Here is a 71,559-nt window from a genome sequence, read left to right as displayed (position 1 = left end):
AGAACTCTTATCAAAAAGAAGAAATGCAAATATATTTGCCAAAATCTCACAGGTCATGTTGGAGAGAGGCTACAACAGGGATACAGTAGTGCCATGTGAAAGTTAAGGAGCTGAGGCAAGCCTACCAAAAGACAAAGGAGGCAAACGGTCGCTCTGGGTCAGAACCCCATACATGCCACTTCTATGATCAGCTGCATGCCATTCTAGGAGGGGACCCTACCACTACCCCACCACTGTCCGTGGACACCTGCAAAAGAGGAGTCTCATACAGCAGGGAAGAGGATTTTGTGGATGAGGAAGAGGAGGAAGAGAACGTGTAGCAGGCAAGCGATTAATCCATTCTCCCCTGGAGCCAATCCCCTCCGAAGGTGGGATCCCCGACCCTGAAGCTGGAGAAGGCACCTCTGGTGAGTGCACATTTGTAACTACAGTACAGGGTTTAAACGCACTAATGTTTAATGTTTGATTTGCCCTGAAGAATTGGGATGCATTCGCAGCCAGTACAGCTATTGGAAAAGTCTGTTCATATGTCTGGGGATGGAGCGGCAGTCCTCCCAGGACATCTCCATGAAGCTCTCCTGGAGCTACTCTGAAAGTACTCTGGAATCATTGCAGCACAAAGCATGGCAGCAAATAGTCCTGGGTTTTGGTTGCATTCAAGCAACATTTGGTCTATATTGTTCTGTGTTAGCCTCAGTAGAGTGATATCATTTATGGTCACCTGGTTGAAATAGGGGAATTTTTGTAAGGGAACAGTAAAAGGACCCTGTTCATGCTCGGCTGTTTGCACTTGGCTAAAAGGGATCATCCCGGAGAATAGCCACGTGTTGGAGTAGGAGGAGGTGTGTGTGCTGCATATCCACCCAGAAACCGCAGCCCCTCCTTTCAAATGTGAGGCTCCAGGCACCCAGCCACTCCACTCCAGAGGATGGCGCAAGCAACAGAAGGCTGTCATTCAAACGGTTTGATTTGTAGTGTGGCTACAATAAGCAATGTGGCCTTGTCCTTTCCTCCTCCCCCACCCGGGCTACCTTGTCAGTTATCTCCCCCTTTAAAAAAAAAACGCATGGTTTCAAAACAACAGTTACTTTATTTTGAAGTGGGGAAGGTGGTTGGCTTTTAGGGAATTAAAACCAACAAAGGGGGCAGGTTTGTGTCAAGGAGAAATACACACAACTGTCACACCGAAGCCTGGCCAGTCATGAAACTGGTTTTCAAAGCCTCTCTGATGTGCAGCGCACCTTGCTGTGCTCTTCTAATCACCCTGATGTCTGGCTGCTCAAAATCCTCAACCTCCCACCCTGCCATAAACGTCTCCCCCTTACTCTCACAGATATAATGGAGCACACAGCAAGCAGCAACAACAATGGGAATGTTGGTTGAGCCGAGGTCTGACCTAGGCAGCAGACAGCGCCAGTGAGCTTTTAAACGTCCAAAGGCACATTCTACCACCATTCTGCACTTGCTCAGCCTGTAGTTGAATGGCTCCTTACTACTGTCCAGGGTGCCAGTGTAAGGCTTCATGAGCCATGGGAGCAAGGGGTAGTCTGGGTCCCCAAGGATAACTATTGTCATTTCAACATCCCCAAAGGTAATTTTCTGGTCTGGGAAGTAAGTCCCTTCTTGCAGCTGCTCAGGAACCTGAGTTCCTAAAGATGTGAGCGTCATGTACCTTTCCCAGCCATCCCAGTTGATGTCAGTGAAACATCCCTTGTGATCCACCAGTGCTTGCAGCACCATTGAGAAGTACCCCTTGTGATTTACTTACTGGGTGGCAAGGTGGTCTGGTGCCAAGATAGGGATATGCGTTCCATCTATTGCCCCACCACAGTTAGGGAAACCCATTGCAGCAAAGCCATCCAATATGACCTGCACATTTCCCAGAGTCACTACCCTTGATAACAGAACGTCAATGATTGCATTGGCTACTTGGATCACAGCAGCCCCCACAGTAGATTTGCCCATTCCAAATTGATTCCCGACTGACCAGTAGCAGTAAGGCATAGCAAGCTTCCACAGGGCTATTGCCACTCATTTCTCAACTGTTGCGGCAGCTCTCATCTTGGTATTCCTGCACTTCAGGGTGGGGGAAAGCAACTCACAGAGTTCCAGGAAAGTGGCCTTTTGCATGTGAAAGTTTCGCAGCCAATGTGAATCATCCCATATCTGCTATACTATGCAGTCCCTCCAGTCTGTGCTTGTTTGCCGGGCCCAGAATCTGCATTCCACTGTATCAACCAACCCCACTGCCGCCTTGATGTCCCAATTGCCACAGCACGTGCTTTCAGGAATGTCTGTGTCCATGCCCTCATAAAAATTTTCCTCATGCTGGTGTCTCTTAGCCTGGTTTTGCATATACTCCAGGATAATGCGCGAGGTGTTTGCAATGCTCACAACAACAGCGGTGATCTGAGCGGGCTCCATGCTTGCTGTGGTATGGCGTCTGCAAGAGAGCAGCGTTACAGCGGAAGCAGTGGATGACAAGAGATGTCAAGAGAATAGATATTTATACAGAACGAAGAGAGGACCTGCGAGGTGGATTCATGGTACCCAGGAGAGCAGAGTTGCAGCAGAAGCGGTGGATGATGACAGTTAGCAGTCGTACTGCACCATCTGCTGACAGCAGCACCCAGGACACAACAGCAGCGGTGACAGTGAGCTAAGCGGGCTCCATGCTTGCAGTGGTATGGCATCTGCATGGAAAAAAGGCGTGAAACAATTGTCTGCCGTTGCTTTCATGGAGGGAGGGGTGACTGACGACATGTACCGAAAACCACCCGCGACCATGTTTTTGCCCCATCAGGCATTGGGAGCTTAACTCAGAATTCCAATGGGCGGCGGAGACTGTGGGAACTAGTGCAGTGCTCCATAAGTCAATGCTAGCTATGGTAGTGACGACGCACTCCACCGACTTAATGCGCTTAGTGTGGACATATGCAATCAACTGTATAAAATCGATTTCTAAAAATCGACTTCTATAAAATCAACCTAATTTCATAGTGTAGACATATCCTTAGAAAAAGACTGCTGTACAGCTCAGTCAAAAAACCCATCAGACCTATGCTTCTTCCAAGGAGCCGTGTTTAGTGAAAGTAGAAAGTGATTAGCATTGAAGAGAGTGGTATTCATGAGGCTGATACCATAATGACTGGTGCTGAAGCTCTTGGTGCTAAGGTAATCCATGATGCCTTGACCTCACTATCAGAGACAGCTGATTTTGATTTTTGAGGCAACACCGGAGCCCTAGTACCGCACTCTAAGAGATCCAGTGGTACCCAGATTGGGCCATGGAGTCTCCTTCAAATAGGAGTGATGAGGTGATTAGACCTCTTTAACCAAAAATTCCCATTGAGGATCTGCCCTCTGCTCTTCCCAGAGGAGTAATTTAGATTTAATGGTCCTACCCAAATACAAAGCAGGCACAGTCTTTGAAGATGGAGCCTGGAAGCTAGTGGTTCCAGAACTTACAGGGGTCCTATTGGACTGAGGTGGAATTTGTCCAAGGGGTTCTGCTCTCTCTGGAACAGAGGCTGGCCACATGGAGCTGTCCAACAAAAAGAAAAGGAGTACTTGTGGCACCTTAGAGACTAACCAATTTATTTGAGCATGAGCTTTCGTGAGCTACAGCTCACTTCATCAGATGCATGCCGTGGAAACTGCAGCAGACTTTATATATACACAGAGAATATGAAAAAATACCTCCTCCCACCCCATTGTCCAGCTGGTAATGAGGTGGGAGGAGGTATTTTTTCATATTCTCTGTGTATATATAAAGTCTGCTGCAGTTTCCACGGCATGCATCTGATGAAGTGAGCTGTAGCTCACGAAAGCTCATGCTCAAATAAATTGGTTAGTCTCTAAGGTGCCACAAGTACTCCTTTTCTTTTTGCGAATACAGACTAACACGGCTGTTACTCTGAAACCTGTCCAACAAAAACACTGTAAAATATGCCTCCCTTGCTTTTAAGGTCCTTTTAGAAATGGACTTTTACTCCACACATTTGTCAGGGATATGTGCATTCCTTAAACAAAAATGGTATCTTGCATACTGATCATTTATTAGAATTGCCACCTAGCAAGAGGGACAATAATTTAAAGCCAGGAGACTTAGCTATATAATTATCAGCAAAGTTTGTAGCAAATTAAAAAATCTGAAATGCAATTAACATATCCCAGCTGCAAAATTTGGTCTTTACTTGCTGTAAAATTGCAGATATGTTAAATATTTACATACTTAGACTATTTAGATAAATATCTGAGTCCAAATTATTTAGATATAGACATTTAACGCAGTTGTAACTCTCTGATATTTAAAAGCAAATTTATGTACGGGCTTAAAAAATTATAAAAAATGGTTTTAGTACAGATCAAGTGATAACCTTACAAACTTCTTGATACTTCTTTACTATGAAAGCTAACCTGATTTTAGTCAATAAAAGTAAATCAGCAGCTACTATATTTGTGGGTATACTTTAGACCTTCATTGATCGGCAATGACTAATCCTTGAACTCGTCTTTCTTATATGGCAGAAAAATTGGAAGAATTTAGCTTCAGTGAAGTTTGTTATAGTGTCAGCATGTGCCCTATGACTGGTATTAAGACAGGTCTGCGGTGGGATTGCTTCTTGCAGTACTATCTAATTTCCATTGCTAACAACATCTCTGAAGTAACAGAGATAAACATTAATTTTTGTTGGTGTAGTTGTAGAGCATTGTGTGAAAAATATGTTATATACAGTACCTGGTACATTAGGGTCCTGGTCTATGACAGGGGCTCCTAAACACTCTATTACAATACAAATAACCAATAAATTATTATACAGACAGCAGAATCGACTCACTATACGTAACAAAAATCTGTGAGGAAAAAATGGAAGACCCAGATTTCAGAGTTTTGCAACAAGTCAAGAATTGCAAAAATTAACCTCTATTTATAAGAAAATGATCCTGTGGAAAACACCTAATTTCCCAAGATTCCACTATATTATATTAAAAGAACTGCACTTATTGGCTTTGTCTTGTATCTTATCAATCTAAATTAAAGTTCTATTTGAAAATATATAAAGAAGCACTTGCGGAAAAGCCTCCCAAGGGAAGTGGTGGCAGCCCCCAAGTTTGGAAGATGTAAAATTAAAATGTAAACAATTCAGCAGTGGCAAGAAGATGGACTGTCTGTATGCTCTAATAGTCTTTACCATTTCTAGTTTCCATAAAGCTGTGATTCACGTACAGAATTAGAACTGGAGACTGATGTATTTCTGAATTGTGGAATGTGGTAATTCCGAGAACCTGAATGACAATTTGCAAATTCACTGTGTTTGAATTTGGATTCTTGGTGAGTATAATCCAGCAGAGGGGAACAGCAGCACTGGAGTTACCAAATGAGGCCAATTCATTCTCTGGAATGTAGCAGCATTAGTAATGAAGATTGATACTGACAGGGCTGCTTTCATGTAGCAATATGCTCTGCCACCAGCTGCGCAACAGAAAGAAAGAACTCTCTGGAATTCACAACATTCCCCCTCTGATTAATCCTTAGCTTTCCTGCTGTGCGTGAATGAATTGTGCTAAGTATTCCTAGCTCTGATAGGGGAGATTTGCTGATTTCTTTGAACCCCTGCTGGGAAGTGATATAGAGAGTAAATAACCAGCCTGCAGTACTGACTGTGATGTAATGAACAGGGGTATTCAGATTGCAGAACCCTTACCTCTGCTATCCCAACATTCACTGTTCTTGCCTCTGAATGCCACAAGAATTGGGTGTGGAGACAGAAACCCACTGCCCCATTTACCATTTATAACCAAGTTTAAAACTATGTTTCAACTTGGAAGAGCCTAATAGAGTTTAACATAGTTTAGCCAACACAGTCTTTGTTTTAAAATAAAAAGCATGTGTCATAAATATAAAGGGAAGGGTAAACCCCTTTGAAATCCCTCCTGGCCAGGGGAAAGCTCCTCTCACCTGTAAAGGGTTAAGAAGCTAAAGGTAACCTCGCTGGCACCTGACCAAAATGACCAATGAGGAGACAAGATACTTTCAAAAGCTGGGAGGAGGGAGAGAAACAAAGGGTCTGTGTCTGTCTGTAGTCGTCTTGGCCGGGGACAGAACAGGAATGGAGTCTTAGAACTTTTAGTAAGTAATCTAGCTAGGTATGTGTTAGATTATGATTTCTTTAAATGGCTGAGAAAAGAATTGTGCTGAATAGAATAACTATTTCTGTCTGTGTATCTTTTTTGTAACTTAAGGTTTTGCCTAGAGGGGTTCTCTATGTTTTTGAATCTAATTACCCTGTAAGATATCTACCATCCTGATTTTACAGGGGGGATTTCTTTATTTCTATTTACTTCTATTTTTTATTAAAAGTCTTCTTGTAAAACACTGAATGCTTTTTCATTGTTCTCAGATCCAAGGGTTTGGGTCTGTGGTCACCTATGCAAATTGGTGAGGCTTTTTATCCAACATTTCCCAGGAAAGGGGGGGTGCAAGTGTTGGGAGGATTGTTCATTGTTCTTAAGATCCAAGGGTCTGGGTCTGTAATCACCTAAGCAAATTGGTGAGGCTTTTTACCAAACCTTGTCCAGGAAGTGGGGTGCAAGGTTTTGGGAAGTATTTTGGGGGGAAGGACGCGTCCAAACAGCTCTTCCCCAGTAACCAGTATTAGTTTGGTGGTGGTAGCGGCCAGTCCAAGGTGTAATATTTTGTACCTTGGGGAAGTTTTGACCTAAGCTGGTAAAGATAAGCTTAGGAGGTTTTTCATGCAGGTCCCCACATCTGTACCCTAGAGTTCAGAGTGGGGGAGGAACCGTGACAGCATGCTTTAAGGGCCAAAGAACACTACAAAGACAATATGGTTGCCACCTGAAAATGCTAAAACATACTGAATTTAAAAAAAAAAATTTAAGTTAAACAGAAACATGTAAAATACTGGATGGAGTATCACCGCTGCCCTCTACTGTAATGTCAGAACCTGCTCTAGCCATAGACTTGAGATTCTCTGTTTAATCCAAGTGGGAGGAGTCTATCTTTTTCTAGCGAAGGACCAAAATTGTCCCCTTGGTTGTGACTGTGACATTCTGGGTGGCCACAGACCTTTAGAAGATACTAAGATTTTGTGCCATCACTGTTTCCACTTCACCTCTGAACCAAAAATGTTAAGAAAATAATAGTGGGGAAGTTAGAAGGATTGAGCCAAAGAACAATTAAATGTCTCTCTTTCAGTGGCTGCATATTACTTAATTAGTTGTCAAATGCATCTTAAATGACATTTTAAATACATAACGTAATAATATAAGCAAGATGGGAGAAATCCTCAAGGAACCCTGTTCCAGTTTGGAAACTAAACACAAGTTCTAGTATTCTTAGAACAGAACCCAAAAGAGAACTTAGTGGCTGAACAAAGAAAATATTTAGGGACAGCATGAAAGTGAATAAGCCTAAACACACCATTAAGGCACAAACCAACTGCAAAATGCAGGCAGACACATTTCATGCCCCATCTCTCTCATTACATTACATTTTCATCCTTTACAGTTATAATACTTTGCTTAAGTATATAAGCCATGCTTTTACAGCAAAAATGAACATAAAATAAGATTACCCATATTCATACAACCCTCCAAAAATGATAAGATTACACATACTCTTAATAAAGAGGACTAGAGCTGGCTGTAGATGCTGACAAACCTTGGCAACCCCCACCGAGTTCCTACAGGCCAGTTCCTCCACAAAAGATCTCGTTCTGGAACCCTGACGCTGCTCTAACTTGCGCTCCCAGAAACAAGGGCGGGGGGAGGGGGGGGGAAGCAGCAGAAGGCTTCAGTATCTGGTCCTCTATCTGTGATTCACAGGAGAAAACATTAAAGCCAGAAATCCTTGTTAGCTAGAGAGGGGTGAATATTGCATGTTGTTTTCTGGGAATTTTCACTCTGATTTTGAAATGAATTTGTTTAGGCCATGTTCATGCCCCACTTGTGATCATTTTCTGAGAATATTCAAGCAACTGAGTTTTACTGGAATAGGTTTTGGTAGAAAGCCAACGTCAAAGTTGCACATGACATTCACAGAACCTGAATTTTATATTCATGGACAGAAGCGCTTGTGCGCTCACCCAACAGCGGAACACAAACCAGACTATGATTTATGTGGCCAAATCACAACTGTGCCACACAGCTGGCATTTTGAATATGGAATACAAAAACTTAACAAAACTAACTGTGATCAAATCTTGGTGGGGAAAAAGGAGAAAAAAATGCGCTGAATAAATTTCAAACAATAAATTCAGTTGGAGAAATCACAATCTGTTCCTAGATATACTGCAAACAGAAAGAGACTAAATTAGCTGGATGATGTATCATTCACTGTGGTTTATTTGCTCAGACCTACTGGCAGCTTGCCTCTTTGCCTTGATCCTTTTCTGAAAATGGGCCAAATTGTGAACCCTTTAATCACGCTGGTGAGCAGTTACTCACATGAGTAATCCCGTTGAGGTCAGTGGAATTAGTTGTGTAAGTACCTGTTCAGCAATCTGAGTAAGGAGTTCATAATTGAGCTCAGTGTTTTGTGTGTTTTTTAATATACTATTACTTTAGATTCAGGTCATAACAACTGTGCCACTAATTCTGTACTTTAATGTATGTTACAGCCCAGAAAAATATTTTAAGTATTCCTGGAAATTTGATGCATCACAGTGCAATCGTGGTTCTAGTATAAAAATTCCCAGTGTAAAATCTACTATCTATGTAGGAGACAATTACAACAGTATTAATAATGAAGATGTAAATTATGTTATTCTTGTAGCCATATTTGGGGTCGGGAAGGAATTTTCCTCCAGGGCAGATTGGAAGAGGCCCTGAAGGTATTTCGCCTTCCTCTGTAGCATGGGGCACGGGTCACTTGCTGGAGGATTCTCTGCTCCTTGAAGTCTTTAAACCACGATTTGAGGACTTCAATAGCTCAGACATAGGTGAGAGGTCTTTCGCAGGAGTGGTGGGTGAAATTCTGTGGCCTGCATTGTGCAGGAGTTCAGACTAGATGATCATAATGGTCCCTTCTGACCTAAATAAATATCTATGAATCTATTGACACCAAGAGAGTGACAGACACAGACCTGTATTTAAAAAGAACAATAAAAAATAAATAGGGGGCAGCTGGAGAATATTTTCAAAACAATAAATATTAAAATTGGAAAAGCTCTGTTTGGGTATGTAAAGAAATTAAATATGCTTGTATGTACCTTAATTATAATTCCTTGCACTTCTGTTGTGCCTGTCATTCAAAGATCTCAAAGTTAATTAATATCAAATTAATTCTTGAGATACACATGAGCTAGATATATATCACCCCAATTTTACAAATGGGGAAACGGAGGCAGCTAGGTTAAATGATTTACCCAAGTCACAGTGGAGGTCAGCATCAGAGCCAGGACTGGAATACAGGAGCTCCTGCCTTACATTCCCATTCTCGGACCATTATACCATGGCCCCACTTAATCATCAGTATTAATTATCTCCCCTTAATTATTAGTATTCCTAAAAAGGGTGAATTAAACTCTGGGTATCACAAGGACAAAGCTTACATGATGAAGATAACTGCACAAATGGCATTAAAGAGAATGAAGGAAATTATCTAGGATACCCTCTTGTTGAATTCCAAGTAACTTACACTGTAAATGTCTGTACTCTTATTATTAATTATTTGTCTTGTGGTGGCACCACCTGAAAACCAGAAAAGATTCAGACTCCCTTGTGCTAGGTGCTCTTAACATCTTGAATGATTAAATCACAGTCCAGAAGGACAGACAGTGAAGAAAGCAGCTTGTCCTTAGCAGATAAATTGGGTGAAACTTTGAGGACTCCTTTATACAACAGAAATGTCTGAAAGCTGCAAAGGAACCAAAGGTGACCCTTGTTAAAAGAGATTTCAAATTGACACATCTATCATATGTCTTATCTGGTGTCTTCAGGAGAGAGCTTTTTCCTTCACTGTGTTTCAAGGACTGTATTGAACAATCCATGTGATTCCTACATTCTCTCACATTCCAATTCAACCAAAGAGGTCCCCTGCAGAATTCGTGCTTGCAACCCTTGAATAAAAGTTTCTCACACTACAACACCATTATATCAGGGATACCAGGGAAAGATGATCCAAGTAATTCAACAAACCTTTACATCAAAGGTAACCCACAGGGGGTGGATCTGTTCAGAATCTCTCTCTCAAATCTTTTAAAATGCATCCTGTGATTTTTATAGCCCTTGTGCATTTTATTTTTATCCCTTATAATAAGAAATTCGTTTCTCAGAATCTCCAGTTGCATAGAGCTTATTATTTGTAATTTATATTGCACCAACACTGTGTTAAACATGTTATAAACAGATAAAGCTTTAAAAGTTAATCAGCTGTATGCCAATGCCCAGACCCGAAGAAGAGCTCTTCGAAAAAGTTTGTCTCTTTTACCAATAGATGTTGGTCCAATAAAAGATAACCTCACCCATTTTGTCCCTAACATCCTGGGACCACACCACCACACAGGTACACATTCAATTCAAGTGTGAAGCTGTTTCTTCCAGTCTAAACAGACAGTAGAATTTGTTACAAGAACTTTAAAAAATTAGCATCAGCTAAAAGGATCTTGGTGGCCTGTCTATTAATTTTTCATCATGCTTCCATTTAGTTGTAAACATTTACCTCAGGAGGTTGTCAGTGGAAATACAAACTATTTTAATATGCAGGCACCTCCCTGTTTAAAGATTGTGGTTTTCTAGTCCTAATGGATTGTGCGGACAAAAATGTTTAGAATCATTGCAGTGACTTTTCAGAACACTGTAGGCAGGCACCATAGACTCCGCCTATCCTTCCTGTGCCCTGCTCAGTAAAAAGTTTACTTTTGCAAAATGTTGCCAATTAATTACTGGGATCTTTGGCAGAGCAGGTAACAACCACAAGAAACCCCTGTCGCTAATCCAGATCTAATACTAGAGATCATGTTGACAGTTAGTACTGAATGGATTGTGAACATACTAAAGGGAAGAAGATACGGTAGGTCACTCCATCATGAAGATGGAAGATAGCTTCCCTAGCCTTATGTGCCCAATTTTCAATGCTCTGTCCCTCCCCTGCAATGTCCCCCAAATTTCAGCCTGAAACCTTACATGCCACATTTCATCACAGGGTAGATATTTCCTGAGAAGTTCGGCAAAAACCAGAAAAAGAAAAAAAAAGTTTTAAAGTTACAATATTTTGAAAATGCACCTGTCCTTCGCTTATTGGAAAAAAATCCATCTTTGTTTTGTTGGCCTTGCTGAGGAAGAGTGCCTTTTTGAGTTTTGGATGAGGAAGTAAAGAGTTACTTTTTAAGTGTATAAAGACCAACCTTGATATTTTCAAACTACAGAGGGCAACATTAAGGTTGGGTGGACAGTGTCAGTCAAGTGGGGTTATTGCAACTCCATTAGTATCATGTTTTTATTTCTTCACAATTTATTCTGGTTTGGAGCCTTGGGAGTCAGAGGCCAACACTTTCCTATTCATAGAGTACGGAAACATTAGTGTCAAATTGATCAAGGAGTGAGTGAAAAAACATAAGTACAGGAACTTCAGGGGTCTACCATGAAACACCCCTGAATGGGGTCCAAATTGCCTTCCATGCTGTTACAATGCCGCATAAAGGACTTTCAGGCTGGGATCCTCTTGCCCCTTCCCCTAAACAAAGGAGTATAGTGGAATAGGACTCCCTACTTCTAGTAGGGGAGAGTCTGTGACTGATTATTCTCAACCAGTGAAGGGGTAGGGCACTGTTATATCTGTTCATAAACACCGTCTATTAACACAAGTTGGGCTCCAAGTTAAGGTCCCCTCTATCATTCCCAGAAGCTGACTGATCTCTCAGGGATCTCCAATGAAGACTGAGGATCAATAGCACAGAGGAGTGGTTGGCAGCATGAGGCTGGTAGCCAGCTGGACGGCTTTTGTCAGAGGACTAAGGAGTTCCATTGTGTTGTGGGAAGGCAAAAGGAGTGATCAGAAGATGAGAGAGTGGAAGAGGGAAAAACTTTGAGGAACACAGTATACACCTTTTCTGGACAACGTGAAGTATAGCTACTTTGATAGTCCTCTGCCTTTCCCTTGCATTCAAAAGCAGAGCTGCATCCCACTTTGTAAAACTGCCAGGAAGTTCTAGTGGCAGCTTCCTATTTAATTATTGCTGCAAAATTAAATTTCTTTTGGTAATGAGAATGTTTTATGTATTCCATTGTTGCATGTGTGCTATATGAAAGAAAAACCACAGCAACACTACTGCAAAAAACACTGTGGTTAAATATAGACACATAATAACCATGTTGCACTCTAAGACAAAACTAAGCATGCCAGGGCTCAAATAAAAAACTTCTGCATTAGCAGGCTATATACAGAGATCCAAGGTTGCAGCAAATGGCTTCCATCAGACAAGCTTCGCTACTCTCTACATTTATTTTCAATTGCAAACTGGATGACTAGTGCCAGATCCTGGGGTTCTGATGAGCTGCATGAGCATCATTAAGGGGTGCATGTGTACAGGTGTCTTAATTTTCCTGCAGCTCTGTGCAGGATTGATCCTCCTGCATCATTTTAGTCTAGAGCTGCGTGAGGGCTGTCATTGTTTACATTTTGCTGAAAAGCAGTTGAAGATTGGTGTCCTGGCCAGGCACCCTTTTTTCCAGTTACACATTTCCCCCCCTCAGATATACTGACAGCTGGGTGAAGATGAGAATAAAAACTCCTACACGGGCTACATGCATTTGGACGTTTCTTCTTAAGTGTGATCTTCCCTTGACCGTTAAACCATCTTTAAGGTCATATTACACACTGCAGTATTCTGGAGAATATTGCCCTGTATCAATGTCAGTAAGGTAAATATTAGCTGTAGCAACACGAAATCACATCTCATTTAGTTCCAATTACACACTAGCCATAATGGGCAAGATTCTGGCCCCCCCCCCCAGCCTCTACATGCTGGACCGGTCCAACTCTGTTACAGCCTTAATTTACACCCACTTAAGCATACAAAAGGGAGTTTATATTGGTTTAATTTACACTCCAACGCCTAGGCTATACTAGAAATTTATATCAGTATAGCTACATCTCTCAGGGGTGAGGATTTTTCAGACCCCTGAGAGACATAAGTTCCCAGTGTAGACCAGCCCTTAGTCTTCTTTGCATTGCACTAGCACATGCAAGTTTGTAAACTCTGAATATAGACATGCTGTATAATATAAACCAGGCTACTCTGGTAATTCATTGGATTAAGTCATACTAATCTAGAGACCACCAATGCAGCTCATCTACATTAGGAGTTTACATTTTACATTAGGAGTTTACAGGAGTTTTTAAGGTCAGGCTTGACAAAGCCCTGGCTGGGATGATTTAGTTGGGGATTGGTCCTGCTTTGAGCAGGGGGTTGGACTAGATGATCTCCTCACGTCCCTTCCAACCCTGAGATTCTATGATTAATGGAACTAGACTGATACAGTTACACGAGGGAAAACTCTCTAATATAGGCAAGACTTCAGACTCACTGGACCAAATTCCAAAGTGCTGTATTAAAGGGAGTGGGTGTATATTACAAACTGGTTGGGGTAGTGATCCGAAAGAAGTCTAAATTGACGTAGCATACATATGTATTGAATGAAGGGTCCATGAGTTGAAAGAAGGATTAAATTAAATCTACTTACAGAGTTATTCTACATTTAAAATGCTGCAGCTGCACTGCTGTAACACTTCACTGTAGACACTACCTATGCCACCTACCTGAGAGGCAGTAGCTAGGTCTACAGAAGAATTCTTCTGTTGACCTACCACTCGTCTTCATTGGAGGTTAGGTTGCTATGGCTACATCTCTCTTAGAATCACTTCTGAATTTGGCCCTTATCCTTCAGCAAATATTCTCCTGGGCCTGGTCTACACCAGGAATTTACAATCGGTGTACCCACGTCTCTCAGGAATGTGAAAAATCTATCCCCCTGAGACACGTAGCTATATCAACCTAACCCCCCGGTGTTGACAACACTAGGTCAACAGAAGAATTCTTTTTTGTCAACCTAGCTACCATCTTAGGGGAAGTGGTTTACCTACACCAACAGGAGAGGCCCTCTCGTTGGCATATGTATACTGAAGTGCTACAATGGCATAGCTGCAGTGGCTCAGCTGTGTCTCTATAGCGTTTTAAGTGTAGAGAAGCCCTTAGTAAAAGAAATGGATTTGTCAGATCTGCCCAACAGTATTACATATAATGGCAGTTCCTAAGCATCAACTATTTATTTACTTAATGATTCATTCTCTCCTCCCTATGTTTATTTAAATAGCCTAACCACATCCATTGTTGCTCATTACAAGCTGGAAATGACTTTACAATGTCATGTTCAATTGACTCTAATCATTCCCACGTGGTCTTTGACTACAGTCACCACTCATCAGTGAAAAGAAAAGGAGTACTTGTGGCTTGGCTAGTCTCTAAGGTGCCACAAGTACTCCTTTTCTTTTTGCGAATACAGACTAACATGGCTGTTACTCTGAAACCACTCATCAGTGAACATTTGCAGAAGAAAAGAATAAATCAGCATTTCACTTGGGATAAAATACTATTGGGGAAACATGTATTTAGAGCTCAATCCAGCACCCAATGACATCAGTTAAAAGACTCCTGGTGACTTCACCAGGCATTGGACTCAGGCCCTTAGAACAAAAAATGCCACAGTTCTTCGAGCACCTTCTGTGTGATGACATTGCGAAACATCCTTTCAGATGCATTTCTCCTCTGAAAGCTGACTGTGTAAAAAGGGCACCATGGGGCTCCACGCTAATTCCCCCTCAGGCCAGGTCTAATAGTAGGAATTACTTTGGGATAGCTACATCTCTCAAGAGTATAAAAATTCCACACCCTGAGAGACATTGCTATACCGACCTAACCCAGTGTAAACCAGCGCTAGGTTGATGGAATAATAGCTACTGCCTCTTGGGGAGGTGGATTACTTACACTGAGGGTATGTCTACACTACGAAATTAGGTCGAATTTATAGAAGTCGGTTTTTTAGAAATCGGTTTTATATATTCGAGTGTGTGTGTCCCCACAGAAAATGCTCTAAGTGCATTAACTCGGCGGAGCGCTTCCACAGTACCGAGGCAAGCGTCGACTTCCGGAGCGTTGCACTGTGGGTAGCTATCCCACAGTTCCCGTAGTCTCCGCTGCCCATTGGAATTCTGGGTTGAGATCCCAATGCCTGATGGGGCTAAAACATTGTCGCGGGTGGTTCTGGGTACATATCGTCAGGCCCCCGTTCCCTCCCTCCCCCCGTGAAAGCAAGGGCAGACAATCATTTCGCGCCTTTTTTCATGAGTTACCTGTGCAGATGCCATACCACGGCAAGCATGGAGCCCGCTCAGGTAACCGTCACCCTATGTCTCCTGGGTGCTGGCAGACGCGGTACGGCATTGCTACACAGTAGCAGCAACCCCTTGTCTTGTGGCAGCAGACGGTACAGTATGACTGGTAGCCGTCATCGTCATGTCTGAGGTGCTCCTAGTCGCCTCTGTGAGGTCGATCAGGAGCGCCTGGGCAGACATGGGCGCAGGGACTAAATTTGGAGTGACTTGAGCAGGTCATTCTCTTTAGTCCTGCAGTCAGTCCTATTGAACCGTCTTATGGTGAGCGGGCAGGCGATACGGACTGCTAGCAGTCGTACTGTACCATCTTCTGCCGAGCAGCCATGAGATGTGGATGGCATGCAGTCCTTCTGCACCGTCTGCTGCCAGCCAAAGATGTAAAAGATAGATGGAGTGGATCAAAACAAGAAACAGACCAGATTTGTTTTGTACTCATTTGCTTCCCCCCCTCCCCTGTCTAGGGGACTCATTCTTCTAGATCACACTGCAGTCACTTACAGAGAAGGTGCAGCGAGGTAAATCTAGCTATGTATCAATCAGAAGCCAGGCTAACCTTCTTGTTCCAATAAGGACAATAACTTAGGTGCACCATTTCTTATTGGAACCCTCCGTGAAGTCCTGCCTGAAATACTCCTTGATGTAAAGCCACCCCCTTTGTTGATTTTAGCTCCCTGAAGCCAACCCTGTAAGCGCCCCTCCCAGCGTCAGAGCAATGGCAAACAATCGGGCATCTGAGAGTGCTGTCCAGAGCACTCACAATGGAGCACTCTGATGGGGCTAAAACATTGTCGCGGGTGGTTCTGGGTACGTGTCGTCAGGCCCCCGTTCCCTCCCTCCCTCCGTGAAAGCAAGGGCAGACAATCATTTCGCGCCTTTTTTCATGAGTTACCTGTGCAGACGCCATACCACGGCAAGCATGGAGCCAGCTCAGGTAACCGTCACCCTATGTCTCCTGGGTGCTGGCAGACGCGGTACGGCTTTGCTGCACAGTAGCAGCAACCCATTGCCTTCTGACAGCAGACAGTGCAATACGATTGGTAGTCGTCCTCGTCGTGTCCGAGGTGCAACTGGCCACGTCGGCTGGGAGCGCCTGGGCAGACATGGGCGCAGGGACTAAATTTGGAGTGACTTGACCAGGTCATTCTCTTTAGTCCTGCAGTCCTATTGAACCGTCTTATGGTGAGCAGGCAGGCGATATGGACTGCTAGCAGTCGTACTGTACCATCTTCTGCCGAGCAGCCATGAGATGTGGATGGCATGCAGTCCTTCTGCACCGTCTGCTGCCAGCCAAAGATGTAAAAGATAGATGGAGTGGGTCAGAACAAGAAATAGACCAGATTTGTTTTGTACTCATTTGCCTCCTTCCCTGTCTAGATCACACTGCAGTCACTCACAGAGAAGGTGCAGCGAGGTAAATCTAGCCATGTATCAATCAGAGGCCAGGCTAACCTCCTTGTTCCAACAACAACGATAACTTAGGTGCACCATTTCTTATTGGAACCCTCGGTGCAGTCCTGCCTGAAATACTCCTTGATGTACAGGCACACCCTTTGTTGATTTTAGCTCCCTGAAGCCAACCCTGTAAGCCGTGTCGTCAGTCGCCCCTCCCTCCGTCAGAGCAACGGCAGACAATCGTTCCGCGCCTTTTTTCTGTGCGGACACCATACCAAGGCAAGCATGGAGGCCGCTCAGCTCACTTTGGCAATTAGGAGCACATTAACCACCACACGCATTATCCAGCAGTATATGCAGCACCAGAACATGGCAACGCGATACCGGGCGAGGAGGTGACGTCAGCACGGTCCCGTGAGTGATCAGAACATGGACACAGATTTCTCTGAAAGCATGGGCCCTGACAATGCATGCATCATGGTGCTAATGGGGCAGGTTCATGCTGTGGAACGCCGATTCTGGGCTCGGGAAACAAGCACAGACTGGTGGGACCGCATAGTGTTGCAGGTCTGGGACGATTCCCAGTGGCTGCGAAACTTTCGCATGCGTAGGGGCACTTTCATGGAACTTTGTGACTTGCTTTCCCCTGCCCTGAAGCGCATGAATACCAAGATGAGAGCAGCCCTCACAGTTGAGAAGCGAGTGGCGATAGCCCTGTGGAAGCTTGCAACGCCAGACAGCTACCGGTCAGTTGGGAATCAATTTGGAGTGGGCAAATCTACTGTTGGGGCTGCTGTGATGCAAGTAGCTCACGCAATCAAAGATCTGCTGATATCAAGGGTAGTGACCCTGGGAAATGTGCAGGTCATAGTGGATGGCTTTGCTGCAATGGGATTCCCTAACTGTGGTGGGGCTATAGACGGAACCCATATCCCTATCTTGGCACCGGAGCACCAAGCCGCCGAGTACATAAACCGCAAGGGGTACTTTTCGATAGTGCTGCAAGCTCTGGTGGATCACAAGGGACGTTTCACCAACATCAACGTGGGATGGCCGGGAAAGGTGCATGATGCTCGCATCTTCAGGAACTCTGGTCTGTTTCAAAAGCTGCAGGAAGGGACTTTATTCCCAGACCAGAAAATAACTTTTGTTGGGGATGTTGAAATGCCTGTATGTATCCTTGGGGACCCAGCCTACCCCTTAATGCCATGGCTCATGAAGCTGTACGCACGCAGCCTGGACAGCAGTCAGGAGCTGTTCAACTACAGGCTGAGCAAGTGCAGAATGGTGGTAGAATGTGCATTTGGACGTTTAAAGGCGCGCTGGCGCAGTTTACTGACTTGCTTAGACCTCAGCGAAACCAATATTCCCACTGTTATTACTGCTTGCTGTGTGCTCCACAATATCTGTGAGAGTAAGGGGGAGACGTTTATGGCGGGGTGGGAGGTTGAGGCAAATCGCCTAGCTGCTGGTTACGCGCAGCCAGACACCAGGGAGGTTAGAAGAGCACAGGAGGGCGCGGTACGCATCAGAGAAGCTTTGAAAACCAGTTTCATGACTGGCCAGGCTACAGTGTGAAAGTTCTGTTTGTTTCTCCTTGATGAAACCCTCCGCCCCTTGGTTCACTCTACTTCTCTGTAAGCTAACCACCCTCCCCTCCTCCCTTTAATCATTGCTTGCAGAGGCAATAAAGTCATTGCTGCTTCACAGTCATGCATTCATTATTCATTCATCACACAAATAGGGAGATGACTATCAAGGTATCCCAGGAGGGGTGGTGGAGGAGGGAAGGAAAATGCCACACAGCACTTTAAGCACAGCACTTTAAAAGTTTACAACTTTAAAATGTATTGAATGACGGCCTTCTTTTTTTTGGGCAATCCTCTGTGGTGGAGTGGCTGGTTGGCCGGAGGCCCCCCCACCGCGTTCTTGGACGTCTGGGTGTGGAGGCTATGGAACTTGGGGAGGAGGGCGGTTGGTTACAGAGGGGCAGCAGTGGCAGTCTGTGCTCCAGCTGCCTTTGCTGCAGCTCAGCCATACACTGGAGCATACTGGTTTGGTCCTGCAGCAGCCTCAGCATTGAATCCTGCCTCCTCTCATCACGCTGCCACCACATTTGAGCTTCAGCCCTGTCTTCAGCCCGCCACTTACTCTCTTCAGCCCGCCACTTACTCTCTTCAGCCCGCCACCTCTCCTCCCGGTCATTTTGTGCTTTCCTGCACTCTGACATTATTTGCCTCCACGCATTCGTCTGTGCTCTGTCAGTGTGGGAGGACAGCATGAGCTCGGAGAACATTTCATCGCGAGTGCGTTTTTTATTCTTTCTAAGCTTCACTAGCCTCTGGGAAGGAGAAGATCCTGTGATCATTGAAACACATGCAGCTGGTGGAGAAAAAAAAAGGGACAGCGGTATTTAAAAAGACACATTTTATAAAACAGTCGCTACACTCTTTCAGGGTAAACCTTGCTGTTAACATTACATACATAGCACATGTGCTTTCGTTACAAGGTCGCATTTTGCCTCCTCCCACCGCGTGACTACCCCCTCAACCTTCCCCCCTCCCTGTGGCTAACAGCGGGGAACATTTCTGTTTAGCCACAGACAAACAGCCCAGCAGGAACGAGGGCTCCTCTGAGTGTCCCCTGAAGAAAAGCACTCTATTTCAACCAGGTGACCATGAATTAGATCTCACTCTTCTGAGGATAACACAGAGAGATAAAGAACGGATTTTGGTTGAATGCCAGCAAACATACACTGCAATGGTTTGTTCTACAGTGATTCCCGAGTACGTGTTACTGGCCTGGAGTGGTAAAGTGTCCTACCATGAAGGATGAAATAAGGCTGCCCTCCCCAGAAACCTTTTGCAAAGGCTTTAGGACTACATCTAGGAGAACCGCAAATGCCAGGGCAAAGTAATCCTTTCACATGCTTGCTTTTAAACCATGTATAGCATTTTAAAAGGTACACTCACCAGAGGTCCCTTCTCCGCCTGCTGGGTCCAGGAGGCAGCCTTGGGTGGGTTCGGGGGGTACTGGCTCCAGGTCTAGGGTGAGAAACAGTTCCTGGCTGTCGGGAAAACCGGTTTCTCCGCTTGCTTGCTGTGAGCTATCTACAACCTCCTCCTCCTCCTCATCTTCTTGTTCCTGAAGATGCGAGCGTCATGTACCTTCCCGGCCATCCCACGTTGATGTTGGTGAAATGTCCCTTGTGATCCACCAGAGCTTGCAGCACTACTGAAAAGTACCCCTTGCAGTTTATGTACTCGCCGGCTTGGTGCTCCGGTGCCAAGATAGGGATATGGGTTCCGCCTATGGCCCCACCACAGTTAGGGAATCCCATTGCAGCAAAGCCATCCACTATGACCTGCACATTTCCCAGGGTCACTACCCTTGATATCAGCAGATCTTTGATTGCGTGGGCTACTTGCATCACAGCAGCCCCAACAGTAGATTTGCCCACTCCAAATTGATTCCCAACTGACCGGTAGCTGTCTAGCGTTGCAAGCTTCCACAGGGCTATCGCCACTCGCTTCTTGACTGTGAGGGCTGCTCTCATCTTGGTATTCATGCGCCTCAGGGCAGGGGAAAGCAAGTCACAAAGTTCCATGAAAGTGCCCTTACGCATGCGAAAGTTTCACAGCCACTGGGAATCGTCCCAGACCTGCAACACTATGCGGTCCCACCAGTCTGTGCTTGTTTCCCGAGCCCAGAATCGGCGTTCCACAGCATGAACCTGCCCCATTAGCACCATGATGCATGCATTGGCAGGGCCCATGCTTTCAGAGAAATCTGTGTCCATGTCCTGATCACTCATGTGACCGCGCTGACGTCGCCTCCTCGCCCGATATCGCTTTGCCAGGTTCTGGTGCTGCATATACTGCTGGATAATGCGTGTGGTGTTTAATGTGCTCCTAATTGCCAAAGTGAGCTGAGCGGCCTCCATGCTTGCCTTGGTATGGCGTCCGCACAGAAAAAAGGCGTGGAACGATTGTCTGCCGTTGCTCTGACAGAGGGAGGGGCGACTGACGACACGGCTTACAGGGTTGGCTTCAGGGAGCTAAAATCAACAAAGGGGGTGTCTTTACATCAAGGAGTATTTCAGGCAGGACTTCACGGAGGGTTCCAATAAGAAATGGTGCACCTAAGTTATTGTCCTTATTGGAACAAGGAGGTTAGCCTGGCCTCTGATTGATACATGGCTAGATTTACCTCGCTGCACCTTCTCTGTGAGTGACTGCAGTGTGACCTAGAGGAAGCAAATGAGTACAAAACAAATCTGGTCTATTTCTTGTTCTGACCCACTCCATCTATCTTTTACATCTTTGGCTGGCAGCAGACGGTGCAGAAAGACTGCATGCCATCCACATATCATGGCTGCTCAGCAGAAGATGGTACAGTACAACTGCTAGCCATCCTCATCTATTGCCTGCCCGGCAGAAGATGGTACAGTACGACTGCTAGCCATCCTCATCTCTTGCCTGCCCGGCAGAAGATGGTACAGTACGACTGCTAGCAATCCATATCGCCTGCCTGCTCACCATAAGACGGTTCAATAGGACTGACTGCAGGACTAAAGAGAATGACCTGGTCAAGTCACTCCAAATTTAGTCCCTGCGCCCATGTCTGCCCAGGCGCTCCCAGCCGACGTGGCCAGGAGCATCTCGGACATGACGATGACGGCTACCAGTCGTATTGTACCGTCTGCTGCCAATGGGTTGCTGCTACTGTGTAGCAATGCCATACCGCGTTTGCCAGCACCCAGGAGACACATGGTGACGGTTACCTGAGCGGGCTCCATGCTTGCCGTGGTATGGCGTCTGCACAGGTAACTCAGGAAAAAAGGCGCGAAACAATTGTCTGCCCTTGCTTTCACGGAGGGAGGGAGGGAACAGGGGCCTGACGATATGTACCCAGAACCACCTGTGACAATGTTTTAGCCCCATCAGACATTCGGATCTCAACCCAGAATTCCAATGGGCAGCGGAGACTACGGGAACTGTGGGATAGCTATCCACAGTGCAACGCTCCGGAAGTCGACTCTAGCCTCGGTACTGTGGAAGCACTCCGCCGAGTTAATGCACTTAGAGCATTTTCTGTGGGGACGCACACACTCGAATATATAAAACCGACTTCTAAAAAACCGACTTCTATAAATTCGACCTTATTCCGTAGTGTAGACATACCCCTAGAGCTTTTGGCTCAAAGCCTTTATAGAGCCAGCTGGGCCCTGATTGGGGTATGGCCCCCAGCTGCCGCCACTTCCCCCAATCAGCATTTAAAATTAGGAAACTAATTAACAATTCTATTAACAATGCATGAACCAGAATAGAATCCAGCTCCCTTTCTCATAGCTCTGCAGGGCTAACAGGGGTAAAAAGTTATAAAAACATGCTTTTGTCAGTGAGCAGATGTGACACTGGGTACACAGAGGCACCTAATATTCTGAGTCAGAAGGAGCCATTTTTACATGATTACTTTTTTCCCACAGCCAAATTAATTATCTATGCTTTTGTAAGCCCTTTGTGATGGGAGCAGATACCAGATCCAGCAGACGAGAAGTTGATCCCCTGCTCAAGGCTCTGGTGGCTCACAGCTATACCGGTGGAATGCAGGGCTCCTGACAGAACAGACTCTAGCCACGTGCTGAGCCACACAGGACTTTTTCAGGAGCCCCTTCTGTTCAGTACTCTCTTTCAAAACACACACACACACACACACACACACACACACAAAATGGCCTTTTGAGACATTTCAGAGTAACAGCCATGTTAGTCTGTATTCGCAAAAAGAAAAGGAATACTTGTGGCACCTTAGAGACTAACCAATTTATTTGAGCATAAGCTTTCATGAGCTACATCCGATGAAGTGAGCTGTAGCTCACGAAAGCTTATGCTCAAATAAATTGGTTAGTCTCTAAAGTGCCACAAGTACTCCTTTTCTTTTTGAGACATTGTTTCACCTCCCCATCAGGAAAGATGAACTACAAGATTCCAAACCCTCTCTCAGTTGCTTAACACCAGTTCCTGATATAGATCTAGCTGATATAAACATTCTGGCCTCTCATCCACCCACCTCCCTCAGTTTTGGCAAACTCTTTATATGTAAGAAATATTATTTTATTCTTCCCCGCATCTAGCAACTCACTTTTCCACACCACTGTGATGCTGGTAAACCAAGTGTAAGCTCTGGCCAAGGCTGTAGGCATTAGCTAAGAACTGACAAATTCATAGTTGGAAACCAAACCAGCTCACCTGTATGTTAGTTTTGTTCAAAAAAAGCTATTAGTCTTATAAGAATGTATTTAGTGTTTAGACTCTATGAAATGCTTGCTGCATGCACTGATCTCACTTGTAATGTCTGAATTCCATAGTATAAGGAAATATGTAAGTTTTTCTTTATAACCTGGAAAATGTTTGCTATGAACTTGTGAACCCAGGCACGGGAATCATCCTCCCCCTCCCCATCCAAGAGGACTATCAATAGTTAAGTGGGCCATTGTAAGACAAAAGCCTTTTTAATTGCCCCATCCACCCAGGGAGAAGTACCTGCAGAAGGTCTCCTCCCATTGGTCTGAATGCTGGAAGAGGGAAATAAATATATTGGGGTGGCCAAACTGGCTCAGGAGCTGCATGAGGCTCTTTTACAGTTAAAGTGCCACTCAAGGAGCTCTCCACAGCCATCCCTCCCACCTAACAGACAGGGGGGAGGGAGCTTGGTGCTTCTGCCCTGCTGGTGGGGTTTGGGGCTTCTGCCAGAGATGACTGGTGCCTGCTGAGCGTGTGTGTGGGGGGGCACAATTTAAAGGTTGCTCGCTAACAGCTTGAGTCACTCCCCCCCAGCATGCCCCCCACTTACACTCAGCAGCCCCTCCCTGCAGCTCCCAGGTGTTAGTTCCGCATAAAGAGGCAAAAGCAGGGGCTCTCCCTGCAGCTCCCAGCTGTTTGCTGCAGTCTCTCCCCACAGCCAGTCCCAGGTGGCTGGCTCCGGCAGCTGTTGTGCGGGGAGGGGCCCTATGGCACCATGTGACTGAGCAGGGCCAGCAAACCCTGGCAAAAATATGGGGAGGGGGCACGTGACCCCATGCGCTTCCCCACGCATCGCCTATGGCTTTTGCCTACTGTGGAGTTTCAGCCCCATGGGGCACACCTGTTGGGGCTCGGGGCTACAGCAGAAGCGGAGCTGAAGCCCAGAGACCCCTCTTCCCCACAGCCAGAGGGCTCCCACAGGGCTGAAGCCTCGAGACACCCCTCTCCACAGGGCTGAAGCCCCAAGCCTCAGCAGGTGTGTCCTGGCTCTCAAATTTCTCAAGACTGTCATATGTGGCTCGAAGGGCTGCAAGTTTGGCCACCCCTGAAATATATAGTGGACATGAAGATTTTTCATATCTTTGCTGTTTGAACTCACACAGAGGGCCAGAGACACTAAACTGAAGCCAGAGATCCCCTTCCCTGGGTTTGTCCTGAAATACACTTTGAATTAACAGGTGTCTTCAACTCTGTCACTCTTAAGATTTAGATTGCAACTCATTGTGTACATATATTAGCTTGCTTTAATCTGTAAATAACTTTCTTATTTATGTTTCCTAGTTAATAAATCTTTAGCTAGTTTGTTGCAATACTGGCTACAGGCGTTGACTTTGGTGTAAGATTTACAGTACCAATTGATCTGGGGTAAGTGACTGACACTGGAAGCAACCTGAATATTTTGTGATTTTTGGTGTAAATGATCTTTTATCACTAAGTCCAGCTTGGAGAGTCTAAGGGGACTGTCTGTGACTCCATGGTAAGACAGTTATAGTGATCCATGAGTTCACATTGGTCACTGGCTTGGTGAAATCTAATTATAGAATTTACCACTAGGTTGGGGTATCTGCCCTGGTTTTGAAAGTCTGCCCTGAGTTAGGCACTCAAGGTCATGAGCCACTCCAGACAGCGTGACAACCACATTCCAACAATGAAAGACAGTGTCTTTCTCATGATGAGACCAACTCTTCCTCTATGTTTCTGTGACAACTGAGATCATGTGAGGCACCTGAGCTAACAGTCCCCTCCTGATACAAGCAGGAGATGAGGGTTAGTGACAGGCACTCTCAGTGAGAGGCCCTTGGCTATCCAATTTGCTCCCTCTCCTGCCTAGAGCCCAGATCCACCTGTTTGCCCATGCTTTTTCTGGAGAGGGATGGGACGATTAGGTGCTGACTGAGGGGCAGTGGAGACCGGGTTGGGAGAAGTCAACTAGAGGTTGGAAGATATTGTAGTAGTTCTGTGGTTTTTCTCTTGTATGATTTACAGGCCGGGTTGAGTGCCCCATGTTAATATTTTATTGGAAATGTTTTATACAAATGTTGTAATGTGCCTAGAGCCCAGGATAGATGCAGTAAAAAAAATATGAATAAAAAATAAATCATGCACAGCCCATTCAAATATCACATCCTCCAATTCTTAGATGGTTTGTGGACATGGCCTGACAACTCACATCTTATTTCACAAAGGGCTCCACAAAATCTAGAGCCAGTCTGGGCTAAGGAACATGTGATATGGTACCAGATCCTCACATGGTATAAACCACGATAGCTCAATTGACTCCAATATCACATTACATCAAATTACACCAGCTAAGGATCTGGCTTTTAATTACTCTCATATCTTTTTAGGCGAATTCAGTGAACTCCCTATGTTCTCTCATATCTTTTGACATCTACAATAAGCTTTCTAGCATCTCTTATCAATTCCATTCACTTCGATGAGCTCCCCTGGCATGTCTCAAACCTTTAGCTTCCTTTGCTCTTCTCTCAGCATTTATGTGGTCAAAAGCAAATATTTTTGCCAAATTTGTCCGGAATTGGTTGAGCCTGATCTGGAATTACAGAAGCCCCCAAAAATGCTGTGGTTTTGGATCAGCCTTGTAGCTCTTTTAAGTAAACAAACAAAACCCCACTTTAATTTAGATACACAATTTCCAGGCCATTATTGTCAGAATGCAGATAAAAGGCTTTGGGGTATTAAAAAAAAATCTAAATAAGCAGCAGCAGAATTCAGTGGAATTAAGAGTGGGGCTCTGCCTGCCTTTGATATGACATTCCAATAGAGTATTCTGGTTTTTCCCAGCGTCCAGCGCACGTGAGCAGGTTTCTAAATAAAGTGGAGAAAAAATTCCACTCATCAGTCTGACTGTTCTTTAAATGGCAACGGGGGGAGGGGGTTTAAAGTCGATGAGCAAATTTGAAATCCATGTTAAAGTGCAATTGCATAAAACTCTTCCTCAGTGCCGGTACAGTTCATTGCGCATAGTTTCATATCACTAGGCCATCTGTTCTAAATTAAGAAAGTAAAGATAGAAAGTTTTCAAAATAAATGGCTTAGAGTAACAAATGCAAACTCTGTATCCTTCCAGAAAATCTGTTTATTCTTGCTTCCTTTCAGTATTCATTAAGGTAAGGATGCTCTACGCTAATTCAACAATAAATACAGAAAGTCTAGACTTCAGCTGAAGGAGTAAAATAAATCCACTTGAATCTACTTGCTCTTAATTAACATATTTGCCATCCACACCTCGTTGCCTTTTGGAACAGTAAATTAATAACTGATGTTTATCAAGAGAATACAAACATTCCTTTAAACACGTCCTCTTCGCCTTTGTTGTACTTTATCTTTCACAAGATAGTTATTTATCCTTTGGTTTGAACCCCTGTATTCAGTTTTCAGCAGAGTAATACCAGCCTAACATTAATGTAAGCATGTGGAAAAGTAATCTATATTAATGGACTATATTCTCATTGTGAATATGAACCCCATCTAGTGGTCAAAATATATTTATATAAAATAAGGCAGGCCAGTGCCCACGACAATACTAAAAAGAATACTCAAAAACTAAATCTCAGCAGCCTCTAAACTTAAACAGAACAATTCACCAGTGAAATCAAATGCCATGTTAGAATTTTACAGATAGCGTGTCTTTCAAAAAGGAAGCCTAAGGCTTAATTATGGAGGATGAAAAGTGATTTTTGTATGTGAATTATGATACAGTACTCAATACAGGCAAATGCAAAAATACATCAGGACAAATTAAAGTACTATAGATCTTATATTTATAGGAAAGGGATGTTGGCCAAGATTTCAAAAAAAGATTTCAAACCTAATATTTGGCTCCTAAATACATATTTAGGGCTTATCTACATTACCTGCTGGATCCACGGGCAGTGATTGATCCAGTGGGGGTCTATTTATCGCGTCTAGTCTAGACGCGATAAATCGACCGCCAAGTACTCTCCTGTCGACTCCAGTACTCCACCAGGGCGAGAGGCGCAGGTGGAGTCGATGGGAGAGCATCAGCTGTCAACTTACCACAGTGAAGACACCACGCGCAGTAAGTAGATCTAAGTACATTGACTTCAGCTACATTATTCACGTAGCTGAAGTTGCGTAACTTAGATCAACGCCGCCCCCCGCCCAGTGTAGACCAGGCCTTAGTCACCTAAATCAGTTGCCTGATTTTCAAAAGTGCTGAGCACCCAGGAACTCCCACTGACTTCAAGGCATTTTTGTGCTTTTAGTCTCCTCAAATACATTCTGCTCACTTAGAGTGAATTTCTGTCACTGCTCCTTCCCACCCTCCATCATCTGTGCAGTTCCCCTGTGCAGTGACCCAGGAAATGGAGAGGCCATACCAGGGGCTACAGAGCATGTTGTATACACCATGGAGCTGAGTGCCATAGCAGTCTACTCTATCCTAACACATGTGAAGGAGAAAGGGTTGTGGCTGGACCGGGGAGAAGTGAATAGCAGGTCTGCAAAATGCCCACAAATACTAACCACAAACCCTGGATGGAGGATGCAACCCCATGGGCTGGACTAGTGATCCTGCAGTGGCTATATGGATGTCCAATACCTTGCCACCAAATTGGGTAAGAGAATTTCATCCCACAGTTCATACAGTGGTAATATATAAACATCACTTGCATTGGTGTGGATGGCCTAATTCTTGGGACTCTGGGACAGTCCATGCCAGCGTGGGAATTCTGCTACCCTTTTGCAGAATGCAGTTTGCACTGCCCAGGACTTCTGGCTGGTGCAGAAAGTCCCCCACCCTTCTCCTGGCCCTCCAGCTCTGAGGAGTCACTACCCCTACAGTGCCAAACTCTCCTAGTCCTTTCACTCAGGATACATCTACACCGCAAATGAAAGTGTGATTGTAGGACAGGTAGGCATCCCTGGGCAAGCTTTAATCTAGCTGGCGTGGATAACAGTGGTAGTGAGGACATGGCAGCACAGGTCATCCAGTCCAATACAAGCCCACTGTGGACTCTGGTATGTACTCAGGTTGCTGGCCCTCAGCAGGATCTGTGATCCTATGTTGTCACTGCTACTGTTAGCTATGCTTACTAGGTTAAACTAGTATGACTATGTTAACGTGCGCTGCAATCACACCTCCAATTTGCAGAGTAGATGTACCCATGGGAAGCACAAATGTAACAACTACTCCTTCAGCTGTTGGTGGGAATAAAACCTCACACCTTCAGCATAGGTTTCTACATCTTGAGCTATTTGCTGGTGGTAGAAGCAGGATTTTATACTCTATGTGGGCCAGCCAGTAGAGGGAGATATAATCTCATATATTTAGATGAGGATTGTAGCAGGATCCTTCACATTGCCACTAGGATGATTTCAAAAGCTTCCACAAGCATTTCTCCTCTTAATAAATTAAAAAACAATAGCACAGACTATTGCATGCATTTCCAATGTAAAACAGAGTCTATAGAGCTATAATAATTTAAAATAATGAGTTTTCAAAATGATTGTTATTGCTAATAATTTTTTAATATTATATAAAAATTATTTTACTCTCAAACTGTTTCTTCCACCTATTCTGGGAAAGTTATATTCAGCAATGTATTAGTCATTGCTTAATTATCCTTAAGAAGTCTTATTAATATGTATGTATGAAGATCTATCTGGCAGGAAAGCATTTTAATGATGTCGCTGAAAGGCAACAAGCTATAATTTCGATAAGAGTGTTATGTCATGACTAAACAATAGCAAACTCATTAAAGCAGCCCAGAAATAGTGTGCTGGGTGGAAGTAAAAATTCAAATCCATTTTAATATTTTAATTACAATCTTAATTAGAAAATGTTTAGACATCTTGCCTGCATAGTTAGAGAATCAAATGATTTAGAAATATCCCTGCTGGTAAAAGTATTTAAAAATGTAGTCTACAGCTTCCAGTCGCATTATTGGCAGCCAGTGTAAAACCCAAATATGAAAGGAACAGTTGGAAACTAAACATTTTGTGGTCCGTTAATTAGTCTCAATCAAACTTAGAATTTTTAAGTAATTAAAACATGAGGCCTACAATCTCAGCAGAATATAACTAGAGGCTCCAGTGCATAGGCTGTAATGTTCCATGTCAGTAAATAACAGTCTACACTTTAAAATCAAGGACATGATTGATAAATAGTAGTGGTTTTCAACCTTTTTTCATTTACGAACCCCAAAAAATGTTGAATGGAGGTGCAAACTCTATGGAAATCTTAGACATAGTCTGTGGACCCCCAGAGGTCCACAGACCACAGGATGAAAACCACTTATATACATCATATGTAATGGCATATATTTTTTGTACCCAATATGGGTGCTTTACCTTTTATGTAGTATTTTGTGATGGATATCTGCTTCTTCTCCTTAAGGTAAATCATCAACACTTAACATAACCTTACCCAGTGCTTTCTGAATAACCCCACTAAACCTAAGGAGGCAACATGCCTAAATACAAACATAAAAGGGAAAGAAGAAAATAGAACAGCAAGAGAGCTAATGAAAGGAGAGAGGTCTGAGAGAGAATGAGAATGAAAGCAGGGAATGGAGAAAAGAGAGGCATACAAGACCAGGAGAGCAGAAAGCAAGAACCTGGGATTCACAGAGTGGGTACTTACCAAACTGTCAAGCTGAGACACTGTGAATAGTGGGGGGTATCACAGAAGCATGGATGAGAGTTCAAGCATGTCACTGAAACACATAGTGAAATCCTTCATGTAAGATTTAACTGCCTTGGACTGAATACAAAACTATGCAAAAAATAAGTGCAATTTGGCTGATCTGTACTTGAATTGGCAAGGGGTGAAATGGAAAAAGCTGACAGGGAAGGGCAGGGAGTAAAAATTAAAGAGGGAAAGGAGGGAAGAGGGAACTGATGGAGATGGCACAGTGAGAAATAATGTGACAAGGATTGGAAGTGGGATAATGGAAGAGAGGACAAAAGAAAATAAACACAGGAAGACAAAAGGAAATGAGAGGAGAACAGATAAAGAGTAAAAGCAGGTGGAGATGGAGGTAGAAACAAGAAAAAAAGAGAACGCATTTTAATAGCCCATGCAGAGACCTCTGCAGATCAGGCCAGGCAATAAGCAAAAGTGAAGGCTGGGTGGTTTCCTCTGTTGCCCGTGCTGAACATTTGGGAGAGACTGTCACACATCTGCCACCAGCTTTGCTGGGGTGAGGGGTCGGTTTGTGGCCCAGCAGGGGGAGATCAGAGGTAAAGGTTTGGGGGAGGGGGTTTTGCTCTCTGGGACTCTATGGATAGCATCGTGCTGCCTCTCCCAGCTGCGCTATCAGAGAGAGGCACAGCTCAGATCCTGCTGCTCGCGGCACAGGCCCCTGCAGGAGAATCTCCTCAGCTGGAAGGAGTACAGGGCCTACGCCCCACAGCTGACCAGATATGGCCCCACCCTCGGAGGACCCCGCGGGGGCGGGATCCTGGCAGTGACTGGCGTGGGCAGGCCCCGGAGCGGTGCTCAGCGGGCTGCTCGCCCAGCAGCTCTCCCCTGGCGCTGGCGGGGCGGGCAGCGCGGGCGAAGTCGCTCTCTGGGGCAGCAGTGTGGGGCTGCTGAGGTAGGAGGCCCAGGCGCGAGCCCCCGGCGGCGGCGGCGGCGGCGGCGGGGGGAGGGGCCGCGCCCCAGGCCGGTGGGGGCCTCACTCCAGGCGTTCTGAGCGGGGGCGGGGCCTGGCGGGGGCGGGGCGGTAGGGCCCGCCCGGACCGGACTCTGTGACTTTCGCTGGGGGCGGGGTGAAGCGGCGCATGGTCGGGTCCTGCTGCCTCTCAGAGCCTGGCTCCGAGCTCGCTGCGCCGCTGGACCCAGGGTCCCGCGAGAGGGTCTGCGGGCTCCCCTCCCCCCCCGCCCGGTGCGTTCTCCGGCCGCCCCCTCACGGCGCCCCGCCCCGCCTCCCTTCCCCGGCGCGAAGGCTCTGCGCTGTTGGGGGAGAGCGGAGCAGGTGCCGCGGAGACGCGCCTGCTCCCGCGCCCTGAATTCAGGCCCGGCTTCTCCTGCGGCCGGTTCCCGGCGGCGCTGGGCCCCCGGCAGAGCCGCTGTGGGTGCGGGCGGGAGAAGGGGGCGGGTTGGTCGGTCCAGGCTGGTTCAATTCCCTGCATTGCTCAGATTTCCTGTGTGGTGGGGCAGCTCCCAGCTGTGCAGTGGGGCTAGGCCAGTGCCCTGGCAGGGTTGTGAAGGCCTCAGCTCTGTGGGGTGGGAGCCACCTAGGAGCGGCCGTAGGGGGTCAGACCAATGGTCCATCTAGCCCCCTGCCCTGTCTCTGGAAGGGGCTAGTGTCAGGTGCTCCACAGGGAAGGATCAGAACAGGCAATAAAGTATGTAGAAGACATCCGGAAAAGCAGGCCCCTAGTGCGGAGCGGGACTAGCTAGCACCCTGTGGTTACTGGTGTGTAAACAATGTAGCTTTCACACCTACCCACTTCTGAATAACTGAAGGCTGCTTCACACCTGGGGGTGAACGTTTGCAGTCGCTTGGGGGGGTGCCTGCTCTGCCACAGATCATTCGTGCCGTTCTTGGAGCCTGATTTTCAGAGGTGCCCAACACCTGCAGTTTCAACTGTAGTTTTTAGGAGCTAGGGATGCTCTGTAATTCTAAAAATAGTCTACTATTCAGTGAGCGTTTAGTTCACTGGTAAATGTTAAATAGATCAAAAATAACTTGAATTTAGACTTTCAAGACTCCGCATTTGACAATTGTGTCATGTAATGTGGTCTGCCTCTTAGTTTTTACCCTTTCAATCGAGAGATCTGTGAATTTGGATTCATTCTGGAAATAAAAAGCTATTTCTCCTTCTTTAATTCTTAGGGCCATGTGGAACAATATCACTGCATGCTCAGTCTGGAGACCCTCTCCTAGCTTCATGTCTTCAAGAATCCAAACCTTAACTCCTTTATTCATAAGAAATTATAAGGACTTCTGCAAAGACAGACAAACAATATGGACGCTACAAAATAGTCTCTGCCAGGTTATGAAAAAGACTGTCCCCACATTGAAATATAATATGTTTCCCCATTGTTTTGTAAGTAACAAAGCAAGATACGGACAGTATACAAAAACCTTCCCTGTTTTAGATGGACGTATCCCTTCTGTATGTGAACATGTGTTTGAAGAAAACTTAAGGAATAGTGAGGCTTGTATTCAAAGGTAATTGACCATTTTTGTAATCGTTTGGCAACATTAGTATGTATAGAAACTTGACTATCCATGTAGTAGCCTATAGATAGCTAATTAAAAAAAGAATCTAGACATTAAGATTTGTAGCAGGTTTTTTACTACCTGAAAATTGTAAATGGTTCTTTTGCTGGGGCTTATGGACACAACCTCTTTGCAAGGTGTTTGCTCAGCGTTTCCAAATGTCAACCCACTTATGTAGTTGCCTAAATATCAATTGAGGTGTCCAGTGTTAGGCACCCAAATTTAAAACATTTAGCCATGCTGTATTATTTTGCATATATTACTAAAAAGTAATTTTGTAGAACTTCATAAAATTTGCCATGTTTAGTTTTGAATGCAAAGGTGGTGGTGGTGACTCATATGTTTTCAAACCTCCAGTGAAATAGTAGGTTTCAGAGTAACAGCCGTGTTAGTCTGTATTCGCAAAAAGAAAAGGAGTACTTGTGGCACCTTAGAGACTAACCAATTTATTTGAGCATGAGCTTTCGTGAGCTACAGCATCCGATGAAGTGAGCTGTAGCTCACGAAAGCTCATGCTCAAATAAATTGGTTAGTCTCTAAGGTGCCACAAGTACTCCTTTTCTTTTAGTGAAATAGTAGATGACAGTTACCTCAATTAGTTGAGATTTACTCATAAAAGGAGGAAAGTGATTCATTTATTTTATGTATTTGTCCTTAAGGATCATATGGCAACAATTCAAAGGTCTTTACTCGGAAATATGCTCTGTAAGCAAAACTATGTAAAAGATATGGTGCCCCCTTGTGGTGGTATTTAAATAGTTACTTACAATTCTTCGGTTTTTCTCATGAGACGTTTTAACATACACAGCGGTACTTACCCTGCAGGAAACCACAGTAGAAATACTGAATGATATACAGAATAATTCGTATATTGTTTGGTTAAACAATGCTTTTGGTTAAAAGTGACACTTGCAGTTGAAAAATATATATTTTAAAAAGGTTTTACTTAACTTTTAAACAGATGATTTCAAAAAGCAAATTTACTGTTCACCATTTATTCTGTTTCTTATTTACACTGTTCTTCTCAGACAGAATTAGGCTAGTCAGATTTAGTTTTGTGAAAGTACAATGCTGAAATGTTCACTTGGTGTAAAACGTTCTTTCTGCAATGGAGTTGGACATTAGTTTTTTCCTATCTGTGCCAATGGATAAGCTGTTTTCAGCACTTGTTGAGGGGAGCCAGGGAAGAAGCCAATGAATGGTTCCTTTTTCTAGAGTAGCAGAACTCTAAAAGTAAGGCTTGACAAAAACTGAATTAAGGCTGGTAAACTGTGATAATCAATATTTGCTCTGCAGTGAAAATTCTAATCTGCAAGTGCTCGACATCTCTCAGGATCAGATGCTTCAGCTGTGACAATCAGTAACTGCTCAGTCACTTTTTAATTCTCCATAGATCGAGCTGTCTATACTGCTGATAATTTGATCCCATAAGTAGTTTAAAACATTTAACATTGCATGTATATGGCAATACCAAGGAAAAGACTATAGCTATTTTTAATTAAATTAAGCTTTGTTTTTGAAATCAGATATTCAGAGTTGCTTTGCAAGGTCAGTAAAGGAGGTGGAGAGAATGCAATCTTGCGCCATACTCAAAGGAACAAGAAGCTGCTTGTTCGTGAACGCCTAAGAATGCTCCTCGATGACGAAACTTTTCTTGAGCTGTCCCCTTTTGCAGGCGTTGATTTGCCATACGGTGATGTCCCTGCAGCTGGATGCCTCACTGGTAAGATTTGTGGCCTCTATAGTTGATGTAATGGGCTGCCTAAAACTTAAAATTTATCGTTATTGTATTAATCATATTTCTATAGCCTTTTTCATCTGGAGGGTTTAAAGTACTTTGCAAACAATAATAAGTTAAGAGGTAGTATTATCTCTATTTTATAGATGGGGAAACTGAGGAAAGAGAACTTAAATCTAAAGTGGCAGAGCTAGTCCCTTTGCACCATGGATGGGCAAGAGAGTGAAATGCCCCAAAGTGTAGGGTTTTCATTGGAGTAAGAGGCTCAGATTGGCCATAATCCATCACTGTAGACGATGAAAATTATTTCCCAGTAATAAATCATGATAATGATGCTAATATTCTTGGAGAACAGCTTAGTAAAATCTCACTTTTTTGCTGATTTTAATTTGTTTATCAAGCAAAAAAATTAATCTTAATATTTTAAGAGTTAAATTGAAGAGCATTATTATTTTGTATCACCCGTTAAGTTTTATAACTAATGCCAAATAAAAGTTGCTGACTTTTAACTAGAGGCTGCCCAGTCAAATTAAGGGAGCTTGAGCCACTGAGTGATTAACACAGGAACTGTGGCTTTCATTAGTGAGTTGTTCTCAAACTACCAACTTGATATTTGGGTTCTTTCCAGTAGGTATTCAGAATGCATGACCAATTACGCCTGTGTATCACTATTTAACTCTGGCATCTCTTTGCTGTTGCTATGGCCATCCAAAAAGTGTCAGAACATATTCATGTTCTATAAATAAGTATTCACTTACAGTGAAATTCACCCAATTCAGAGGGCCCTCACAAGCCCTTGTGTACACAAGCCCTTTGTTTAGTGCTGTTACAGGGAAACCTTGTCACAGGCACCCTACTTATAGCCATCTTCATGAGTACAGACACAACCTGCTCAGGTTTCCCTCCATCCACCCATGGATCTCTCAGTGGCACATTCAAACCCTTTCATTCATGTAAAGTGCCACAGCTCAGAGACCCCTCATAGTGAAAACCCTGAAGTAAAACAAGGTAGCAACTCTTCAGTCCTGTTCAAAAGTCAATATTCCCAGCTCACCCCCTAAGAGTCATTAGGCTCTCTGTCATAGTTCCTTTTGCCCCTGTACCAGGTCTCCACTCTCCAGGTCACGCACTTGTGTGCGCCAAGAATTGCTTCACTCACTTTTCACACCAACTAAGCTGGTTCTTACCCTTGTTCGTAGGGGCCTGTGCACAAGCTTTCCTATATCTTGGCAGGATTTCCCAGCTCTAGTCGGTTCTCCTCAGTACACATCACAAGCAGAAAAAAGTTACTGCTGTCTTTCAGGTCTTCAGCAGCTTTTCCTCAGGTTGTTCCTGCCATCTGTTCTCAGGCAATTCTTACCTGCCCTTTCTGTCTCTCCCTAGGCTGCAGGTGCCTTCTCTCAAGTCTAGTGGTGTGGCAGCTGACTAGTCACAGGTGCATTGGACCCTGCTCCCCCTTAAAGGATCCAGTCATCGTGTACTTAGGGTATTATGTGGGCCTCTCCACTGGGGAATTTTTTCTGTAAAACTTAAATGACCCACATTTGGAAGGGTGGTGAGCTAGCACATACTCTTTTACATGAAAAGGGAGTGAAATGAGACGAATGCTTGGGGATCATCAGTTCAGGGCTTAGTGAATGCCATCTGATAAAATAATTTGCCTTGTTGCATTTGAAAGTGCAGTTCTGTGGTGAAAAGCAGCTGGAAGAATGGTATAATGAGGTTCCATATTTATTGTCTCACTGATTCTTTATCAGATTTTCTCAGTTTTTACACAGATTTTTTCCCCCTAATTGCCTGTCCTGCAAACTCATCTGGAGAGCTGGGCTCACTCTTCATGTAATGTCAGTAGCAAAGATGTTTCAGGTCACATTGTTTTCATCTGTACAATGCCATTAGCCTTCACATTGTAATGCTACAGAGTAGGAGGTGTATTCTCCATACAATATCTGTGGCTTCACTGGCATAGGGGTAAATACTGTAGAAAGCCTTACTGACATGCTGCTGCTACTGAAAAGAGTAACATGCACGTTGACTTCCTTGTTTAGTGTATGGAACTGTTGCAAAATGTCTACACTTGGGTTATCACAGAGCCCTTGATAAATGTCTGTGGGCTCTGTTTCAGGAATTGGAAAGATCTGTGGAATCTGGTGCGTCTTTATGGCAAATGACGCAACAATTAAAGGTGGGACCATTTATCCCATTTCGGTGAAGAAACAGCTAAGAGCTCAACAAATAGCAATTCAAAACAGACTTTTATCAGTATATCTAGTTGACAGCGGGGGAGCCTTCTTACCACTACAGGTAATAATGGAAATGGCACATTGTATGAAAATAGCCATTTTTTATCTGCATCAGATTACAGGCAGTCCTCAACTTTATGACGTTCGACTTACGACGTTTCTGAATTGACACTCAGATTCAACTTACGACAATTGGTTTTGACTTTATGATGCTCTGTCCCACAATGGAGTGGATTTCGGTTCCAAGTTATGATGTTTCGACTAATGACGCAGTTGTAAATCCGAGGACTTCCTGTAATTTTTAGAAGTGAATCTCATTGTTATCCTTTTTTGGCTGGCTGACTTTAACTTTTGTCCAAATCACACTCCACTTGAACTCTGCAATCAAATCAGAGTCTAGGAGATGTTTCTAACATCTAGGACAGTGGAAGTCATTCTGACTGACCTTGCATCTAAGCGAAGCCAACATGATCAACACTTAGAAACTCAAGTGTCTACATGGGAACAAATTGTGGACTCAGCAAACACTGGGAGCTCAAGTGAAGATCCCCTGGGTCTTCAGTGTGTTTGAGTTTGTATTTTCAGTACGAAAAAGTTTTGCAAAGACAAAGTATTTTTAATATAAAGTTTGTATTAATAATGCAGGGAAAATTGATGATAAATAGACCCCTTAGTCTCCATTTTATTTTTTTCTCCTTGCTGTAATATGAGGAAGAAGGTTTGCAGAGGTCGTTTTCACTGCATAGAATTCAGGTTTCTTCAAAGAATATGAGTACTCTTAGTACACATGACTTCTGCTGAAAAGCTAAAGCTGCACCACCTGAAACATAAAGCAAAGCTTTGTAGACGGTAACCATCACTGAGCCAATTACTGAGTCAGCAGGAGCCCCTATATGATTAAAGCCGCATCTAGTTTAATTCTGAATCCAGAAATTGCATTGAAAACAAAGGACAAAAAAGAAACTCTGTTGAATTCATTTCAGAAATATACAATGAACATGAAATCTCCTATTCCCTGGTTTTAAGTCTGTGCCCATGTATCTAATGAGAAATGGCTTCTGTGCCCCAGATGTCCTTGAATTTGAATAGATTGCCCTTTCACAGAACCAAGATCTGTGACTTCTCTCTGCCTTGTGCAGCACAGAAGGCCTAGTCATTTTTGTTGAATTAAGTTTCAGGTGGGCAGTACATACAATAGAGAATAAAAAAGTATCTGAAAGTTATATATGATTGTAACAGTGGTCCTCTATGAATCAGATATACTGTGCAACTTGTTTGCCTTTATGTTTGTCAAAACTAAAGGCAAAGTGTTGGCATTTTAAAATAATGTTGAAACTCTCTGGTAAAAACATTGTCTTTTCTCTGCATTGTTAGGCAGAACTCTTTCCTGACCAGTCTCATGGTGGCCGAATATTCTACAATGAGGCAATAATGTCTGCTATGAAAATCCCTCAGGTACAATGTCATATTGGATCTGTATAAAGATGGCATAGTTGTTTCAAAGCTGAGAGTTAAACTATGAAGTTCTTGAGGGAAGTGGCGGTGATTAAGTATGGATTAGTGGGGATGATCTAAGGCTAAAGAGGACCTAGGTCAACCAAAATATGGGGTCCCAAATCTGTGTGTTGACAGCAGATTGAGGCTTGGGATTCTAATCACTGGGAGTATGTAAGTGAGTTGGAAGCGCTTGTGGGGTATGTGAATAGTATGGCAGGTGAAGGACAGGGAGTGCTGAGAGGATTTGGCAGCTAGTAGGAGGTAGTTAGGGCTTTTCTGCACCAAGGAAACAGCTGGTGCCCTATTCTTAAAGATGGGGTTCTGGAACTTCTTCCTAGTTAGCTAGATGATGGGGAAACATCTGACTCGCAATTCATTTTTAGGTGCCAAGAGACTTTCAAGGATGGCTGCCTAAAACTTAAAATTTATCGTTATTGTATTAATCATATTTCTATAGCCTTTTCCATCTGGAGGGTTTAAAGTACTTTGCAAACAATAATAAGTTAAGAGGTGGTATTATCTCTATTTTATAGATGGGGAAACTGAGGAAAGAGAACTTAAATCTAAAGTGGCAGAGCTAGTCCCTTTGCACCAAGGATGGGCAAGAGAGTGAAATGCCCCAAAGTGTAGGGTTTTCATTGGAGTAAGAGGCTCAGATTGGCCATAATCCATCACTGTAGACGATGAAAATTATTTCCCAGTAATAAATCATGATAATGATGCTAATATTCTTGGAGAACAGCTTAGTAAAATCTCACTTTTTTGCTGATTTTAATTTGTTTATCAAGCAAAAAAATTAATCTTAATATTTTAAGAGTTAAATTGAAGAACATTATTATTTTGTATCACCCGTTAACTTTTATAACTAATGCCAAATAAAAGTTGCCGACCCCAAACACTCTGCAGCCCCGCTGTGACAGCAGAGCTGCAGAATGCTTCCTGCGCAGCCTCAGGCTGGTGACACCTGATCCCTGCAGGCACGAGGGCGGGGGGGTGAGTGGGAGGAGGCTGTGCTTGTTATTGTTGAAGATGAGCATTTTTTTCCCCTTGATTTCATTGTAAGCTGAAATTGACATTTATTGACATGTGTCAGTTTAATCAAATCCTGCCAAACCTACACATAATCTGTAAGATTCAGCAACAATACTATTGCAGAGAGAGCCAGTGTTACACTCATTAGAACCTCCTGTTCATGTACATTCTTTGTGTATTTCCCGGTGCACACACCTAACCTTCTACAGTTAAAAACAAATCTACCACTGGGGAATAATGAATGAACATGTTTAAAATAAAATATATAAAAATATTGGTAATACAAGGTTTTGGGCCAGGATACAGTCATATATTCATAGATATTAAGGTCAGAAGGAACCATTATGATCATCTGGTTTGACCTCCTGCACAATGCAGGCCACAGAATCTCACCCACCTACTCTTGCAATAAACTTCTCACCTATGTCTGAGCTATTGGAGTCCTCAAATCATGGTTTAAAGACTTCAAGCTTCAGAGAATCCTCCAGCAAGTGACCTGTGCCCCATGCTGCAGAGGAAGGCGAAAACCCCCCAGGGCATCTTCCAATCTGCCCTGGAGGAAAATTCCTTCCTGACCGCAAATATGGCCATCAGCTGAACCCTGAGCATGTGGGCAAGATTCACCTGCCAGATACCCAGGAAAGAATTCTCTGTAACTCAGATCCCACCCCATCTACCATCCCATCACAGGCCACTGGGCCTATTTACCATAAATAGTTAAAGATCAATTAATTGCCAAAATCATGTTATCCCATCATACCATCTCCTCCATAAATTTATAGAGTTTAATGTTGAAACCAGATAGGTCTTTTGCCCCCACTGCTTTCCTTGGAAGGCTGTTCCAGAACTTCACTCTTCTGATGGTTAGAAACCTTCGTCTAATTTCAAGTCTAAACTTCCTGATGGCCAGTTTATATCCATTTGTTCTTGTGACCACATTGGTACTGCACTTCAATAATTCCTCTCCCTCTCTGATATTTATCCCTCTGATATATTTATAGAGAGCAATCATATCTCCCCTCAACCTTCTTTTGGTTAGGCTAAACAAGCCAAGCTCCTTGAGTCTCCTTTCATAAGACAGGTTTTCCATTCCTTGGATCATCCTAGTAGCCCTTCTCTGTACCTGTTCCAGTTTGAATTCATCCTTCTTAAATGTGGGAGACCAGAACTGCACACAGTATTCCAGGTGAGGTCTCACCAGTGCTCTTGTATAACGGTACTAAAACCTCCTTATCTCTACTGGAAATACCTCGCCTGATGCATCCCAAGATCGCATTAGCTTTTTTCACGGCCATATCACATTGGTGACTCATAGTCATCCTGTGGTCAACCAATACTCCGAGGTCCTCCTCCTCCTCCGTTACTTCTAATTGATGCATCCCCAGTTTATAACTAAAATTCTTGTTGTTAATCCCTAAATGCATGACCTTACACTTCTCACTATTAAATTTCATCCTATTACTATTACTCCAGTTTACAAGGTCATCCAGATCCTCCTGTATGATATCCCGGTCCTTCTCTAAATTGGCAATATCTCCCAGCTTTGTATCATCTGCAAACTTTATTAGCACACTCCCACATTTTGTGCCGAGGTCAGTAATAAAAAGATTAAATAAGATTGGTCCCAAACAAGTCCCTAAAGTTACTTGAGAAAAAGCTTTTGTTTTGTGATTGCTAATCACCTAACTAATAATGCTCCCTTTTAATGTTCTTTCATTACATTAGAATTTAGCAGCCAGCTAATTTAATACAATTTTAAAATAAGACTTGTTTAGAAAGTTTTGGGGGATGTTTAGTTTGGTGCATAAAGATCATAAATCTCAAAAGTGCCTAAACTAGCTTACTCCTACATTATTACAATAGTGTCCCTGCCCAAGCATTCTCCTTACTCAAATGTCTTGCTTTGTCCCCCAGGTGGCAGTGGTGTGTGGTTCTTGTACAGCTGGGGGTGCCTATCTTCCTACCATGGCAGAGGAAACTGTGATTGTAGACAAAATTGGTACTATGTTTCTTGCTGGACCCCCTTTGGTTAAAGCTGCCACAGGAGAAGATATCTCTTCTGAGGACCTAGGAGGAGCCAGTATGCACTCTAAGTAGGTACAGTGTTTATAAAAAATGGGGCTCAAATAATATGTTTAGTAACAAAAGATATGCCAGATGTCTGCAGTGACAGCACACTGTCTGATCCTAAAGATAGGAAGTATGTCTTGAAAACACATGAGAAATTATACATAAGTGACTTTTTATAGAGCCTTTTTGCGCATACATGGGAGTGCGATAGTGCTAGAGATACATTCATTTAAAAAGAACCCACCAAATATATAATGTAACGTAAGTGTATAACAGCTAAGTATTGTTATAATTCTTTTAATTTCGTATTTTACTATTTCTGCTCAAACAATCTCTCCATTTCAGGGCCTGCTCCTCAGATCTTACACACTTGACTTCATTAGGAATTCAATAGGAACTCCAGGATCAGGCCCATAATTGCAACTTACCCTCACACAGTATCTGAGGAGGAAGAAAGCTATTGATTTATTTACATTAGCAGAGAGGAAGGATGGTCCAGTGGTTAGGCTGCTAAACCGGGACTAGGGAAACCAGGGTTCACTTCCCTGCTCTGCCACAGACTTCCTGTGTGATCTTGTGCAAATCAGTTAATCTCTGTGCCTCAGTTCTCCATCTTGCAGGGGTGTTGTGAGGATAAATGCATTTAAAATTTGTGAGGCACTGAGATACTAGGGTAATGGGGGCCAGATACATACCTAATTTGGAGGCATTAAAGTATTTCGCTGCAAGAAAGAAGCTGGATGCTTGTAAAAACAGCTGGAAACAAGGAGCCAGCTTTTCTGCCTCTACTAGTAATCTTTGCTTCCTGAGAGGAAATGTGAGCTGAACTCAGAAGGGACTAGAGCATCTAGCAGGACAGTTTCAAGTATCTAAACACTTCCTTATTATTTTTCCATGTAAGAAATTGCTGTTGTTGCCAAAAGAATGTTTTTGCAGCTCCAGATAGGAGGGAAGGTGGGTTCTGTCTTCACTGTGCTCTGCATTGTAGACCTCTCCACTGCTCCCTGGGCTTGGCAGACTCAGAAACTCTGCCCCAGAGCCCGCTGGGTTGGATGCTGTGAATGAGCAAAGATTAATCTGAAGGTTTTGGGTATCTCCTTGCCATTCAGATAAATGGGACCGTGCAGTATATGAAAAGTTGGTTTCTTTATTTCCAGTCCTGAAATTCTGCTGGTGTAAAAAAGAGAAAAATAATTTTTGCAACTTCATCATTTCAAATATTGTATCCAAAATATATGGAAGATGAGTACAAAAGCTTTTTCCGTTAATATAGCTAACCATCAAAGTAGTAAAGGGAGAAATTCTCTCCTCCCCTCTCCACTGTGGATCTTTTGTTGTTTAGACTGCAGTTGTTCCAGGCACAGCACTTCCATTCACTTACATGAGAGATCTGCACCTCAAGCAAGAACAAAAATGCACAAAGTCCTCAGTGAGTCTGGAAATCCACAATGCAAATGATAGAAGTGGTTTTTTTCCTCTTTAATCTTTAGCATCAGTCCTTAATTTTTCATTAATGTAGTCTGATGTCCTGAACTTTCATTTTTATTATGTATTTCTAAAATGTCATTGTCCTTCAGAGTCAGTGGCTGTGTTGACCATTTTGCATCTTCAGAAAAGGAAGCGTATGAATGTGTTAGAAATATTATCTTGACGCTAAATTATGAACTTCCACCAGAGGAAACTTTGGAGTATGATGATCCTCTGTACAGTGCTGAAGAGCTCCTGGGGCTTGCACCACGAGGTTATAGCTATACTCTACATATAAAACTGGTAAGGAGGACAAATGCTACAGTAGTTCACAATTTTTAGGTGTCTGCTTAATCCAATATCTGCATATTAAAAGAAAGCATGCTACATGAAATACTCAGGTTTCAGAGTGGTAGCCATGTTAGTCTGTATCAGCAAAAACGAGGAGTTCTTGTGGCATCTTAGAGACTAACAAATTTATTTGGGCATAATCTTTTGTGGGCTAGAACCCACTTCATCAGATACATGGAGTGGAAAATACAGGAGCAGGTGTATGTCAGATTTGTGTCCATTTATTCTTGTCTCACATATCTGACATCAGGAATCAAAAACCAGTAGGAGAACACTTCAGTCTCCTTGGTCACTCAATAACAGACCTAAAAGTGGCAATCTTCAACAAAATAACTTCAAAAACAGACTCCAGCGTGAAACTGTAGAACTGGAATTAATTTGCAAACTGGGAGTGGTTGGGTCATTATAAAAACCTAAACCTAATTTCCCCAATACTAATTTCTCCCTACTGTAACTCACTTTCTTGCCAACTGTCTGAAATGGGCCACTCTCATTACCACTTCAAAAGTTATCTTTCTTCTCTTGGTATCCTACTGTCAATTGAATTATCTTTTTAGACTAACCTTCCACTTGATAAGGCAGTTTGCATCTTTTCATGTATTTTTACCTGCTCCTGTATTTTCCACTCCATGCATCTGATGAAGTGGGTTCTAGCCCACGAAAGCTTATGCCCAAATAAATTTGTTAGTGTCTAAGGTGCCACAAGGACTCCTCATTGTCTATGAAATACTCAGTGTTGCATATTATTGTTGCCAAGGATCTGACTGCTATGTCAGCTCCTCTTTCTGTCTTGAATATATTTCAGAGTGTAATGGCAAAGGTTCCTCGTGGGTGTGTAAAAAAACAAAAAGTTAAACACTTTGTAGAGAGTAGAGTAACTGCACCAAATGATTCTGGAAGTACTACTCCTCCCACATGCCTGGGCATGTAGAAGCTTGGAGTGCTTCAGAATCCGTGTGCTTTGTATCTTTGTGGCTGATTTAAGGAACTGCAAATCGTTGGAAAATGGTTTTGATGCTTGTTGTCCATTTCCCAGTAGACAAAGCTACACATCACAGAAACCACTCCTACAGTTGGCAATAACTTGTACCCTTGCTGGTAGTCTCAGTTGAGAGGTCAAGGAATGAGTGAATTAAGGAGTCTGACTCCCTCCCATCCTCTGGTGGTCCCTCCAGATCAGACACATTAGTGGGGCAGTGTGGGGAAACTTGGACTGTCACTCTTCATGTTACAGGTGGTCTGTGGATATACAGAGGATTTTGGTCTCCAGGGATATTAGTCCAGCATCTTTTGCCAGCAATAAATTCTAACAATTCAGGGGTCTTGGCTTGATTTCGAAATGGTCCTCTTAGAATACACCTGAAAAATTTATGCGCATGTGTGGTTTAGTGCAGTGTTACTTGTGCACACAAACCAGGTAATTGCACTCAAAAGAGCCTTTTTTTGCTTGTACAAATGTGGGTTTTTGGTCATGTGAATGACTGCTCACCTTTTAGAGGCCAAGTTTAAAGTTTGTTTCCAGGTAGCAGGTAATCAAGTACTAACAAAAGTTTGTTTTCATGCTCATTGCATATTTTTAGATTTAATAGATTTTTAAAGCCTGAAGGACTATTATGATCTACTCTGAGCTTCTGAATAGCACTGGCTGTAATTTCTGGTTGGACAGAGCGTAAGTTTAGAAAGACATCCAATCTTGATTTAAGTTTCTGATGAAAACAAGTAATTTCCTTGTAGATTTTGAGCCGTCTGATAGATGGAAGCAGGTTCCAGGAATTCAAAGCTGAATATGGAACAACATTAGTAACGGGATTTGGTCATATGGAAGGGTAAGACTGCAAGAGTATATTATAAAAAATTCAGACTCTGTTGGTAAAGAAGCTTTTGTATCATTATTTGGTCTTTTAGTATGTCCAATTAAAAAACAAACACCTTAAGTTAGAGTTCTGGATGGTTCAAGTGACTGATAATAAGATAGCTCTAGTTAGCCTAACATTTTACCTCTGGATTCTGAATTTAGACTTGGCCAGGTCAGTAGTGGCTGAGAGCTATTACAAGATGATGGCTGGTCTGTGGCCTATATGAAATGAGTTGGTGATTCAGCCCAGTGTCTAGGTGGACAGGTGTCCACATCCCAGCTGGTACTTTGCTGACAATCTCAGCAGATTCATTAAGCAATGAAAAGGCTTGGACACTGAACCTCTCAAAGTGGCCCCGTAGATCAGGGCTCAGGTATATAGGTGAGGCAGTGTGAGTGACCTTGTATTGCCAGTTCCTGTACCGTGCCACTTCAGTGGATAAGAAATTACTTCATCCTCTAAGGCTGTTACTCTGGCACATTTTACTAGCACTGAATTCACTCACAATCTTTAAAATATCAAAATAAATATTTTAGGCCCATTTTGTGAGTCAGAGTAACCTGGTAGCCCCTTTCTCTTTAATAAATGTTAAGTTTATCACTAAACAGTGCTAGAAGGTAAATCATTTTGCTAAAATTAATATAGCATGCTACTCTGCTTAACAGTCAGGTTAGTTGATTTTCCTCTGAGACAAGCTGAATATTTGAGACACACATTCCATTATGCTGAAAAGACAGATTATACAGCTGAGTATATTGGGCAAGTATATTTTGCTTGCTGCCATTAGCAGTTTGAGAGTTTGTCAAGCTGAGACCATTCATAAGCAGCCATCTTTAGAGTTACTAGTATTTACTGGCCTTGTGTGTCCTGCTGAATTTCTTATTCAGACTCCCTGCTCTAAACAAATCACAGCTTTGACAAGCGTAATCTTCATAATAAACTAGAAATCTAGTTTAAGCTTAGACTTACAGCTGTTGAGTGTATAACATAGTACAGAATGTCCATTATCACTGCAGAAGGTACAGAATGCATTGTAAAGCATGTTTGTTTTTGTTTTAGCTGCACAGTTTATCCTTCAGAATCTGAGTAGGATTTGCTCATGAATAAACTAGAAAGAAATAATAATCACAGCCTAATCTTTTTTCTGGCAACAGGAATTGAAGCTTTGCCATTCAAACTGGTCCAGCCTGCCCTTCCTTTTTTTTTTTTTTTTTTTTTAAACCATGTAGAGCCCCAAAGTCCTAACCCCATTAAGCAGCATTTTTGGACTAGCATTTAGGACATTTAATGAAGCAAGTCATTGTTAACTAAACAATATAAGTTGGATGTGGGGAAGGAGAAAGTGGTAGTAAATGAATTTCTAATCTATTTTCAAGCGTTTCCAAAGCGACCAGTGCTGCATGAAAACAGGGCTTTCAGTTAGAGCACCAAGAGTGACCTCTTTTATGTTAGACTCTGTGTGATCTGGTGCTTAAATGCTCAGTATGTGCTAAAACAGACCATGTTAAGTTATCAGATACATTCAGTGCATACTTACCTTGAGATCTTGTTTATTCAGAAGCACAAACATACATGGCAGGCTTCTGTAAAGTTGAACCTTAGAACCAACACAAATGTTGATCCTGATTAAAATGTGTGGTTTTGAATGACATTTTATAGAGGAGGAATATTTGACATGTTTTGTTTGACATAAACATTGTTTGTTTTTAAAGAAACTGTTCAGAAATGAAAAGGCTTTTCAAAAACACATTTGGTTTCAAATGTAAATAGGGGATAGTGGATGTTAACTAGACACACATTGTATGTCACACTAAGTGATGAGGAAGAGAGTCAGGACTCCTGGGTTGCATTCATAACTCTGCCCACTATCTCACTGTGACCTTGAGGAAGTCACTTAACACTTCTGTACTTCATCTAAGTTTATTTATCTGTTAAATAAGTACGACACTACCCTGCTCCACAGGCATGTTGCAAACTCAGTGTTAATAAAGCACTTAGAGATCCTTGAATGAAGGCAGCATGCAAGTGCAATTTGTGTATTATTTTGAGTGTCTCTTGAAGCTGCTCCTCTAGAACTGATGCTAGTAAAGCCGAATATTATTTTTGTTTACTACAGGCAACACTCTTACCAATCTCAATCTACAAAAATGAAAGTGTTCCTATGTTTGTTTTGTTAGACACCTAGTTGGGATAGTGGCTAACAACGGTGAGCTGACTCATGATGCTTCTCTAAAGGGCAGCCACTTTGTACAGCTGTGTAGTCAGCGATGCGTTCCTATCCTGTTTCTCCAGAATACTGCTCCACATACACCAGAGCCAACAAGTCTCTCACAGGTATGGCACCGTAATTCAAGAATGAGAATGTAGTTCCCAGTTCGTCCTGACTCATTTTTCACATTGACAAAGTCTCTATTCATTTTGTTAAGAATCACAATCTTTGTTTCAAACTTACTCATTTTGATGATAAAACCAACTAGGTTCTTAGGCATTTCATTCTTAGACCTAGACTCGAGTCACCATTTTCCCCCTAGTATTACACTCATCCACATTCTCTTGCTTTAGCAATGCTATCCATTAACCTGGGTTGGCAGGGTGTCCAGCCTTCACTGCTCGTAGTAAAAGTTAGCACTCAGCACTTTTCATCTCAAAACGTTAACTAGTCAGTTCTCACAACAGCCTTATCAAGGAGGTAATGAAGTATTATCTCTATTGTACAGATGGAGAAACCAAGGCAGAGAGTTAAAAGTTACTTGTCCAAGGCCACAGAGCGCATCAGGATAGGTTTAGCCCTAGGTTCTATGAGCAGAGAACTCCTCTCTCTATGCACCCATTTCTTTCCTAGCCCTACTCTTCCTGTATGCCCCTAGCATTTGGGATCAAGCCTGGTACAGCCGCAATGCATCTGAGCTTTACTAGCCTAGACAGAGACAAAGTCACTCCAGGATCCAGGGCTTATGTAGCAAAGCAGTGCTCCACTACCAACATAGGTTATAATTATTTCACTGATTTATAGTTTTATGGCCTATGCTATAATACTCACTTTTATGCTGTGCTCTTCCTGATTTATTTGTTCTGAAAACATTGATCACTTAGAATTTTATGCAAAGAAATCTTCAGATGCTTTATAAGTTTGATTAGGATGAGGGGCATCTAGAAAAAATATTTAAGAACTAAACTGTCTTCATCTGTATTTTAATTTCAGGCAGAGGATCACACCAATAAATTAAAGGCACAGGCCTCCATGATGGCTGCAGTTGCTTGTGCTGCTGTGCCCAAGATAACCCTTGTAATTGGTGGCTGTTACGGGAATGAAAGTTATGCCATGGTATGGTTAATATGTTGGGTAATATTTGACTTGTCACAGGTTTCCATCTGTTTCAGCCAGCCATTGGAACACACGTGTAATTCCATTCATTATTGTAATTTTAAAATAGGAGCTGCTTTATAAAGTAACTCTAAGTTTGGTCCCTATCTGTGAAAGCTGGGTGTCCACTGTGAAAGTTAATTCTCTGAAACTGCTCACACTAAGGATCAAATGCTGCCCTTGTTCCTCAGCTGAAGTTTATTAGTCTCAGTGATCAAGGGTCATATGTTTCTTAGTGAATTGGAAATTAGAAGTATAAGAAAATATCATAGGCAGTGGGGACTACTCAGACACTTAAAGTTAAGCATGTGTATAAACACAGTTACACACTGATCGGTCAACTCACATCCTGTAAGGTGCTGAATGACCAGAACTCTAATTGAACCCAATGAGAGTTTAAGTTGTTCAACACCACCTTGAGCCAGGTCCTTTAGCATGACTTTAACATTTATAACATGGATACATGCATTTGTTTCAGTTAGGCTCAACAGACTAAGTTAATAGTCACTATTAGTTATTTAGGCCAGAAATTTTATATATATGTAAAAATATTGTTAATGCCTTTTTATATGTAGATATAAACAAAGACATTTTAAAAAATGCAACAGAAAAATTAAGCAGACACAGCTCATGCTAAAACTTGTAATTTTGGTTCATACCTCTAAAGTCGCACATTATTGCAGGGAATGTGATTAATTCAGTTTAATATGTTGAAGTGTTTTAATTGATCCCTATAAAGACTTGAAAGAATTGGTTTAAGTCTGATAGGGATCATGTGCCGAAGGAGAATATACACACCTTAAAAACCATTAAATTTTGTTCTTCAGGGACCTGATTGAATCATCCTATGTGAATGGCTCATTTTAAGCTCCTGGAGATTGAATAGTTTGTCTCTCTTTCTTTCTTTAAGTGTGGGAGGTCATTTGATCCAAACTTCCTGTTCCTGTGGCCTAATGCAAGAGTTGCCCTTGTGGATTCAAGACATATTTCCACATTCCCACAAGCTAGGGATGATGACTGCATAGGAGATGACTCAGAGTTAAAGCATCTAAAAGAAAAGTAAGTATTGAAAATAACCCCCTTAATTATGGTTATGATTAAATTATTATTATTTTTTTTTTAGTTTTATCTTCCAGACCAACACACCTACTAAATATCTCACCAACCAAAGCAGCTCTACCTTGCATATTTCCTTTGCATGTGGAATTACTTAGGGATCAAATTCTGTCTGTAGATATATACTGGACACCCACTGATTTCTATGGTGGCGTCACACATGCATCCCAGAGTAGGATTTGTGCCCTATTCACTTTTGCTTCTGTTTCTCTGCTTTGACTTGTCGAGTGAATTTCCTATTCTGGAGTTTTAAAACTTCTGAAATACTCTCTTATCTAGGCTAGACGAAGAAAGCAGTGCATTTCACTCCTCTGCTCGACTCTGGGATGATGGCATAATACTGCCACAGAATTCTAGGAAGGTAGGCTTTTTCCTTACATTAAATGCACATGTCCACATAAATCATTCAGGTTCTTCTCACCTTTTCTCTCCATGCCAATCTATCCAAAATGCTCCTGTTGCAGTCCTCTTCCATTCTGGTTGCTTTGATCATGGAACCGCCTTGAATTCCTTAATTGGCTTTAATCTCCTTGACGTTTCCTTTAAGGCCCTATATAATCTAGTCTTCACCTACATCTCCACTTTTTAGGGATTGAGGAATTTAAAAAAAAAATTCTTCCTAATCCTCTTTCCTTGTGCTGCATTTTTCTTTCTTCTACTCTTGGCTTCTAATTTGCCCCTTATTCTTGGAATGGTCTTTCTGTCTTACCTGCTGTGCATCCACTTATTCAGATCTTTCCTTAAAACCCTCTGCTTCCCTTTGTGCCGCCTCATTATCTAGATTTCCTGGATACATGTCCTCTGTCTTGTCGTCTTATTTATTAATAAATATTTAAGAGCCTAGTGTTCTCTATACTTTGACACAGTAAGCTCTTTAGGGCAAGGATCTTGTCCCACTGATGTATATTTATGGTACTATATAAGTGATTTTTAATATTTTCTTTAGCATTTTGTGGAAACTGTTTATGGGAGACTGATGTATCTTTCACATATTTGAGCTCACAGACGCATTTAAATACATCTGTCTAGAAATTAAATTTGGAAAGAAAAATGCACAGTAATCGGGGAGCTATCCATACCTGCCTTCCCAAGCAATTCCATTGGGACACCAAAGTTCATTTTCCTTGCAATTCTGAGCAGTCTTTTTACTATACTATGTTGCCTCTTACCCCAGTTCTCACTCTGAGTTGCAGATATCCACCTAAATGGAGAAATGTGTGCTCACATCTAAGCCTGACTAATAGGCCTTTCTGTGGTAATATGCTCTATTAGTGGTGGGGTGTTTACTATTAAAGCAGGAACAAAAAAACCCCTTAATTTCAATAAACAAGAGAAATATATGTAGTGAACTTGGGGAAAAGTGTCTTTCTATATCAAACTGTGCCAAACATGATCTGAGTCTCTTGAAATCAGTATATTTAGAAAAATCAATCACATTCTAATATAGAAATTGTAATTTCCTTACTTTAAAATTGAACAAATGAAAGGATCATATTTTTCAAGACAAAAACTGGACAAGGTATTGATCCATGGGAGACCAAAAAAAATTATTTTCTAAAAGATTAAGTCTTGAGAAAAGGAGCAGGATAGTCAGTTCTTCTGTGCAATTGGGAATACCAGTAGTGCAGAGTTGTAATGACATTTGGATTGGATGATCAGTCTATCACTCCAGGGAAATGTGTGTTGGTCAAACAAAAGGGGTAGGGCAAGATAGTTTAATAATCAAAAATGTACACTTTTGTCATTAGTTACTTGAAATTAATAATCTTTCTTCAGTTGCCTAAAGTAGAGTGACATCTGTTTGCTCCACACGTTCTGTTGAGCTCCCAAGGACATTTCTCAGTCTTCCTTCCCCCAGCAAAATATTGCTCTATTTTTCTTCTACGTGTGCATATGTTAGTTTTTGACAATTAATCATTTTTAAGCATCAGTTCTATGAAAGAGATAAAAACAAAAGCATTATCTGAGTTTCTAAATATAATGTAACTTCTAGTATTCACAGTTTCTGGAAGATTAATTGCTTATCCAGTTTTCTCTTTCATCAGGTGATTGCACAGTGCTTAACAATTATGAAACAGCAGAAGTACCAGACTGTATCTCTGCAACGATACCCCGTTATCAGACTGTAATCAAACTGCCATTGGCAAATAATTGGATTTTTAAGAATGCCAAAATACAATTTTTTAAATGGAAGTGATTTTCTAACAGTTTGATACCTTTAGTATAACTTGAATTAGTTCTAGAAACTGTCAGTATACAAAAAGGAAGCTCAGATTTCAGGTTTGTATATTGATCCTTGTTGCGCTAGCAAATTTGAAAATTATACTGTATGAAAAGAACAAGGAAAATGCAATTAATAAACTTTTGGATCTTGACACTTGTTCTGTGTAATGAAACAAACTCCTTTGTGCAAAAACTATTCTTGGGTTATTAACATTCACACTTCGTATATGAAATGTAAGAGCAAGCTGTAGTTTCTCAGTCTACAATAACAAAACAATTTAAAAGTAATAAATTGAGTGGAAGCTGATACTAAAAATAAAGGCTTTACTCTTCCCTGCATATTTGCTTTAAAGTCACTATACCAAGAGTGGGCAAACTATGGCCCAGGGGCCGCATCCAGCCCTTCATACATTTTAATCCGGCTTTTGAGCTCCTGCTGGGGAGCAGGGTCCAGAGCTTGCCCTGCTCTGGGGTTCCAGCTGGGAGCAGGGTCGAGGGTTCCACGCAACTCCTGGAAGCAGCAGCATGTCCCCCCTCCAGCTTCTAAACATAGGGGCAGCCAGGGGGGCTCCACACGTTGGCCCAGCCCCAAGCACCACCTCCACAGCTCCCATTGGCTGGGAACTGTGGCCGATGGGAGCTGCCTAGCTGCATCTCCATGTAGGAACCAGAGGGGGTTGAGGTAAGTACCAACCAGAGCCTGACCCCCTCCCATACCCCAACCCCCTGCTCCAGCCCTGATCGCCCTCCAAACCCCTCAGTCTCAGCCCAGAGCGCTCTCCTGCACCCCCAACCCCTCATCCCCAACCACACACTCCTCTGTATCCCAGCCCGGAGCCCCCTCCTGCACCCTGAACTCCTCATTTCTAGCCCTGCCCCAGAACCTGCATGCCCAGCTGGATACCTCACCCCCTCCCACACCCCAACCCCCAGTTTTGTGAGCATTCATGGCCTGCCATACAATTTCCATACCCAGTTGTGACCCTTGCGTGCACTATACTGTCAAACTTCTTAGCATTCATTAGTGTAAACAGGGGCTGAAGGGATCCATCTTGCTTCTGAACTAGTTTGTTGTGGAATTCTTTTATGATATACTATAAATCTGCATCACTGTGAGGCTGATCCAGGGCCCTCTAAATGTAACAGGGGTCTTTCCATTGACTTTTAATAGGCCTTGGATCAGACCAAACATTCAGAGATCTAGTCTCTCCATACTGTTGGTAACATTTAGCCAGTACTAGGTGTTCAGTTAGTTAAAAGAGACACAGTGAGTCAGCAAATAGGGTACTGACCTGGGAGACAGGAGCCCTGGGTTCTGTTTCCAGCTCTCCTGCCTATGTGGCAAGTCATTTCACCTCTCTGTACCTCAGTTTCCTCATCTGGATAGTCATGATAATGATGTACTCCTTTGTAAAGTGTTTTGAGATCTATGGCTGCAAAAGTATTCTATGATCTGACCCAAGTACTGTTACAATCTGAAGGCTGTTTGGCCTATGTGAAATGAATCAATGTTGAAAGAGACCTCATAAAAACTAGTCCTGGAATTGGCACTTTTGTCTCCATTCAGTAAAGGTCAAGAATCCATTTGGTATCTGAAAACTTTAGATTCAGTCTTTCCTCATAGGATGTGAGGTACCTTAGCAGGGCAATGTGGGGCAACTTAACTAGCCCCCCTGACCTGAGAATTGGACCTATTCTGCAAATAGAAAAATTCAAGTTCTAGTTGTATCAATCTGAAATCATTCACCAGCAGAAGTAAGTTTGTTGGAGTAGAAGACAGTGAGGACAAAAACCTTTTCTTTGCATTTTTTGCATGTGCTAAGAAAACAGGAGCTAAATGCATCTCACATGGGAGTTTTGATAGTGACAAATTACTGTAACAAGTTCTGGGATAACAAAGCTTTAACAGACAATATTACTTCAGCTCAGGGTCTGAAAAAGTAATATTAAAGCTGGAATATTAACAGCAAAATAAAATTTAAACAATGTTTAAATAACAAGAATACTATTAATTATGTAACATAACTGTCTTGTCAGCTCTGGCATAGAATTCCATGAATTCAGTGTCAAATAATGCCATTTTACCCAGAGGCTGGCTGCTAGTAAGTCTGTCAGTTATGAACTGTAACAGCTTTATTCTTCATATAGCCTTCTGGATCTTTGCATCAAATACAAACACTGAGCTTAGCTGACTGGGCACATCATTATTTTAAATTTGGATTTGGAGGCTGGCAGGACTTTTGAGAGTCATAAGAGTACTTTCACCCTGGCAAGCAAGTGGTCAATATTTAAGTCCAAACTTCCTTTAAGTTTGGATTTTGATCTTGGTCACTTATGCAAACATCCTGCTACATGCAGTATTTGGAAGGTTCTGCTCCCTAAATTCGGAGAAAAGCTGAGAGGGGGGGGATTTTCTTTCATATTTAACTGCTTCTGGCTGCTATATGTTTGGAAAGGGGACTTGCTCCTTAACTGAAGGGTGCAGTTGGGACATGAACTGTTACTTTGTTGGCTGCATCTTGCAAAATTTCTTTGGAGTGAGTGTGTCATCAATGGAGAAAATGGTGTCTCTCAAAGCCATGGACTTACTGTCTCATAGATGGATCCTGGTTCTCAAAAACAGCCCCAGGAAGGATAGTAGTCAACTTGAATGAGTTTATGGTGGCCCCACTCAAACATTGGGTTTTAAAAAGCTAATACAGTGAACTGGAATTGAGTCAAATCAATACATTTTTATACAGGATAAAATAGCCTCCTCAAAGTCATTAGAAGACACTCCAGCTTGTTCCACTGATGTTTAGACTCTACAACACACTGAATTTCACATAGTACTGTTGCAAGTGCATCTCTGCCCCAAAGTTTAAAGAAAGGTTCTTTACAGAGTTAGTTTTAAAATGCTCAATGCTGCTTGTTTTAAAATCCTGTTGATGATTTTGCAAGGCTGAAAAATCTGATGAGAGAATACTTAAGTGACCATCAAGAAAAGTGAGAGACTGGGAGGTAATATCTTTTATTGGACCAACTTCTGTTGGTAGAGACAAGTTTTCAAGCTGCACAGTACTTCTTTAGGTCCGAGACACTCAGAGCACCTTTCCCAGACCTAAAGAGTGCTGTGCAGCTTGAAAGCTTGTCTCTTTCGCTGACAGAAGATGTCCAGTGAAGGATATTATATAGTCCACCATGTCTCTCTAAATTCTGGGACCAACACAGCTAGAAAACAATACCGCAAACATCAAGAAAAATGAAATGCTCAGTCTTAATGAGTTTTACAAATCAAAGACACTGAAGGAACATAGAATATTTGAGTTTTTGTAACTAGAAATGTATCTTTTCAAAGTCAAAAAAGCAAATTACAATAAGTACACTGAAGAGAATAGTCACAATCTTATGAACGTTCCATGGAAGGTAACAGGAATATTCATCTCCACTTCAGCTCTGGCAACTTCACTCATATCCTTTGCATTCAGTATCAGTAGATAGGCAGGCTTCTGTCCTGCTCCAGGGTTAACAATCACACTCAGAACGACACCTAGCAAGCAGAAGTAAATATGATTTATATCAACAAAAAGCACATGGCCTTCAAGGTAACTCACTAGGCTCTCACTTGGACACCCACTAACCTCCAAGTGGCAGAACTATCAGTTACTTCCAGAATCCTGGCAGAGCACAGCTATTACTAAAAGCATGGAGGCCATGAAACTGCTATTGAAAGGAAAAGGCTTTTCCTCTTCAGAAAGCATTCTGGATTTTTACTTGCTTTTCCAATAACCCAGTGCTTTTTGGATTTCTGAGGCAGGTTCGCTATAGCATGGCAGCTCCAGCCCAGTGTATAAAATGTTTTAAAAGCAGGGCTTTATTCTAAAGATGACCATAAAAATGATATTGCAAGATCCTGTGACAACTGACCCTCAGAGTTCATATCACATTAGAAGTAGAAAGGGAAAATTATTTGCCCTAGAAGTAAGGCTAAGATTTCTGTCACACATATTTTTAGTAAGTCACGGCCAGGTCATGGGCAATAAAGAAAAATTCACAGAAGACAGTGACCTATCTGTGACTTTTACTAAAAATATGCATGACAAAATGCATGCCACTGGTAACTCCAAGCTCAGGGGACTCCCGCCACCTGCAGTGGCTCTGGCTCGGAGCTCCAGGGCACCTCTGTTGGCTGTGGTGCTCCATGATCCCAGGCACCCCCACCACCTGCAGGACCGGGAGCTGCACAGCACTCCTGCCACCCGCAGTGACTGGGAGCTGCGGGGCACGCCTGCTGCCCTCTGCTGCTGGGAGCTTGGGCCTGAAGTTTCCAGTCACCAAGGTTGGCGGGGACCCTGCAGCTCCCAGGCGCCGGGGGCTCAAGTCATGGAGGTCTCTGGAAGTCATGGATTCCGTGACTTCCATGATCTCCGTTACAAAGTCATAGCCCTACTTTAATTCTACTTTTCTGATCTTCACTTCTGGGCTGACGTGTGAGATGGGCAGAACTCCCCTACCTCTTAAGATTTTTTTTTTTTTAGCAGCCACTCAAAGTAGGGTAGAGCATGAGACAGGAGAGGGCCCTATTCCCTTCTGCCTATCACTCCGTTGAGTCCAACTAGCCCTCTTCACTGATTTTCAATCTGCCTCCATACAAGTGGCAGGAACTGCTGACAGTGTCCTTAAACTCAGGCACTGGTACATTAAGCCCACATGCTGACAGCAGAGTGCCACAGGAGTGCTGGAACATGAGAAACAAGCACCTGGTGCAAAGAAAAAAAAATCTGAAAAAATTGAATCTGAAAAAAAAAACATGGAAAACAGAGTCACTAAGGTACCAAAAAATGATCAGTGACTCGTGAGGGCAGAGACAGTTGCTGCAGCATCAAAGAACAATGTCAAAAGTCTTGGGACAAAGACTGTAAAAATGTAAGCACTGAACCAGAGTCAATGTTCACCTAATGCCAGAAAGCATGCAAGAGTGTGCTTAAGTTCCATTTAAGTAAATAGCAGTTAAGGATATGCGTAAGTGCTTTTGTGAATTGAGCACATAAATGGAATCAAAATTTCACCCACTAAGTCAATGGGAGGTTTAGCTGTTGACTTCAGGGGGGTCAGGATTTCACCCAATGTCTTTTAACCATATTTTGGGAGACAGGATGATACAGGAAACCATTGGGATAGCTCCTTACCTTTACGCGTGCTGCTGCTCACGCTCAGTATTGGTGCACAAGAGTGCAGCTGCCCAGAGCCAGCTTGCACTATGCTTTGTGCAAACTGGTGCTCTTCATCCTACACTGACGCAACCACGAAATTCACTCCTCCCCCAACATTAAGACTAAACCAACATTTGTTCTTACGTTTATGCTTTCATAAAACTCTATTGGAATTGCGTCTAATATTGTAATGCCTGATAGAAATGCTCAAGAGGAGGGACAAATTCACAATACCCTCAAACTCTTGCTTCGTCAGTCTTGGCCTCTGTTCTATATTCAGAAAGTCCTCCCAATTGTTTTAGACAGTTCTGCTTCACAGTAATGAAAACCACTCTCACTTGGCAATTTATTGCCTGTCCATCTAAAGGACTTGGCATTCAAGATAGCTCTGGGTCCCTGGGTCAGTGGATTCAAACTTATAAAAGAATCTAATTGAGCAAAAGTAAACATAACCTAAGATCGTTTACCATCGTCCTCTTCCAGGGCGTCTGGATGTGAAACAAAGATAGGCTCTGATGGGTATGAATCTGGTTCCTGCCACACCCAAGTCTCTTTCGTTTTAACATTCAGCTTACAAAGCTGCAAAGGGGAGAAAAATCATCTCAGTACGGCTCCTTGTTAATTTTGTCTTAAGATAACATGCCTTAAATCAAACATGTCCTCATTAGAATATCAATAGTTACCCTGTCTGGAACAAAGTGATTCAATCCAAGGCCATACGTATATGTATAGGGTTTTCCAGCATATTTCTTATAATTGATTTGTGGAAACTCAAAGGCTAGAAAATGAGAGCACACATTTTCTGGGATTAGTGGGTTTCGGATTTAGTAAACTCCTTTTGCTGCCTATGGCTGAGGTTCAGATTTAACATCTTACCTTGGCGAGCCCCAGAGAAAAGAATCTCTGGTTCCAGCCAGATTGTTTCATCACTGTGCAGAGTTGCAGTTGCTGTTGTGTAGGGCAAGGTGACCAAATTCTTACCTGTGTCGGCCTAGAACAAAGAGAAGCAACCACTTTTGAGGAACAAAGGAACAACTGCAATTCCAAACTCTGTTTATTTTCTGTACTTTTGCACCACACCCTGTCTAATATTTATTTTCTTTGAACACCAGCAATGCAGTTAGTGATGTACAGCAGAACCTTGCTAAGCAGCAAAATTTATAATTCACCTACACAAAATGGCTGTCTCTTCCCATTTCTCAGTTAACACTTAACGGCAAGGTGCTTTGATGAGAGCTCATCTCCACAAGATTTTGTTAGTTTTACAAAACATATAGCTGTATGTTTCCCAGCATACTATGAAGTCTCAGGACATAATTGAAACTAAGATATAGTTCCCAAAACAAATAAGCAAAGTACAACCTGCAGTTCAGTATCCTTGACTTTTCAATTGGGATTTACTGGCTCATTTTCACAACTCGCAAATTTACATGGGTTTCCCATTAGCTAGTGTAAATTTGGGAGGCTCTGCTGCACTATATCTGATCATGAGCAAAATCCACATTTTGTTTTCCTTAAAAGAATGAAAACAAAGAGAGAAACCTGGGGCCAAATTTTGGTCTGTTAATTAAGTGTGAATCAGGAACCAATGGATTTACATTGGCATGAGATCAGAATCAGGCCGCTGGTCCTTAGGGAAGAGGTTTAACAAAGAGAAGTTAGGTACCCAATGTTCACTGAAAGGCAATGGAACACGGGCCTAATTCTTCTTGAAAATATTCCCTAAAGTTATCCTGAGGTAATTAACTGCTAACATATGTACATGTATATTTTAATTAAATTATATGAGGTGTATGATATATAGTGCCACTGAAATTCGCTGCTTTTAGGCCAATTTACTTCGTTGGAAGTGTCACCCCGGTCTGTTCTCAACACAGGCAGGATTGAGAGCAAAGATTAGTTTTAAAAATCATCTAGAACTATAAGGGTGAAATGTAAGGGCCCCTGCTTTACAAAATCTAAGTAGGGTGGGGGCCACAGGAGGAGCAGATGCACAATGGACCTCGGCACTCTGTTTGCCAGGGAAATTAGCTCTGCAGCCGTAGGTGCTGGAACTTAGGGTGCAGCTGCAACCCCTGGCTTAAAGTGGTTTCCATTAGATTCAAGATTTACAGTTTGGTTAAAAGGTTCTCAGCACCCCCCCACTATAAAAATTGTTCCAGCACCTCTCTGCTGCTTCTCTGAATATAGTAGCTTAGAAGGGAGCAGTAGGATAAACTTGTTCAACACAGGCTGCTTGGTCTGTAAATTCAGAGGCCACAAACCTTGTGTTGAGGCTGGTCATGTGTCAGAATCCCAACACCAGACCAGGGGCAGGGAATGGATTTCATCCAGAAAGTTCACTCCAGCCGTGTCTGCTCTCTGCAAATGCGCTAGCAAACAAGATGGCTGACAAATTATTCACCCACCTCCAATCAACACACTACAGCTCCTGGAAACCACCCTATCATAGAAGAACTGCACTTACACCTTGCACTTCTCTATCTTGGAAAGCAATACATGGGAACTTTCTGTGGGACAGACACTGTTAGAAAGTTATGGGTGGTTTTCTATTTCTATGAAGACAGATTTTTAAGGGGTTTTTCCTTCAAAAGAAATTTAAACTAAGTTACACGGGAAACAGTCTGCAACAGATTTGCAGGAGCCATGCAGGCTGTAGCATTTCAGAGAACTGAATGTAGTTAAACTTCCAGATGTGCATAGCCTAGTCAAACTGTTACCTTGTCAATGTTTAAGGGAAGGACATATCTGCGAGCTTCAGGCTGAGGAGCTTTTTCTGCATGTTTCTTCACTTCTTCCCAATTGGACCGCAAATTGGCTAAGTACAGATAATTGTAAACAAACTCAAACCTGCACAAAGACAGAATCAGAAATAAGAACCAGAACAATTGTGTGTCATTTTAGAGAGAAGAGTTCAAAATGCATCTGTTCATTCCCACACCTGCAACAAGTGAATAGGAAGGTCTGATAGGGCTCCTGATGCAGTGTTCTTTGGGGGAAGAGTTGTGTGTGCACAACACTGCCCTCTACTGGACGGAATTAAGAACTGTTCAGCTGCATGTCACAGGCTCCATACAGTTAGCTGATTTTGGAGCAGGAGAATCCCACTTTTGCACTTGGTGTCACCATGAAGTTTTGAGTGTCCATGGTGCAGAATCACTGCTGGAAAGTTAAAGTCTATGCTGACAGATTTATTTCTGTATTTCTGTGACTATTGCCTATCACCCTAAGAAAATTAATCCAGACTTGTGCCCATCGGACTAGCAGTAGCAGAGGTATTTCAACAATTAATACCATTTACTAAAGCTAACAATGAACTGAAAGCGTTGGTAAATCAGTTATTAAAACTTCACAAAATCCTCCACACACACTAGTAACTGAATATCTGTGTAAACCAAAAGTGATCAGTATGAACATTCTGAAAGCAGATAGTTGAAAATCAGGTCCTGCTTTAAACCCTGACCCTAGAAGCTGATTCCCCACAGACATATCCCATTTCCACTTGAGGGTCAGCTTGGGGGATCAGAGCCTTACTTCACTGCTAATAGCTGAGTGCCGGGGCTGTGTTTCCCCTGCAGGAACAGATGTCAAAAAAGAAAGATTTTTTACGTATTGTAAGGAAACAGTCACATAGCCACAACATTCTAATTACTTTCAGGAAAATAATATTTTGCTTTTAAAAATTAACATTTTCCCTGAAACCAAGTTATTTTTTAGTTTGAACAAAAATAAATAAATAAATAAATACATTAAAAAAAAAAATTAAGAGTCTGCCAACTTATTTCCCTTAACCAGATCACAGCATGGCAGTACTTTATGAGCAGATGTCACTTTAGCTTTGTGCTTTAAAACTGATTACAGTTAGATACTTCCAGGTCAAAATTATTAAGGGCTGGTCTACACTACACAGTTAGGATGACATAAGGCAGCTGGGGCTTCAGACCTCCCTGCCTGCTGGGAGTCAGGCAGCCTTGTCAATTTCATGGCTAGATGAGCCATGAAATTGACAAGCCTGCCCTGCTCCTGGTGGGAAGCCAGTGGGGGGCATGGGAAGCCCAAAAAGCCAGGGCAGCTAGACCCCACTCCTTGGGGGCAAGAAGCCTGGGGCAGCTTCCAGCAGGGAACAGGGAGGGGAAAAGCACTGGGCAGCTCTCCCCGCTCCCAACTGGGACCAGACGGGGGGTAGGGGAGGGGAAGGCAGCCTTCCAGGAGCCCGGGAGCCTGTGGGGCAGCTGGGCTCCTGGCAGGGCTCTCAGCTCCTCACACTGCCCTTCTTAGGTCGGTGGAAATGCTCGTTGTGAGGACGTGCACCACCAACCCAAGGAAGGTAGTGTGGATATGCACTACCACAATAATTACTGCAGTGGCTTTAACTCTACTTAATATAGGTTGACTTGCATTTCCAGTGTAGACATACCCTTAGTGTAGTGGTTATCCCTGGTTCCTTAGAAAACAAACTTGCTGCTGGATTATCCAGACCAGCCAGGTATTTTTTCAGTCAGAATGGATTTATAGCCTTGGATGACAAAATCATCCATCCATTCCTGGGGTACAATCGTACTCTGATTGAAGACAATGACAAAAATCTCACTAATGTCAATCACAGAGAGTCAGGCCCAGAATCATAGCAATTAGATATAGGAAAGACCCACTAGGTTGCCCATCCCATTGCCTTCTCAATACACGATTTCTCTCAGCACATTTCTAGACTGTATTTACAAATAGCCCTGTGGGCAATCACTCGAGCGCTCTCACATACCCCTTCCAGGTGCAGAGATCCACAATAAGAAATCCATTGTCTTCATAGGTGTTAATGTGATGGAAGAGGTTAAAGGCCGAGGTCCTATATTTGATATTGAGGTACTTTCCTTTTTTTTTATCTGCTACATGAAGCCAGACCTGGAAAACAAAGAAGCATTTTGCTTTTCGTACATGAGAAATAGTGAAGGTATATTTACCATGACACAACCTCTCATTTAGAAGCCCAGTATGTAACAGTGCAATGCAATTTCACTTACCCCCATGGTTTCATTAGACTCAAAGCAATCCATGTAGTTGGCTCCCCACAGACTCCAAGAAGAAAGGAATTTGAGCAGGTTAATTTTCACTGGTGTTTCCACAAACACTATATAGTTTGGAGTCAGCCCAAAGCTGTTCAGAAATACAGTAGGAGCTTGTAAGTTTGTTTGTGGTGATTTCTGACAAAAGTATGTTTATACACAGAATGGTGGCTTGTCAAATAGTGGCTGCTGCATTTAAAAGTCAGTTTAATGTTATTGGAACATAATCCTCCTGATTTCTGCAGATTCTTAATGTTAGCTGGTGTTTACTGCATGCTTAGCAGTTTTGCTTCCCATGTATAAAACAGAAAGAATGTTTGAATAAACCAGTTTAAAAAAAAACAATCAAACATTGTGCAAACTATATCTGTCCACATTACAGGACAGTTGTACCTTTTGTGTTATTTGTATAAATGACAGTGGGTTCTCTGCTAGAAATGGCTGTTTTCAAATGTGGCTCAAAGGTATGAAATACAGGTTTCACAGCAAGAAAAAGTCTCACTTTTCTGCATACAGAACTGGTTTATATATTTCACTGTGCTGTTGAAAGAAATGGCCTACAATTTACCTGTGCACATACGAGGGTTTAAATCTATCGCTGCAAGGAAACTGCACAACCACATTGGACTTGTTCATTGGATCTTTCTTGTCTGAAATAAAAATAGTATTTAAATGATTATGGAAGCAGCCCCAAGAATGGCTCAGTAACCCAATGCAACAAAATGTTAGCTAGGAAGGTTTTTGGCCTTTAACACAAGAAGTATTCTTTTCTGAAAATAACATGTACTGTCTTTTTAAAGAACAACATCTGTAAAAAGTTTCTTATAAAAATTTTTAGTTAGATAAGGAAGGGACAGAAAAGAAAAAAAATCAAATAAAAAAATCATCTGAATACTGAAAAATGATGCAACGTTCAAAGGTGACAGATTAATTCGGCACCTGAAGGGATTTCTACAGCATGAATGTCTGAAGGGCACAGACATTGCTTTTAAGCAATACATAAACTAACCTGCTTGCAGTGGAGGGATCCTTACAATATTGTAGGCAATTGCAAAATTTTTTCCAAAGCAGTTGCCGATGTTATAAACCGTCCCATCATTTTCAATATGGGGGTGAGCAGTCAAGCCATTGATTGAAACATATTTGCAAAGGTCCACCTGAAGAATGAGAGAGAGAGAGGTGACTTGGGGTGAATCACAAGCTTTTCTGGAGGAGGTATTTACTTATCATTATGAATGTAATGAAATACTTGGCTTGGGAGTGTCCTGTTATTTTAGGTAAGGAATGTTCTCGTTTCACACCTCTAGGTAAATTACCTACAAATATTTAGAGAAATAGCAGCAATGGCATGCACACAACTCCCATTTAAGTCAAGAGGAACTCTGTATGTAGAACTGTTGGGTCCAAAGGGAAAGAGTTTAAAATAAAAAACAGCTTGGATGTCTCACGGGCAAGCTGTTGAAGGTGGCATTCAGGTTAGAGACAGTTCTGCATTCCTCCACTTGGGGGATCAGAATCCTTCCCAAAACCTCTAGCTCTGATCAAAGAAACAACACACTAGATTCAATTTTTCGGCCTTGACATAGAAATGTGAATTGTACCCTGCTGTAGTCCCTTTATGAGCTAAATTGGGGATTGGGTAGAATGGAGTGCCAGAAGAGAGTGAAAATGGAGGTGTGCTCATACTTCCATGCTGCAGTGGTATAAATGGTTGTGAGGGTACCTGATTGTAATGTCAAAGATTAAAGCAGCTCCCTTCACCTTGAACTCTGGTGCTACTTTCCAGAGTCTGCAAAGTCTGCATCAGCTCATGCACTCAGATTTTCAGGAGGCTGCACAGGAATATTGTTCTTTTGACAGCCATTACAAAAACCAAGTATCCTGGCAAAATAGACAGCAAGCCAATAAGCACAATGATGGCTCCACTTGGGGGGCCAGAGACAGGCAGTGCAATTGTGTGTCCAGTGAACATTTTGCCCTGTTACCAGACCACTGGGACACCATTAGCACATGGCTCCATGGCAGTCACTGGCTCATACTAAGGAATGCTCACTAGCTATGTCTTCATTGCCATGCTACTCAAATAGGTCCTATAGGGAGGCTCAGGGCCGGCTCTACGTTTTCTGGCGTCCCAAGCAGCCAAAAAAAAAAAAAACCTGACGAATACACCGCCGCTGGAGAGAACAGGAACATCGGAGGGAGCTGTCGGCAAATTGCTGCTGACGGCGAGACGGGAGTCAGAAGAGTCGCCGCCGAATTGCCGATGCGGGAAACAACGGAGAGGTGCTGCCACTGAATTGCCACCAGGGCTGCTGCCAGAGTACCACCCCAAGAACAGTTGGAGTGCCGCCCCTTCAGCAGCACCGCCCCAGGCACCAGCTTGCTTAGCTGGTGCCTAGAGCCGGCCCTGGGGAGGTTGGCCTTGGGATAAAGGCACTGAACTGGGACATCTACCCCAGACTTCCTGAGTGGACAAATCACCGAAGGGAGGACGGCACCCAACACCCACTGAATGTCATTGGATTTTGAGCACTCAACTCTGAGAATCCTTTGAAAATTGCCAGCCTCAGTCTGTGTGTGTCTCAGTTTCCCATCTCCAAAAAGAGGATAATAGAACAGGTCCAGTTTTTTTTACCCCATGAACATTTTTGACACAAACAAAAAATATTAATTTTAGGCAAAATGTCCATGGAAAAGCTTTAAGTTTTTGGTGAAAACTGGAAACCAAAAGATGCTGGCTGCAAATGTGGGTTGTAGTATGTCATGGGAGCTATGCACCTCATATCCCTATTCTCCTGTTTGGGCTGGAACCCCAAACTGGACTACATCTCCCATAACGCCTCAGAGTCTCACTTTTTTGTGAGGAGAACTGTGGAACATGGAGTGCCTGGCTATGGTGCATTATGAGAGATATAGTTCAACTGGGGATCCCAGCCCCTAGAAGAAATGGGACCACGAAGAGCAAACTACAGCTTCTATGAGGTACCACAATGCTCATTTGTAGCCAAACTCTTTCAGTTTTCAGCTGAAAACTTTAGGTTTTGGGCCAGAATATTTTGACATAAAATGACATTTTCCATGAGAGCAGACACATTTTTATGAAACAAGTAATTTTGTGGTGAAAACCCAATTTTCCATTGAAAAACAATTTCAATTGAAAATTTTAAGCCAGCCATAATAATAAATAATTAATAATAATAATAAAGAGGTGCGGTAAATTCATTGCTATTTGAGGTGCTTAGCGAATACAGTGTATAAGTACTTAGACAGATCGATAGCAGATGCACCTAACTTAGGGCCCAGTCTTGCAAATATGATTGGCATATTGCTTTCTGCTGTGAATAGACCCATGGACATCGCTGTTATCTGTAGAGTTGGGCTTTCAATTCTCATCAGCCATGGTCATGGATCCCAGTCACACTCCTCACCTGCACAAGTGTCTACTTTGTACATGAAGATGCACTTTGGTCATAGTTTGTAAGGCAGGATTTTAATAGAATCCTTTGATTTCAAGGGAGGAATTAATAATAGGAGCAGACAGAACTCTTTAAAACAAAGATGCTATTTTCATCTGCAAGCATGCTGTAAGCAGCATGCTGTAAAGAGAACATTGTCCCATTTTTCATGAAGCCTCAGAACCACTTTAATAAATGAATGATCAAGCTAGTTGATATCTTTTTTAAAACTGCCCATTCCAGGTAATACCTTGGATCTTACCCTCTGTAATGTGCTACTGATAGAGTTTAAAAATGTGGAGGAATTACAAATAAAATGAAGACTAAGTATAAATATCTACCTGCTTGATTGTCTCCAAAGTCTCTGGGTTAATCTTGGTGATAAAGTTGGTCTCCGTGCAGGCATAGTAATCTTCACCCACTGGGTACACATTGACCAGAGCATTATCAGTCACCTCCACACCTCTGAAGTATGAAAAAAACCTGGGCCAACAAAGTCAACAAATGATCAATGATATCCTAGCAGTGGGGCTTTCAGACCATAACACCGAAAACATGTCACTCTTTTACAACATGCAACTCTCAGTCACCTGGAAAATATGTTCTTGCATGGATCAGGGTAAGCACAGGTGCCAAATTCAGTTATCACGATTCTTTTCTCAGTCATTGCTCTTACATAAGCATCAGTCCGAATGAACCTAGAGAAAGCCAAGAAATAGAAGGGATGTAATGGACATGACGACAAAAGTGGCTACAGTGTTATACAATGAAACAACAACTAATCCCTAAAATATTTAAATGAAACTCGATGTGAAGTTTAAAAGAGCTGAGTTTCATAACATATTTCTGCAATCAAGAGGGTCATGTCACATCTCGAGAGTATATAACTCTGAAACCTGCTTCTCTCTCTCCCCAAATGCTCAGACATGGGAAACACCTGGGAAGTTGATGACCAGGTAAAGCTGGAACCCCTCTTAGATTTTGACTTCAATGGGAATTTTGCCTAAGGACTGCAGACTTGAGACTTTTCTTAGTGGTTTTCTGGAATGGCATCAGTTATGTCTTCCTTGGAAGCTCACATGTCCTATTCAGGATTGGACAGATGTTTTTTCCTTGGAAAATCTCAACATTTCATCAAAAAACAAACCCCCAAACTGAATTCTTTTTTAAAATAAAAAAGATTTGAACTTTTTTGGTTTTTGGCAGATTTTGCCTGACCAAAATCCATAGAATGTTCAGTTTTTGGTTTTCTCTCTCTCACACACACACACACACACACACACACACACACACACACACACACACACTTTTCAAGGAAAACAGACTCTCTCCACTAAAAATGCCTACTGTTGAAAAATCTTTCAATGGAAAATTTTCAACCAGCCCTAATCATCTTGTATCTTAGATTGATCAGCTTGGATGCCAGTCAAGTATCTGGACCTTCAATATGAAACAAATGTTGATCCTACCAAATTGAAACAGATACTTATATACTTTGTTGAATATAAAGTGGCAGTACATTTTGGGTGCAAGCACAGAACCCCAAGAACTACAAGAGTGTTCTACATTAATGGTCCAAAACTCTGCACTAACAAGAGGCTAAACTACAGGGTTTTGACCATTGCTGTAGGACACTGCAACAACTTTCATAAAGGACTTTAGTTAACTAAAGGAAAGCAGAGTTGTCTAGTGATTAAAACCTGGGACTGGGAATCATGAGTCCTAGCTCTGTCACTTGAGGAAGCTTGAGGAAGTTACTTAACCTCCTTCTGTACCCGTTCTCTTATATGTAAAATGACCCAGTTGAAAAATGCATGCATTCTGTAATCTTTAAATGGAAAGTGTTATGTTAGTGCTAAGCATAAATATGATGTTACCATTATTAACAATTTATAATAATCCCAGCATTAGAGATTTTACAATCAGCTAATTGACTTGAAGTCAAGGTGAATCCTGCAGGCATCAGAGGGCAGAATATGGCCCTAACATTTTGTATTTTATCTCTTTATATTTGCTTTGATGTTTTGCACTTACCTGCGATGATATGTGACATGCCCCTCCTTAAAGTCAAATTTATGAAGAAGTGCTTGGCCATCAAACAGATGATAAAATGGTTCTGAACCAACTTCAAACAAACCAGGCCCACATCTAAGCAGACTGCCTGTAAGCCATATGGGAATCCTGCCTATAAGAAAGGTAATCAAGAGGTAATTTTGTGAGTGCTAATTCCAAGATAAAACAGGTTTTTCTTAAGGGTCATGTGAGAAGAATAAACATTCCAAGTGCACCATTCCTCTTTCAATATGAGTTTTCCCTATGTTTATTAATCTCTTATTTTCACAAGGAAAACTGGGCTCTCACAATCTCTGAGATCAGTTTTTTCTTATTCTGCAGACTTAATATCTAGAATATAGCCAAGTATGGAGCAAAATAAATCAGCAAATTGTTATTATGCAAAGGAGCAGATTTTGTTTTTTAATGTAGAAGATTTTTTTTTTTTAACATCTATTGAATTCCAATCTCTTTCCACCTCCTCTTCAAGATTTAAAAATGAAAGGAACTTAGAATTTAGTAGAAGAGTGAGCTATGAATCTGAATTCTCAATTAAAATTATAATGATCTTCCATTATACAGGATTCCAAGTCACCTTACAAACCTAACCAGTCTGATGTACAACTTTATATAGGGATTACTTTGTCCACCACTGAAACCCAGCCTCCTCCAAGGTGAAACACAGCAACTACTTAAGATTGCATAGTAATACCACCAGAGGTGAAAGTAAGCCGGTACACCCCGGTACGGCATACCGGTAAGAGCCGGTGCGCCGTACCAGGACCGGTTTTTAGAGAGGACAATTTAAAGCCCCGGGGTAGCGGCGGCGGGGCTGCGGGGCTGCAGCCGGGATTTAAAGGGCCCCGGGAGCTCCAGCCGCTGCTATCCCCTGCCCCGGGGCCCTTTAAATCCCGGCTTGAGCCCTGCTGCCTGAGCCCTGGAGTAGGGGTGGGGTGGGGCTCTGGCGGGAATTTAAAGGGCCCCGGAGCTCCAGCCACCGCTACTGCCCCGGGGCCCTTTAAATCCCCGTCTGAGTCCTGCTGCCTGAGCCCTGGGGTAGCGGCGATGGGGCTCTGGCGGGGATTTAAAGGGCTGGGGCGGTAGTGGCGGCTGGAGCCCTGGGGCCCTTTAAATCCCCAATGGAGCCCGGCCACCACTACCCCAAGGCTCGGGCAGCAGGGCTCCAGCGGGGATTTAAAGGGCTCGGGTCTCCGGCAGCTGCTACCACAGCGGAGCCCCAGGCCCTTTAAAGCTCTGCCAGAGCCCAGAGCCCTGGGGTAACGGTGGCAGCTGGGAGCCCAGGGCTCCTCAGTGATTTAAAGGGCCCGGGGCTCCACTGCGGTAGTGGCAGCTGGAGCCCTGGGCCCTTTAAATTGCCCCCGAGCCCCGGGGCTCCCAGCCGCCTCTGCAGCTGGTAGCTCAGAGGTGATTTAAAGGGCCCCAGGCTCCCAGCCACCACTACCGCAGCCGGAGCCCTGGCCCTTTAAATCAAGATTTAAAGGGCCCGGGGATTTAAGGCCCTGCCTCTTCCGGTTGAGGCCATGCTCCCTGCACATACCGGTAGGTCCTCTAACTTACTTTCACCCCTGAATACCACACAATAATTCTGGACAGAAGATGAAGAAGTATACTGCACACATGTTAAGATGCAAGAGGAATTTATAGGCAAAATGCCAATTTTAGGAAGATCATTGCTTTCAAAGCTGGAGTTTGACACCAGAGTTACCATCCCTGTTCTTACAAAAATGCCGTGGGATCTTTAATGACCACAAGAAGTCAGGTTTTATGTCTCCAAAAGATGTTACCTCCAGTGCTTCCTAAGAACATACTTGGCCATGTATTATTTCAGTATTGACTCTCAGAAAAGAGTGCGACCTATGGAACTGTCAGTTCTATTTCTTCAGCTGTTAGGTGTTCCTACAGGTCTGTCCTGGTAAAGACTCAGCTTGATTAAAAGATCTGATGGGATCACAGCACAGGGTATAAAAGGAATTTGGGCTTGTCCAGAAGCACCTGCTTCCACTACCCTGAGATGTACAGACCACTGTGCTTCCTGCCCCTGTGACACGTTTAACCCATTTATCTCACAGTGCAGCACCCTGGGATCAGATGAGCAGCATTCATTGACCCTGGGGAGAAGTGCTGGATTCCGAGGAATTGTGAAAAGAAAGCATTAGAAATGTACAAACCTGTGACATGAGCAGTTACTGGTGCAGCCAATTCCTCCGCAGTCTCAAAAAGCTTCTTGTATCCACCAGCTGGGTGCTCAATTCTGAAAGGTTTTAAGAGAGCTTACATAAGAGCTCTGGAAATGTGTCAGAGTTACAGGGCTTTGTTTCTAGATGGGATCATTTCTGACTCACACTAACTCTTAACAAAGCTGCACGATCAGCTTGAGGAGAAGCAGTGGCCCTCAGAAGAATGAAGGTTTGAATGGACCTGAGGGGAAGCCTGATGAGCTGCATTAACTGATTAAAAATAACACAGAGACTTTGAAGAAAGAGAGTGAGCATCATCATGTGCCTTCACTGCTGGGCATCAGAACTGAACTAACGTTTCTGAATGCCTCAGGCCCCGGTGGCTGCTCTACAACAGGGCAAAGCCGTAATACTATTGGCAACGGGTAGAGAAACCCTGAGGTCAGGGAAGTGGGCTGTGATTTTAGTGCCAAGAGTCACAAGTTCCATTTCCCAGGCCTCAGGTAAATTGCTGCCAACTGTAATGTGTGTGTATGGCTAAAAATCATACACTTGATTCTCCTCCTGCCAAGTACAGACTACAATGTCCAACGCACTCTAAATATAGACTATACTCTGCACTGCACTACCCTGCCCTCTCATCCAGAGGTACAGACCATCCTCCTGCCCCCCCAACTGTAACCCCCCAGAACAGTATGCACACCCGAACTAGCATACAGAACATACTGCACCCCTAAACACAGACTGAAATTCCTCCCTGACTCTGGTGCAGCCTGCTGTCTAGGACCTGGTCACCCTCTCTCATTGCTACTGTAACGTTCCCCCTCTGTGCCTGATCCACAAAGTATGCACGTCTGTTACAGCCAACTGCTAGAGTGTGGCTCTTTAGCACATGTTGCGGACTTTCAGCTTTCAGCTCTGGAGGTCCCCTGTCAGTCCCTGCTTATGACAACCATCACATTGCTCCTTGGAGAGCAGAGTGCTGCATTATTCCCATATACTGCAACTTCTGAAGTGGGTTTCCATTTCTGAGAATATAACAGGCTGCAATAAGATGCTATGTGCAATAATCTCGGTAGGTAAATTCAGGTATCTAGTAAATCCAGCAGATCCAGCTGTAGCATGGAGGAGGGAGGAAAGAGCCAGACAGTGTAACTCCTTCCCCCAATACTCCCCATAGGAGGGGAGAGCTGATATCAGGCTTCATATGGCCCCCGCCCCCACTTCAACCATGTGAATTTGGGGAAGAAAATCTCCTGGGAGGAGCCAGTCAGTAGGAGCAGAGATAAGCAGCTGTAGCCAGCACCTTCAGAAGTTGGTGGCATCATCAGCACTCAATGGATTTCACTGTGAAAACTCTCTCCCCTGTGCTGACTGGCTATTTGCTTCCCCCTTTCCCCACAGTCTCTTCCCTTCAGCCTCCCTCCATGCTTCCCTTCCCTTAGTACCATCTCCCTTCCTTTGTCTGTCTGGTTAGCTAATTCCCTCCCAGCAAAACTCCACCAAATAAGTTTAAAACAAGCAATCAAAGAATTGTGGCACTAACTTGATATTTGCATCCTATTACATTGCTCCCTCCGCTCATGTGCTTTATCTTCCTTGCCTTCCTTCCCCCCCAGCATGTCTGTGTCCTCTCCTCTACTTAGAAAGTAAGCTATTCAGGGCATGAACGATCTGCTACTCTGGTTGTACTGTGCCTCGCACAAAAAGGGACCCTGCCTGAGAACGGAGCCTCCAGGGGGCTATTGTAATACAATTACTACATTAATAATAAGCACCAAGTCTCTAGTCCAGAGAAAAGCCTGTAGGGATACTCACTGGCTGGACATTTTCTCCCTGATCAAGGATTTGAGCTTTCCAGAGCCAACTGCGGAGTGTGGAAGTCAGAGCTGTGTGCTGGGTATTTATATGAGTGGTAAGTCCCACTGAAGGGAGTTATAGCCTCAAGGAAATCATCCCAACCAATTAGCTTGTACCAGGGAACAGAAGTTGCTTTCACCACTGAAATCCTCCTGACCCTTTATTTATTTGTATTGCTGTTCACACAACAAAGTCTTTGAATGTTTTCCAGAGACTTAATTCCTTCCCAAGCAGAAATGGATTACAAAGAAATAAGAAGGGAAAGAGAGTGCATTTGAATCACACAGTCTGTAATGTGCTCTGCCCTTCACTACCACCACCACTAAGACTGGCTCTGTGCATGGCGCTGCTGGATCTGAGCAGCAAGGAAACAGTCTCCCAATGCACACCTGAGGGACAAAGAATTCTCTCTCTCTCTCTCTCCTCCAGGGAGTCTGTGTATCAGGCACTAGACCAGG

The 71,559-nt window shown here is 42.9% G+C and overlaps 2 protein-coding genes across 7 annotated transcripts; one reads left to right on the top strand and one right to left on the bottom strand.

Moving 5' to 3' along the window:
- The first annotated feature begins 30,437 nt into the window (after positions 1 to 30,437).
- LOC140916178 (methylcrotonoyl-CoA carboxylase beta chain, mitochondrial-like) lies at positions 30,438 to 51,441 on the top strand. 6 transcript variants are annotated; one of them, XM_073357374.1, is made up of 13 exons: positions 30,438 to 30,692; positions 31,938 to 32,276; positions 33,854 to 34,050; positions 36,191 to 36,369; positions 37,683 to 37,763; positions 40,752 to 40,930; positions 42,485 to 42,677; positions 44,460 to 44,551; positions 46,759 to 46,915; positions 47,784 to 47,906; positions 48,856 to 49,004; positions 49,341 to 49,422; positions 51,107 to 51,441. In XM_073357374.1, exons 2-13 carry the CDS (start codon positions 31,942 to 31,944, stop codon positions 51,188 to 51,190), a joined length of 1,851 nt encoding a protein of 616 aa, XP_073213475.1. In that variant the 5' UTR covers positions 30,438 to 30,692; positions 31,938 to 31,941; the 3' UTR covers positions 51,191 to 51,441. The 6 variants fall into 6 exon arrangements, with proteins under 6 accessions (XP_073213475.1, XP_073213474.1, XP_073213478.1 ...); XM_073357373.1 differs by lacking the exon at positions 30,438 to 30,692 and adding an exon at positions 30,860 to 30,983; XM_073357375.1 differs by lacking the exon at positions 30,438 to 30,692 and adding an exon at positions 31,047 to 31,169.
- Positions 51,442 to 54,570: 3,129 nt separating this feature from the next.
- RPE65 (retinoid isomerohydrolase RPE65) lies at positions 54,571 to 69,311 on the bottom strand. The gene is made up of 13 exons (XM_073357371.1): positions 69,233 to 69,311; positions 67,026 to 67,176; positions 65,582 to 65,689; positions 65,333 to 65,474; positions 62,546 to 62,693; positions 62,105 to 62,186; positions 61,495 to 61,627; positions 61,236 to 61,375; positions 59,197 to 59,326; positions 57,353 to 57,467; positions 57,160 to 57,254; positions 56,944 to 57,055; positions 54,571 to 54,813 (listed from the first exon to the last, which is right to left on the bottom strand). The coding sequence occupies exons 3-13, from the start codon at positions 65,656 to 65,658 to the stop codon at positions 54,662 to 54,664; spliced, it is 1,326 nt and encodes a 441-aa protein (XP_073213472.1). The 5' UTR covers positions 65,659 to 65,689; positions 67,026 to 67,176; positions 69,233 to 69,311; the 3' UTR covers positions 54,571 to 54,661.
- Positions 69,312 to 71,559: the final 2,248 nt, after the last annotated feature.

The sequence above is a fragment of the Lepidochelys kempii genome, chromosome 8, assembly GCF_965140265.1.
Source record: "Lepidochelys kempii isolate rLepKem1 chromosome 8, rLepKem1.hap2, whole genome shotgun sequence".
Classification (NCBI taxonomy): domain Eukaryota; kingdom Metazoa; phylum Chordata; order Testudines; family Cheloniidae; genus Lepidochelys; species Lepidochelys kempii.
Note: the sequence above shows the minus strand (reverse complement) of the source record. Positions and strands in the feature narration are given on the sequence as shown.

What these genes read in the sequence shown, in the direction of transcription:
- LOC140916178 (XM_073357373.1), top strand. Translation starts at nt 30,880, where the DNA reads ATGGTCGGGTCCTGCTGCCTCTCAGAGCCTGGCTCCGAGCTCGCTGCG. An exon ending in CTGCTATGAAAATCCCTCAG is followed by an intron (nt 37,764 to 40,751) that starts GTACAATGTCAT and finishes TTTGTCCCCCAG; the next exon opens with GTGGCAGTGGTGTGTGGTTC. An exon ending in GGATTTGGTCATATGGAAGG is followed by an intron (nt 44,552 to 46,758) that starts GTAAGACTGCAA and finishes TTGTTTTGTTAG; the next exon opens with ACACCTAGTTGGGATAGTGG.
- RPE65 (XM_073357371.1), bottom strand. Translation starts at nt 65,658, where the DNA reads ATGACTGAGAAAAGAATCGTGATAACTGAATTTGGCACCTGTGCTTAC. An exon ending in AGTCTAATGAAACCATGGGG is followed by an intron (nt 61,376 to 61,494) that starts GTAAGTGAAATT and finishes TTTGTTTTCCAG; the next exon opens with GTCTGGCTTCATGTAGCAGA. An exon ending in TTTCTCTGGGGCTCGCCAAG is followed by an intron (nt 57,255 to 57,352) that starts GTAAGATGTTAA and finishes CTCATTTTCTAG; the next exon opens with CCTTTGAGTTTCCACAAATC.